General features: G+C 44.2%; 1 non-coding gene and 2 pseudogenes across 1 annotated transcript; all 3 read left to right on the top strand.

Annotated features, from left to right (window-relative positions):
- Positions 1-565: 565 nt before the first annotated feature.
- LOC135319521 (uncharacterized) lies at positions 566-3,057 on the top strand (annotated as a pseudogene).
- Positions 3,058-12,533: 9,476 nt separating this feature from the next.
- Positions 12,534-22,204, top strand: LOC116149734 (opioid growth factor receptor-like protein 1; annotated as a pseudogene).
- Positions 21,210-21,347, top strand: LOC135319539 (small nucleolar RNA SNORA76). The gene has a single exon (XR_010378219.1). It is a non-coding gene; the product is annotated as a small nucleolar RNA SNORA76 (small nucleolar RNA).
- Positions 22,205-72,089: the final 49,885 nt, after the last annotated feature.

Genomic DNA, 72,089 nt, shown 5'->3' with positions numbered 1-72,089 from the left:
AGGAAAAATGGATCATGACATTCAGAAGTCCAGAATCTGTCCTTTGAAACACAAGTTCTTTTAGCATTTGATGGTCACTGGAGCAGACATAACCTGAGAGAGTTAAATAAGACAAAAATAATATTTTAGGCATTTACAGCTTTACAGTCAAATCACATTAAAGGAAAATTTTACAATCACTGATATGAAGGAAAATGAAGACAGAATGTTGCCACAACCAGTGAAGATTTAGCTTTGGTAAAGACTCAAGTATATTTGAGAGCTTAGTATTATTTATTTATTTAAAAATGTTTTAACCAGGCGACTGAGCTGAGCTCCCTAAATGGTGTTTTATATCCTGAAGTTTGATTTGCTGCTCTCCTCTATCAAGCACTTCTACTCTATTTTCGAATTTAAACTCTGATGTTCAGTTATGATATTCGTAGTTTCAACCTGCTTGAGTGCATAGTTTTGGTCTCATAATTTCTAATTTGCATCTATAGATGCAAGTTGAAGATGAAAAAGAAAGATTTCAAAATAGTTTTTATTTAAAATACACAGGTAATTATATATTTGTATTATCTGAGTAATTGCTTCAGTTATCCATTTCATTAGAAGTGGACTGCACAACTTCCTTTTGTATGTATTTCATAGTATTTGAAATTATTTCTGCATTATAGTTTAAACCAGATATTATAGTTCACGTTAAGATTTACTGTTACTAAAAATTAGCAACATTTTAATATTACGCATAACACCACATAAAATTTACATCTTTGGCATTGCACTGAATTTGACACAAAGAATATCTGTGAATAAGCCATTCTTACGGATTTCTCTTTATTTTTCCTGTGTGTGTATTTAAACAGATTTAACGTAACTGTTTGGCATTAAGGTTCAGTAACTATATTCTGACTAGCAAATAAGGTCCTTAAAAAGAACTAGTTTTTTTGTATTACAATTTCTCTTATAGTTAATATTTATTATATAATGTTTCTAAAGAAGCCAAATAATCCAGATTGTTAATTTTAAGTTTTCAAGTTAATTATATGTATATTTATAATACAAATGGCATGCACTAATTGCAATTGTATGTATGTGCTGGTGAGAGAGAGAGAGAGAGAGAGAGAGAGAGAGAGAGAGAGAAAGAGAGAGAGAGAGAGAGAGAGAAAGAGAAAGAGAAAGAGAAAGAGAAAGAGAAAGAGAAAGAGAAAGAGAAAGAATGAGAATTACTCCTGTCAGATTTTTTTTCCTTTGTGCTTTCCTATCAAAATACGGACCTTGGTTAGGGAAGTGTTTGAGTCCCTGTGTTCCAGTCTTTTTTGCTTTTTTGGCAGGGGAGGGGGGAGGTAATTAGGTTTATTTACTTACTTATTTTTAGAGGAGGTGCTGGGAGTTGCACCCAGGACCTCATGCATGCTAAGCACGCCCTCTGCCACTTGAGCTATACCCTCCCCTTCCCTATATTCCAGTCTTAATCATTGTGAGAAAGCAAGACAAGTTAAGATGTTGTTTTTATCTCTCCTGCGGGTGTATGACCAGGGGGCTGTCCTGGCGCTGTCCCTGAATTCCGGGGGGGCTGGTGGTGCTGGGCGACCTGACCGGCGATGCCGTCTTCAACCACCGCTGCCAGGCCCTGCGGGGCGGCTGCCGGACGCTGCTGGCCTGGGGCCAGCACTGGGAGTCCTTCCTGCACTTCGAGGCCTCCAGGCTGCCCTTCTGGCCCTGGACCGCCATGGAGGAGGGCATCCAGCTGGTGCGGGGGCCGCGCCTCCTGGACTGGATCTACCGAGAGTCAACCCTGCCCGGCGAGCCCGAGCGCCCGGTGCCCGAGGACGTGCGCTTCACGCAGGGGCTGCAGCGGCGCCTGCTGACGGCGGCTCCCTCCGAGCTGCGGCTCTGCTGGTCAGCCTGCTGGTCAAGGGCATGCGGTGCTGGGGGCCGTGATGGAGATCCAGACCATGGCCGACGTCGGCCTGCTCTGGCGCCAGAGCCAGCCTGGCCGCGCCAAGCTCATGCTGGGCCCCGACCCGACACACTAGGACCTCACGGGCTGGCTGCTGAGCCACGGCGCGCCCAGGGAGCGGGCGGACAAGAAGCCCACCAAGGTCCTGCCGGAGCGGTGCACCGGAGGACAGGCGCAGCCGCAGCCGCAGCCGCAGCCACGCCGCCTCCGGGCGGGGGAGGAGCAGCCCCCGCCTCCCCCGGGCTCCGACCAGGCCCGCGGGGGGAGCCGCCGCTGCCCCCGCTGGGCCACGGCGAGGCCCCAGTTCCCGGGGTCCAGCTGGTGCTCGGAGCGGGGGAGGGAGGCTAAATCCCAGGCGAGCCAACAGGCAGGGAGCAGGGACATGGGAGGGGAGGCACAAAGCCTCGGCGAGGCCTCCTGTGTGCCCCCCGATGGGCTGAGGGACGGCCCCGGCCACCCTGAGGGCCTCACTGGCCAGAGCTGGGGGAGAACGGCTCCTGGCCGAGAGCTGCCGCTGGATTCGGGGAGAGTCTGCTACATGGCAGTCTGATGCACTTCAACCCAATGGTGGGGGTCGGTACCCGCCGCTCCGCCGCACGGGCCCCCCAAAGCGCTGCAGGCCAAGAGGGAGACCCCGAAGACCACGACATGGAAGCAACTTGAAGTCTGCGCCCTTTCTCAAGGTTTTTTTTAAATGCAGTATTTTAACCTATTACTTTGTTTTCAGTGTAGAACGTGTGGGTTTTACGGAGGCTCTTTTCCCCTTTTGTGGTGATTTTCTCTTGAGACCTTTTTTTATGCAAGGCCTTTTCTCTTTTAAAATGGAACTTTGCCCTCCCCTCACCTGGGGAAGGTGCAGCCGGTTTCTTCCGGTTCCTCTAGCTGGGTGTGTGGCTGGATTGTCTGCGAAATGTCTGGGTGAGGGGTGCTGGGGCCCAGAACCCCAGCGTTGTGGGGATGGACAGCCCTGGCAGGCAGCGCCAGGCACCCATTAAACACCTGGCATGTCCCTGAAAAAAAAAAAAAAAAAAAAAGAATAGAGATTTAATATCCCATTTCTTTTTAATTTTGATCCTTTGGCCAATATTAAATTTGTTATTATTTTATGTTAATGCTGCCTGTTTCTTCTTTTGTTTTGCTTTATTATAGTAATACTGATTATTCTTATTAATTCTTATTAGTCTGAAAATAATAAAACTCATTGGCGATTTAAATTTTAGAAACAGGATACTGAATCACACAAACCTTCATTTCTAGAGATCAGTGTTCAAGCTAAAAATTAGAATTCAATCACTTTGAAATTACAGAGGAAAGTATGTGGTATGAATAAACATAAATGTTTAAAAATCCAGAAATTGGAGATTGTAACTTTAGACACTATTACAGTTAACTTTCTAATTCATATAATCCTAGAAAAATACCCAAAGGTTCTGTATAGCTAAAGAAACTCCATCCTACCTTATAATGGATTGAATTGCATTTGTGAAACTATTGCTAGATGAAAGTTATTTTGTATTAAGAACTTTTGGCTTTAGATATGATACATTTTTTGTTTGATTAGGCAAATTTTAATTTGAATGAGCTTTTGCTTGACAATATTTTGGTGCATTAAGCTTATTATAGGCAATAGAAAAGAAATTAACTTTAGTTGGTAATTATATTTAAAAAGTTAGACTTTATGTATAGTTAAAATTTATATTATGTCTAATAGATACACATGCAATTTAAATAATTTAACATTATAAATACACTTAAAATGTGTGTATACCATGTAGTTTTTAAATTGGAATAGCTGTTTAGGCATACAGTTTTGGCTTAAATATGATAAATCATCACCTAGAATATTTCCTTTATTGTAGTATATATCATTTGCTATATCTTAACCACATTAAAAAGATTGTCTTTATCTTAGAAAATGTGGTTTGTCAGTCTTTGTGTAGATTAAAAAATAAGTGAAAATTAAGTTAATAAAGTATTAAGTAATAATAGGTGAAATACAAATGTATTGAAATGTATGATTATGTAGGTATAATGTTATGGATTATTATATAGAACTTTATATATATTTACACCCAAAAGGAAAATAAGACTGAATATATATGGTATTTATATCCTTTAAAAATTCTGTCTATATTAGAAACGGATCAAGGAGCAGGTATAAGTAAGACTGATCAAAGGAGCCTGCTTCACCTGCTGAGTTCATATTTAAGAGTGATTCTGTCTGTCTGCTTCTTGGAGACTCAGAAGTGTTGTAATCTACAGAGGGAGCAAAGAAACTGTGAACCTTTTGAAAATTTCAACAAAACTGGAGATAAATGATCACTTCTAATTAAATACATTTATATATATATGATACATATAATAATTTCTACCAGTAAAAACATAAATTAAAACTTAATGAAGAAAAAATACTTTTGTCAGAATGTGCTTATAATCTGTGTTTACTGGGGCACTTATTTAAGAATCACGATAGTTCTGTAGATTTAAATACAGACCAACTCATAATCTAGGAATATTTGAAAGTCACATTTCTGGACTTTTTAAAGGAAACTAAGTTCTCTGTCAGGATTTGAGGAAGTTACAAGGAAAAAAAGACTTGATTTGTTGAAATTTAAAAGTAACAGCTACTTTCTTCAAGAATCAGTGAAGGCTGGTGTAATCTCATTAGTGAAAACATTCCTAGGTGCTGAAAAGTTGTGTCCAAGTCAAGAAGTTTGACTAGAAGAAAAGCAGGGAAAAAAAGCAAAATCAGGGACAGCTGGTATGTTGTTTTCTGGACTTACCGTGGCGATCATGGGAGGTCACAAGTACTTAGTATATTTTACTTGGATTATGGAATGATGGCTTGGTCCCAGTCACATCTGGAGAAACACTGCTGTTCTTCTACAAATACAAGTTTAAAAAGTAAAACTGTCCGCAGCCTATCCATTGAATTAAGGTCACCATAACTACATTTCAATTAAAAGCATTTATCATTTCTGTGACTGCTCAGTTTCTGCTATTTTCAAAATCTTACCCTGCTTGCTAGGACTGAAATGCATTAGACAAGACAGAGGAATGTGGAAATCATTAGGTTGAAATACAGATGGAGGAGACAATATCTGGGGCTCTTGTTCCCATAGGATAAATCATGCCAATTTTTGTGCTGATATCTTTTCAGCATCCCAATTAGAGACATTATCTTTAATGTACAGTTTTGTTCACAGATCATCATTTGATACATCCTTTAATGCACACTGGAAACATACAACACTCTGGTATACTCCACACGACTGGTATGCCTAATGAATTAAGCATTCTTACACCAGACTGGTGCGAGCCACAGATGTGTGTGTAACTCCAAAATATCAATTCATAAGCCTATCACATCTTCACAGGTTATTTTGCTTAAAGCTTCTTTAAAACTACATAGATAGGTGTCTAGAGTCATGTTCTTAATAATCAGAAAAAATGTATTTTAGTCATGTCTTTTATAAGGAATTAAACACCTTTCACAGAAAGAATTCAAATGATTTATCTGGGTTTATTTTCAAAACAGTAAATAGGCATTGCCTCCAATCTTTAGGTGAAGACATAAGGACCTCAAATTGGCTTACTTAATTAAGACAGTGTGATGATAGAGAACGTGATGAGATGGACTCAGTATATAGTTGTCATTTCTACACAGGTGCAAAATTAGTGTAATGACTGCAAGGAAAATAAGCATCATCTATTGTGCCCAAGGCAGGGTGGCCTTTAGGAAAATCATTGGAAATGCCGAGAAAAAGCAAAAGTCTCTGTCTCTTTTCTCTGTGTCTTTGGTGTAATTATGTGGGTGCATGTCTGTGGGAAAATAGCAGCTGTTGGCATTACACTTAGAATTGTTTCAAGGAAACAGAGTAGCAATGGCTAATATATTTGGCACTTGTTCCATTCCTTTGGCCTAAATATAATCCATACAAGGCAAAATTGTTAACATTACTGGCAAGGTAAAATCACAGCATGACTAGGATGTTAACCATTCAGTAATGCCCATTGGTTCCCAGGCACCGGAGTAGCTGCTGAGAATACTGAAATGAATTGACCATTTTCCTCGCCTTCAACTACATTATAAAAGCTAAGGTGGGAGATTTATAAACAACAACTATTATACAATATAGGAAGTATGATGATACAGTTGGGTTATTTTGAAAGCTAAACGGAAGGGCATACAGCAGGAAAGACTTCTCAGAGGAGAAAATAGCTAAACAGTAGAGTGAAAGAGAAGAGATGTAGGGAAAGATGTCAAAAGTAGGGGAGGATGGACATGATTGTCAAGTAGGGGCTATTCTGCAGGTTTCAGATATAAATGTGAATATACATAATACCCATTTTCCACTATTAATAGAGGATAGAAATGATTATAATATTCAGATTTTATTCAAAAAGTCACTTTACTCAAACAAGGCATTTTAGACCCAAATTACTATCTATAATATTAATAAATTTGTTCTCAATATCTGTTTGTTTCTTCTGATTTTAAATAGCATATATCAATTATTTAAACATTTTTGGAAAAAAATAGAGATGTAAACAGACACAAATCAGATCAACCATCCTAGAATAAACTTTATTTTGTAAATGCAGTCAAGGAGATTGACACTTATAACATAGAATAAATTATTTTAGTTACAATTTAACTAACATGAAATACTAAAGCAGTATCATTGATTCACAAGGAAATTGTCGGTTGTGATTTATTATCAAGGTAGTTTTCATCATATTTCTCTGTATAGTGAGAATTGTTTCAGTATTATAGTACCGACAATTGTGAGCAGATTAAAAATGGTAAAGTGGATTAATTTTCTTTTAATCTTAGTAGAATCCAGTAATAGTTAATGATAGAGAAAAAAGATAATTATAAAAATAAATCGGTGAAAACCACCTTCAATACTTTCAAGTTCTTGTCTATAATTTAATATATATTATTTGAAGAAGAGCAGGTTACAAAAGAAACTACAAAAATGTCCGTGCATTTCAAGGGATCTGTAACAAAACTGACCTGAGAATTTATTCACTTGTCCACCCAAATTCTTGAGATGTATTCTTGAGACAAAGCAATGTATATCTAGCTTTGGCTATTTTATTGCTATTGCCACTTACTGCCTTGTGTTTATGATCTTTTGACAAATCTTCATTTTTTTTTAAGCTTTCTACTAATTTTTTTCCTTTTTCAGTTTTATTAGGTAGAATTCTTACAGTTTGACTGCACATACACATTATGTTGCGTGTAAGTACTTATGTACAGTATACTGCACAGTTTTTAGTTTACACATATGTACTGATTATTGTTTCTAAGAACAGAGTAGAGCTTTAGCTTTTTAAACTTAGTTATCAAAGGAATAAAGCCAACTGCAAAATAAGAATCAACATAGTGCAGTAATCCAATCATAAAGCACAGTCAAATGTGCTTACACATATTCAAGAAATCAGCCACCTTAGTTATGAATAATAAGTAGTTCATTTATGTCATTATTATTGTTACTATTTTTTAGACACATGCTCACTTCTTGATTCATTTCTCTGGATCAGAATACATACAATGATGTGTTTTCTTTATCTCCCAAAAATGTTGCCTTGGAGCCTACAATGTAATTTATGACTCAATACACTTTCTCCCCTACCACACAAGGATAGCATTGCATTTGTATAATATGCAAACTGTTTTATTCAAAATAATCATCTTGAACAAGATTCAGAAGGGGGGCAAGTATTTCATTCTTTTCCTTATTTATGTTTTGTCCTATCCTGAAAAGGATCCAAGGGAGCCTATAGGAAAGCGTATAACAAGGCATAGTGAACTAAGCTGTGCTAGGAAATTGAAGCAAAGGGGAAATAAGAGGAAGATATCCTAAAAGTCTGCAGAGGACAACACATCATGAAGACATATCCTGCCGGAGATGGGTCACAGGCTTGGCTTAAGCTCACTAACAACCAGCCTCAGAAGGGAAAAATCTCCATTTCATGATAAACAGGGTCTTTTCAGAATAGGAAATACAGATGAGCAGCACAGGTTCCTAGCATGGAAACCGGAGAGAATTGTATGCCGCTGTTACCACTCAACTCTGCAGAGCAACAAACTCAACAGGAACAAAACAGAACTAACTATCCAAGAACGGCTTCTTAGAAAGTTCCACCATGACTTCAGCATGGGCACGTTAGTTTGCAGTTTAGTAAACCTGACCATTGCACTTAGATCCAGATTTGTCACTCCACTGGGCAGGCTTTATCCAGATGGATGTATCACATGTTCTTGAGATGTGATTGAGTAATTGAGCAATTACTCAGTTGTGTAATTGAAACCAGTAAGTATTACTTCTCTAGACCACGTTTTTAATTAGTATTGGGTGGCAGGAATTTAGTGTTAAAAATAAGAGCTAAACATTGAATTTAAATTTTTTTTAAATTAACCAACAGGGGTAGGATTTACACAGTTAGAAAACTGCCACGAGGGCTTAAATGATCCAGTCATTTCCCAAGGCTTCTACATTAGGTCCCCACCACTAGTTTGGTGAGCTCTGGTTACACAAGGCGTGTCCACACTCATCAACATCGAAGTTGTGTTTGAAGTGCTTTCATAGAACGTTTTCTCAGTGACTGTTATGATATCTGAAACCTATATAGCAGTGCAGGACAGATTCTAAATAGAATCTCCATAACTCACAGTTCTTAAGATTTCTGTGAAAGATACCATGGTTATAAGCTATTACTTCTTAAGATCAAAGAGAATTGTTTTATTTATAAAAAAAAAAATAAGTAGTGCTACAGTATTGTTTTGTAATTTTCCCTGTGTAACTTGAGTGAGTGAGTACTGGGGTTGGATTCACAAATACAAATATATTTATCACAGTGTTCCCCCCTCTTTACTTCTCCCATTTTCATGTGTGTAGATCTGCTTCTGAAAGTTAAATCTCAAAGAGGTCAAGGTGATACTGTCATATATGCGCAAGGTCTTTAAGCTAAGGGAGAACTGGGAGGCTGAAAACCTAAAGGAGTTTTATCTTAATTAAAAAAAATTATTGCAAAAACTCTACTAAAATTGATGGCAGCCAGTTTTTTCTTTGAAATCCCAACTTTGGACATCAGTAGTTTGATTGCAAGCCACAGTTCATTGCTCGTTACTGGTCACCAGGTCTATGGAAGGTGTGTGGATTTTAGGGACTCACAGTTAAGCATAAACCCACCTGGAGTCTGGGGAAAATATCCATTTTTATTGTAATGAACACCTCACACTTGCAAAGCAAATGGGCCAAACTGAAATTCTATGATGCAAATAGCAGCAGTGACATTCCCTATGTTGGTTATAATACTTCAGTTCCTACAAGCTTTATCTTCCTCCCCTGATACATCACATTTCACCATTGCACCAAATACCAGCATTTTATTTTTATTTCTCAGCAATGTGTGTTCAGCCTAGTGTTGGCCATTGAATTAGTGCAGAGTAATAGACTACAGGTCCCTCTAAACTGCTGAGTGCATACCGTGTGCTTTACAGTTGCATGAGTCAGCCTCAGTAATCACAATGACGAGGATTTCATAGTGACAACTAAACATGTACTCTCAATCCTTACCCTTCCCCACCTAAATTGAGAAGTTCTGCTTTCTGAGAAGACAGTGATGATTGCTTTAAGGTGAAGAAATTCAGAATAACCATGTTTGTTATTAGCAATGTACTTTTAAATGATTATTATAAGGCTTGGTGACCATCATCCATGGGAACGTGCTGTACTCTTTTAAAAATAGTGTCCTATTATATCCTGGTATAGGAAAATTAGAAGATTTTGTATATTATATTTGTGATTATCGATATGGATAATAATTAATTTTGGAGTGTCAAACTTTTATCCTAATTAATAATAATTTGGAAAGCATAGATGATAAAATACATTTGAGATATGAGTTATTAAAATATATACACTTATTTGAAATATTAACATTTGTGGGATAACAATATTATTTGAATATTAACAGAATGTGGTTTTGGATATACATAATTTTGGATTAAAGAACAATGAAATTATGTGTCATCCTCTTAAATTATGTTACTATGTTTTTAATAATATCAAAAATTTTTTCATGATTAAACTACATTTCTAAAAAGTTTTTAAATGTAATTAACAAGTATATGAAAGCTAATACTCTGTATCTATTATTCCCCCATAATTTTATTCATGATTTCATTGGAAAATTTACAACAAGCTATAGGGAACTTTCTAGAGGGCTATCACCATTCAACAGATATGGGATAAGAGGAATTTTATTATTTTCCTCTGAAATAAGTAAATTTATGCTTTTAAAGTATAGATTTTTGTAAAGGATAATTGCCAAAAGTTAACTGTTAGTATATGTAAGAATCTTAAACTTATTGAACAGATTGTTTTTTGAGGTTAAATGATAGTATTTCTCTTGAAGTCACATGGTCTTTTGAATCTATTTGGAGTGATTTAAAAATTCTTGCTTATGAAACATTTTATTTTAAAAATATTCCATGTGGATGCAAATTTGTTTTTCTTGAGCTTTAACCTTTATGTTTTGCCTTCCTACCAACCTCCTCCTCAATCAATCCCTTTTTAATGAAAAGAGAAATGTATGCATTTTAGGTGTGGCAGCATGGTATTATGTAACAAGCTCTTTCTGCTTAGTGTGTTTGAGCATCTTAACTGTCGTTTAGATGAAGACTGAAGGGAATGAGAAAGTATAAGTCAGTCACTAGAGAAACCCAAGTTATTAAAGCAAACACAGCAGTTATTTCTGCCTTAAACCTGCCTTTGCCAGTTAACTACCAGGTACATATTAAGCATATGGTATGTTTTAGCACTGTTAATCCTTGAGCTGTATTATCTGTACATTGTCTGTGATTTTTAAATTTGATGCACATCGATAGTCAAGGAGAATATCTCAGTATTTAATCAATAAAGATAAGATAATTTTTTCCTGCCAGATGACACTAACACCAAAATTGACCTCTTTTAAGAGTGGAGGAATCTCCTTCTATCAATCACCTTCTCACTAGGCTAAAGCAGTTGTAATCCATGCATTTATTTATTTATGTATTAGTTTATAAGTAAAACATTTATAACATGACTTCTATACTCCATACATTGTATTAGGCTCCGGAGACACAGAGGTGAATGATAATTTCACTGTCTAATGGGAGAGACAAATGCACAAAATATCTTTAAAGTATCTCAATAGGTGCTGTATGTAAGAGTATACTTAGTGGAGTATGAGATATTATTGGGGGCGGGAGGTGGGCAAACTCATCCCAAGAAAGCTTCCCAGGCAAAGACAAAGTTAAAGAACAATGGATCAGTTTTTCTGAGTCTTTCCAGGGCAGAATATTAAAGCTCGGAACAGATACTGAAAGTAACATGACAGGTTGTGCTCATATAGATGCTGGTTTTCTCTCCACATTCTCAAGGCTGAGGAGGAATAAGACATGCATACTAGTCTTCCTTGTACTTAGAACTCATTTACTGCTAAGTCACCACATAACCCTCTAGAGATCAATTACTTTGAGTTTCCTTAGCTCTTATAATGTTTTCTTCTCTATGGATCTCTCTTATCCAACAACGCTTGCTTAATGAGGGGATCAGTATCACATCTGATGAGATGACAAGGAAACTTAGTAACAATTATTCCTTATTAAATACCTGCCTGGATATTTATGCCATGACTTCAAATATAAATGTGTTCTTATCATTCATATTCTCAATAGAAGAGATCATTCTGAAGAAAATCTGGGAGACCATTACGATTATGTGTAAGTAGTTGTAGAATTTCAGTGGACAGCTAGCTGTTGGTCCAGTACATTAGAAACATCATTTTCTGCACACATGTAAGGGATTCAGTTTTGTTGAGGCAGGCTTGGAAATTGTCAGCCATTATTTCTTCAAATATTCTTTCTGCCTCTTTCTCTCTCCCATCTCCTTTTGGTGCTCTCGGTATTCATATGTTGTAATGCTGGATTATGTGCCACAGGTCTCTTAGGCTTTGTTCATTTTTTTCCCTTTCTTTTTCTTTTTCTCTCTTAAACTAGAAAATCTTAATTGATCAATCTTCAAGATCACTGATTTTTTCTTCTTCCAGCTCAAATGTTCTATTAAACCCCTCTAGCAAATTTTTCATTTGTTACTGTGCTTTTTAAGTTGGTAATTTCTATTTGGTTCTTTTTAAAAATTTTGATCTACTTACTGATTTTTCTATTTGGTAAGACATTGTTTCATGCCTTATTTCTTTATACCTAGCTTTCTTATTTCTTTAAACATAATTATAATAGCTGATTTAAAGAATTTATTAAATAAATCCCATGTCTACAAGTTCCCAAGGACAGTTTCCCCCCCTGTGAATAGGCCATGCTTTCCTGTTTTCATGCATGCTGTGTATTTTTGGTGGTTCTTGAATGCTGGAAATTTTTAAAAATATGGTAACATGGGAGACCAGATTCCCTGCTTTTCCGGGGTTTGTTGTTGCTGTTGACTTATGGCTTTCCTGGAGTAATTCTGGAAAGTCTGTTTTCTTTGCTGTGTGGGTCTTTGCAGTCTGTGCTTGGTTAGCTAGTGGTCAACACATGACTGACAGAGGTTTGTGTACATTGGTACACTTCTTATATGCTCCAAGTGTAAAATTCTACCCTGGCTTTCCCTTGCTGTTTAAACAAAGACTCAGAGTCAGCCACAGATGAATGATGAGGGCTTCCTCAAGGTCTTCCCTGGCCGTGCACACAGTCCTGCACAAGCACCTGGCCTTCTGGCTCTCCAGCAATGTGCCTGATCTTTTCAAAGCCTCCTGCTGCTTTACAGACTGGTTTGGCAGGTAAAGACCTTCTCTTGGTAGCTCCTGGGATGACAGGACTACCTCCAAACTTTTAATTGTGCTGGTTTGGAGCTAGTTTTGAGGCTGTTGCTAGGACTACAGTGGGGTCTACAGTAGGTGTGCTTGATGCTAGGGGCTCAGGTGAGTGTGGATTAGGTCTGGTTGCTGCGTGGATGAGACTGGCTCCAGTACCTTCTTTGGTAGAGTGGTCCTGGGCCAAGATTCCTTTTCAGAGTGCACAATTGGGTCCTCAGTCTATCTGCATATTACTAGGTTTGTGGACTAGTGTGGCTCCCACTAGTCCCTGGAAGGACTCCAAACTTTTACACATTATTACGTGTCTAATGGAAATTACTGCCATCATAAAGCAATAAGTAGAGGCCTTAAATATTCACATATTTGGGTGATTTGCTCTGTTAGTGTATTTAATCTAATGAAAACTGTTGTGTCTTGGGCATACTTTATTTATTAGAAAAACTATAATTTTTCTACAAAGCAATCACTATTATATGGGACCTTGGCTATTAAAAGTCTTTCTCACATTAAGAAGATGTATATGGTAGAGTAATCAATGCATAAAGTGATTGAGAAGAATATTACTGAAAAGAGACTTTTTAAAAAGAAGATTATCACTAGTAACTTTTTTCTTTTTTTCAATTGAAGTATAGTCAGTTTATAATATTGTGTCAATTACTGGTGTACAGTACAATGTTTCAGTCATATAAATACATGCAATATATTCATTTTTATATTCTTTTTCATCGTAAGTAACTATAAGATATTGAATAGAATTCCCTGTTCTATACAGCATAAACTTACTGTTTATCTATTTTATATATAGTGATTAGTATCTGCAAATCTTGAACTCCCAATTTATCCCTTCCTACCCCCTTCCCCCCGTGGTAACCGTAAGTTTGTTTTCAATGTCTGTGAGTCTGTTTCTGTTTTGTAAATAAGTTCATTTGTCTTTTTCTTAGATTCCACATATGAGTGATATAATATGGCATTTTTCTTTCTCTTTCTATCTTCACTTAGAATGACAATCTCCAGATCCATCCATGCTGCTGCAAATGACATTATTTTACTATTTTTTATGGCTGAGTAGTATTCCATTGTATAAATATAACACTGCTGCTTTATCCAGTCATCTGTCAATGGACATTTAGGTTGTTTCCAATTTTTGCAGAGAAGTTTTGGTTTATTGACTATTTAGGAGTCATATTAAAGGTATTTGTAAGTGAATGAATACATAAGAAGTGAAGGCACCAGGCTGGACTACACATTTTTAAAATGTTTCAGTATAAAACCTGCTATTATAATTGTTTTATCTACTTTTTAAGGTGATAAATCCCAAAAAGAGAGGAAAAAGGAAGAAATACATTAATTCAGGAACAGTTAAGTCAAATTTTATGCTATTCATTAAAGATTCAAATAAATGAATAAAAACATGTTTTCTATTAAATAGAAGCAACTAAAAACTGAACTGTTTCACTTAGGGTTTTTAATATGAAGGTATATAATAAAAAAAAAAATAATAACCTGCTATGGGAATGGTTGAACTGGAGCATACCTTATAGGAGGCAGCGACCTAGCAGCCTATGCGTTGTCCTAGGGGCTGAATGGCCTTTGAGGGAAGATGATTTTTGTTATGAATTCTTCATTCAGTGAAATCACCCTAGAGAGAATCAAACAGACCTGAAAAAGTTTAAGTTATAATAAGAAATACTACATTTTTTATACACTTCACTCAGATTTGTTTTATGAAATGTGAAAGGATTTGTTTATAGTGCTTTAAAATTTACAACTCTGTGGACATGCTGGACTAAATCAGTACAGGAAGGTGCAAAGGTGAAAGTTTATGTTCAAATTGTGAAAAATCAAAACCATCCCATTTTGATAAAAAAATATACTGAAAATTTTAATCCTAAGATTTAATTCTCCTTGGGAGAAGCAAATATAAGTTCCATCCAAGCTTTTTGTTTTTTTTTTTAAGTTTTTTTAAAGCAAGATATTAACAATATTGGATGGCCTCATTACAATACCATGACAAAAACACACATTTCTTTTTATATAGTTTAGCGCGCTGATTCTGAATTTTTAGTTTTAACCATTTTCCAACTTCCTCTCAGTTTCCTTTTTATCTAAAATCGGAAGTAACATAGTGTCCTTCCTTGTAGATAATTTTTATGTTGTTCTTCAAAGGAAGTTAACTGGTCATGTAAGTCAGTTGATTTTTAGGCCTCTTTTGTTCTGATAATTTTAAATGTTAAGAACAATGATCCCTAGAGTGTGGCCCGGGCGCGCCAAGGTGCCTCCTCGCGCCCCGGCCGCGGCCAGGCCCGGGCCCCAGCGCCGCCGCAGCCCGCCCCGCCTCTCCGCTGTGCACCCTGCTTGGCGGGGTCAGCTTCCGCGAGCCCACCACCGTGGAGGACTGCGACTCCTCCTGGCAGACCGACTCAGAACCCCAGCCCGCAGAGCCGGGGCCAGGCGGCGACGAGGCCCCGGAGCGAGCCGGCGGGCGGCCCCGCGCCAGCCCCGCACCGGACCCGGACGCCCAGGCTGCGGGCGCCGAGCGGGGTGGTGATTCCACTGAAGCAACTGCCAAACCAAAGAGAAGTTTTTATGCTGCGAGGTATTTGTACAAATACCGACACCAGTACCCACAGAACTTCAAAGATACCCGGTATCAGAATGACTTAAGCAATCTTCGTTTTTATAAGAATAAATTTCCCTTTAAGCCTCAACAAGTGGAAAGGGGATTATGAGACTCTGGAGCACAACCACACTTAATCCCATGGCTCTTCCCCCTGAGAGAACAAGGCTTGAACTTTTACGCAGAACTATGTATGAAATTGAGGAATTCAAAAAAGTAGAAGAAGCAATTCGAAGATTCCTACTGGCTTATAAAATGATGTTAGAGTTTTTTGGAATAAAACGGACCGATAAAACTGGAAATGTTGCTCGGGCTGTTAACTGGCAAGAAAGGTTTTAGCATCTGAATGAGTCCCAGCACAACTATTTAAGAATCACTCGTATTCCAAAAAGCTTGGGCGAGCTTGGATGTGAAAGTTTTAAATCTCCCCTTGTAAAATTTATTCTCCAGGAGGCGCTGGTGGAAAATACCATCCCCCATATTAAAAGAGCGCCCTGGAGTATTTTGTTTATACCATTCGAGACAGAAGAGAGATGAGAAAGCTCCTCTGGTTCGCCCAGAAACATTACATGCCTTCAGAGAATTTTATCTGGGGACGACCTAGGAAAGACAGTCAGAGGTGAGCAAAGCTCAGAAAATGCCTGGCCCCACCACCTCTGGTCATAGCAGTCAAACGTCTCTGCATAAAATATCCAAGGACTCCAAAAATTCCTCCTCCTCGTGGTGCATGTAAGTAGCAAAACAGCTGAAGAAAAAAAGGGGAGACCTGGAGAGCCAGGAGAAGAGACAGATGGGCCGAGCGCAGAGCCGGGCAGTGAGGCTGCCGGGCCAGGAAACACAGAGAGAGACGGTGGTACCAACAGTTCGGAGCCTCAGCCAGAAAAACACCGAATAATCCCGTGGAGAAAAAGGAGAGTGGAAGTCCTTCTGAAAAAGATGAAGAAGGTGAAAGTCATGACAAAGACTGTGGAAATCCCGGAGATGCAGGTTCCCACGATGATGTACTATCACAGTGAGTTATCAGGAAACCCACAAGAGGTTTCTGTTGTTCAGTTTACCCCAAGAACAGAGGTCACATTTCCAGTTGTGCCAGTTGTTTGTGATTTCTGCTATAAGCTTTGGGTTATTTCATTTTTATTTTGGGCGACACTGAATTTAACATTTAATAAGTTCTAAGGTGAGACCCAATTAATGAACCTGTCCTAGAACACCTTGAGGATGTGAGTTTTTCAAATCCTGTACACAGCAGTGACATTTGAATTATTTTCAGTATATTTGGAAGTGATCCTGTAGTCTTTGATATATCAAATAAATCCTTTCAAGAGACCACCTTCCATGTGAAGAAAAAAAGTCCTAACAAATTTTAATAAAGAGTAATATTTTTATTGATTTTCAAAATGCTAAGAAATATGCTTTTTCTTCTAACAGAAAAAAGTCTGTTTGGGATTGCAATTAGTACTAGCAGGTGATTCTGCCTTGTTTTTCTTTTCTTTCTTTCAGGTCACCTTACTTTCTTTCTTGGTAGAAACAGAAGTTTCACTCCTTGACTCTGTTAAGGGAGGGTAGGTCATCCCCTGAAATAGTTTCATTACGTAAGCAATGGTTGAGAGGCAAGTTTGGATGTGTCTAGTGACTTTACAACGACAGCAGTCAGAGAGAGCACACATATAAAACCTCTTTCTAATTGTGAGTAAGCAGGGTTTTTTGCCAGGACTGGCTCATTGCTAGTGTTGTCAGGCCAGAGAAAGGAGGAGAGAATGAGGGGCCAAAGGAACAAAGGCAGTTTGTGGCAAAGCAGAGAAATTGCCCTTTTTGCTCTTCATTCAGGAAATAAAACAAACAAAAGCTACACTTGCCCAAGCGGAGACTCTTTGCTACAAATGAGCACACTGAAACCTGCCACCTGGACTCAGTGACTCAGAAGCTACAGGGCGCTTGTTTCAATAAAGTTAAAGGAAAATGTACAAAGTAGGAAAAAATATTTGCCAGCCCCTTTAGTATTCCAATGTCTGTGCATATTTTTATTTTAAAAGGTGGGACAGTAGAAAGCTGAATTTGTCATAACAAATAGATTCCTGTAGAAATAAACTCCTTAGTAGTTGTAGATAATAGTTGATAAAGAAAGGCAGTAAGACATGGACATCTCTTAATCTGCTCTTTATAAGGTGCTTTTAAAAACTGCTTGATCCGTCAGGCTATAATTTGCATGTTGAGGTGATGATTAGAAGTTTTAAAATATTAAAAATATTAAAAATGTCTTTTGGTTTTGCTTTGTGAGCATGTGAAGTGGGTGTCGTGTGTGTGTGTGTGTGTGTGTGCATGTATGAAAGAAATACCCAATATTTATTGTCAACAGTAAAAATCTAGTAATATTTTGATGTGAGTCAATCAGTAAAAGACATTTTCAGGATCTATTGCCAAGAAATCACTTTCACTGGTTGCTCACATTTTCCTTCTGAGGATTCTTAGGACTACTAAGAGCGAATAGGTTTCTATAAAACCTAAAGACAATGAGGTGTCACCTCACACCAGTGAGAATGGCCGTCATTCAAAAATGCACAAATGACAAATGCTGGAGAGGCTGTGGAGAAAGGGGAACCCTCCTACACTGCTGGGGGGAATGCAGTTTGGTGCAGCCACTGTGGAAAACAGTATGGAGATTCCTCAAAAGACTAGGAATAGACTTACCATATGACCCAGGAATCCTGCTCCTGGGCTTATATCCAGAAGGAACCCTACTTCAGGATGATATGTGCACCCCAATGTTCACAGCAGCACTATTTACAATAGCCAAGACATGGAGACAGCCTAAATGTCCATCAACAGATGACTGGATGAAGAAGAAGTGGTATATTTATACAATGGAATACTACTCAGCCATAAAAACCGACAACGCCATTTGCAGCAACATGGATGATTGTAAGTGAAGTAAGCCAGAAAGAGAAAGAAAAATACCATATGAGCTCACTCATATGTGGAATCTAAAAAAACCCCAAAAACAAAAACAACAGAAACAAAGCATAAATACAAAACAGAAATAGACTCATAGACATAGAATACAAACTTGTGGTTGCCAAGGGGGCGGAGGGTGGGAAGGAATAGACGGGATTTCAAAATTGTGGAATAGATAAAGAAGATTCTACTGTATAGCACAGGGAAATATACACAAGATCTTACAGTAGCTCAGAGAAAAAAATGTCTCAATGAATATATATATGTTCATGTGGGACTAAAAAATTGTGCTCTACTCTGGAATTTGACACATTGTAAAATGATTATAAATCAATAAAAAAAAAAAAAAGTCTTGACAGCCATCACTTTTATGCTGCTTGTGTCACCGAGTCCAAACTTGTTCTGCTCGCTGCATTACACTGACAGTGTGGCCGTAAACCTCAGCAAGAGGAACCTGATAGCCATTTCCAGCTGTTAACACCTGGAGACTTCCTAAGTTACATTGAAAAGAGCATCTCCGGCAAGCCAAACTTGACTTTACGAATTTTGTTACATTAGCTTGAATGCTTTTCCTACTCACTTCGGCATTCCCTGTACTTGACTGATGGACACACAGTAAAACAATCAGGCTGCCTGTGCCAGAGGGCAGGGGTGGTCCCGGGAGATCCTGTAGCAACTGGCAGGAGGGTGACAAGGAGAAAGGAACACCCCAGTCATGTCAGGACAATGAGGAAAGGAAGCCGGGAGTGGCTGGTTTTCCCCCTTCTCCCTCCCATGTCTTTACTAGTCATAACATCATTCAGCTGGGACTGGCCTCGTGTGCTAATTCTGGGTCTCCTGGAGATGCTCAAATTCTTACTTGAGGATGGAGGTCACAATTTCTTTTTCAGTCTGCTTTTACTTGCCGTACTAGAAGGATGTGAGCGGGTGTAGGATCTTGAAGTGCCTGTGATGGTGGTGCCTTAGGGCAGAGAAGGGGCAAGCCATGGGTTTATACCTGTGCATTCTGAGAAACACTTCTAAGATGGTTAAGTTTGTTGTGCAAAATGATCTAGGACCCAGGTATCTGACAATTTGCTGAATCACTTCCTTTCTTTAAAAAAATTGGCCATTCTTTACCGAGTCTCCCCTACTCCCTCTAGAGGGGAGTGTAGAATCACATCATGCTGTTTAATAATTGTATTCGTGTTCATGAGGCCAAGACTGACTTGTCACAGGTCACACACTGGGTTGCTGGCAGAGCTGGGACTTGAACTTGTGACTTCCTTCTCAGCCTGATGCTCTTCCCCATGTACGGAGCTACTTCTGCTGCTTTCCTGGTGTCCTTACCTTTCTGCTCCAACCCCTGCACTGCAGAGGGTGCCCCTGAGCAGGAGCCTTCCATTCTCTCCAGGGCTCTGATGAGAAGGCCCCTCTTAGCCGGCGGAGGTCTGTGCTGGGATGTGAGCTCATCTTTGTGATTCTCATTTGCTGTAATGGGAAGCGGCTCCCAGAAGAGAAAGACGTGCATTTGTTTGCAGCCAGTGGGACGATGTTGAAATAAACGCAGCACTGATCAAACTACACACAGCCAGCACATCGCCGGAGAGACGAAGCAAAATGGAATCGCTGATTTTTCTCACCGTCTTCTCTCAAATGCTTCTTCCTTGCCGCCCCCCAAAGGTGGCTCACTGTTGGGACCCTCTAGCATTGTGACATAAATGCTCTGGTTTGGGGTACCGCCCTGTGTTCAGATCCATTTACTGAGAGGTATATTTTCCCTTTTCTAATCTGTGGAAATCTTGAGGGAAGTCACTTTTCTGAGCTTCACTCCTTTCGTCTGTAAACTGGGCCGATTAGGGCCTCGCTCATGGATTTTTGGAGCTAAAATAACAGATGAAGGTAAAGGGCTCTCTCCGCTCGGTGCCTCACATGCGTTAGCATTCAGGAGGTCGGTGCGGTCCTCATCAGTGGTCCGCATCACCGTTATAACTGCCTCGTTGACCTGGATGGACGTGGGAGTGTCTGTGATAAAGGACCCAGCCTAGAACCTGGCCCGTGGTTACTGTTCGTAAGCGAAAGCCGTTGCAGACGTGTGGGAGAGCGCAGAGATTTGAGTACTTCAGCAGATGCAACAGAACTGAAGGAAGCAGGGACTTACATCATTCTCCCAGCTCTGTCTCAAAAGAACTATATTGCCTGGGGCCAGTCATTTTACTTTCTGGAACTTCATGTCCCCCATCAATCCAGTGGGGCCTGCGGAGCGTTGGGTGACACTGCAAAGAGAGGGTGGGAGGGAGGTGCCCAGCGCGGTGCCAGAAGGGGCGGCGCTGCATCGGGGCTGTCCGCTCTGAATTGCTGGTCACACCGTCGTCGCTCTCCCTGGAGACCAAACTGCCAGCCCATCACGAGAGCTAGAACTTGTGCTTCCCCCTTAGCTCTGCCATTCTCTGTTTGTAGGAGTGCACTGTCCCCAGACAGATTCTGAAAGAGAAGGCGGAGCCGGGGAGCGCAGAGCAGGTCAGAGCTTCATGGCAGCGCCGTTTAGAACAGCCCAGGATGAAGACGCTGCGCGCCCCCCCCCGCCCCCCGCGCGCTGTCAAGCATTTGGGGTGTTTTGATAGCACAGAGCCCCCTGTGGCCGGCCGTGCAGGATGTCAGATACGTGGGGAGCACACGGCTTGGGATTTGCGGGATGCCCCGTCGGGGAGGGAGTTGAGGGGCAGTGTGAAACGACGACCCGCTGTTTTACCTGCGGTCCTGAGAGGGCGAGTGAGTTTCGGAACCCGTTCTTCATTTCGCTGGGCACCGCTCCCTGTGGGTACCCCTGCTTTGACCACAGCCAAGGCACTGCCTTGGAACCTCTGCAGCGCCTGCCCCATGGCCTCAGGGGTCAGGTGGCGGCGCCAGAGCGAAGCTAGCTTGTCCAGGTCTGGGGATGCTTAGAGACCACCTACGTGATTCCTTTGGCAGCAAGTGACATTTGGCAAAGGGCATGGCTGACAGGAGCCCCAAACAGGTAGGTGTCGGGGTGGGGGAGGATGTGATGCACATCAAGGGTCAGGAGGCCAGGGAGTGGGGGTGGCTGCGGTTGTGTGTGTAAGAGCCACCCTGTGTGCAGACGCTGCGCAGAGACTTGTGTGACACAGAGCAGGTGGATGGTCTCCTCTGCCTGCTTTCTCCGATGGGCCTTGTGCTCAGAGAATGCAGCTCAGTCACCTGAGTCTCATGGGCCCACTGGCACCTAGTGTCCTTCCTCAGAAAACTCAACAAGGCAGGGTTCACAAAGCCTTTGGCCCCCCGTGAGCACTCAGTGTGTTGGTTGCCTTCCCCTTTCCTAGAGGCTGGGGTCGGGGGGTGGGAAGATTGTTTGAGCACTTGGGCTTTTTGGACATATGATAATCACCTGGCTAGGACTTGGGGGAAAACTCCCAGTTTCCGGTACAGTCTGCTGTCCACTCGTGTGTGCGCATCCCTGATGGCAGCCCTGCAAAGACAGGTCTGCATCTTGGGAAACATCTGAATAGAATTAGGAAGGCTGGAAATAGTTACATCTACCAGTTGGTTATTCCTTGTTTTCATAAAGTCATTACAGTCTCTGATAAAAGAGATGAGCGTCAATAAAATGGAGAATTAGACATGTGGTGATTCCTTACATTGAAGATCGAAAAAATTGACGATTCAGTGCTTCAACACGGGCAGTCTTGAGATACCGTCTCTCTGCTTGATATCCTTTAGCAAGCTCCAACTTGGAGGGCAACGTGGAAATTCAGCCTGGTACCCAGATCCTTTGCTGATTTAGCCCATGGCTTCCCTCCTCAGCTGATTTCATCTTTCTGACATTTTTCTTTAACATCCCTGAAGGTGTACCTCAGTGTATGTGCATTAGTTTCCTGTTGCTGCTATAAGAAATTACCATAAACTTCGTGGTTTAAAATAATACAGATTTATTGTTTTCCACTTCTGGAGGTCGGAAGTCCGACATCAGTCTCTTTAGGCTAACATCAAGGTGTTGGCAGGGCTGGTTCCTTCTGGAAGCTCTGGGAGGAGAAAAATCCATGTCCTTCCTTTTTTGGTTTTTCTTTTAAGCTACAAGTGGTTTCCTGCATTCCTCTACTTGTAGCTTCTTCCTCCACTTGGGAAGAGCTTTGCTCCAGTCTCTGCTTTCAATACCACAGTGGCTCATTCCCTGATGCTGACTCTCTCTGGATCTCTCTTACAGGGATTTTGTGATTCCAACAGGTCCAGCCAGATAATCCGGGATAATGTCCCCATCTCAAGATCTGTAATCATACCTACAAAGTCCCTTTTGTCATGTAATACAACAATTTGCAAATTCCAGGAATTAACACTTGGGCATCTTTGAGGACTGTTGTTCAGCCTGTCCCAGTGGGTCCCCTGTATCTCTACCTTGTGTTCTTGCTCCCTGAGATGCCTTTTCATGCCTTCTTTGCCAGGCTGACTCCTATTTACCCTTCATAACCCAGCCTCAGGGTCTTCTCTGTCAGAAGACATTCTTGGACATTCTCCTTCTCCTGTCCCATTGCTCCAAGGCCATAGGCCTCTCCTCCGTGCCTACCTAGCATCTTGCCCCTGTGCTGTGAGTAGTGTCGTCACCCACTGTATTATAATACAGTTTATCTGTCTGCCTGTCCCAGTGGTCCTTGCAGACAGGGACCGCATCATCATTGCTTTCTTACCCCTGCCACAGGGACCCAAGACTGCACTTTGTAGGCACTGGTGGGTGGATGTCAGGGAGCATGCCTCCCATCTTGAAGACACCCCAAGGAGAAGCCCTGTGTCCTGGTTTCCATGCACCCTTGTTGGCCTGGGATTGCATTTCCTCCTAGGAACTGAAGTCCTCTGGGCTTCAGCCTGTCACGGTCCCATGTTTTCCTGTCCCTTCAGCTGTTTAATTCCCTCTTCATTGGGCTGTAGTCGATTAGCCTAAGTGAAAGCAAATAGACAATTTCCTATTAATATTTATATTGCTTTGCTTTTCTATTTCTTGGCGAGGCTCTGAGGACGGGGATGGCTGCAGAAAACGTTCTTTCATCTAAATTATGTCCCTGTTGGGGGCTAGATTTAGCCTTTTTGCTGGGCTGTGGAGAAGAGAGGATGTGGTGGACTTATGAGCCCGGGAACAATTAAGGCACAGCAGTCAATCCAAAAACTGCAAGTTCGAATCAGTAAACATTTGTGGAGTACCCACTGTGTGTCTGTGCGCGTGCTAGGTCTTGGTGTCCCAGGATTAATGTCTACTGTTTATTAAGTGGGTATTATATGGCAACCGTTGTTCCAAGCAGTTTAATTCTCTCACCTCCTTGACTTCATGAAACGGCCCTGTGAAATATAAGCCCCATTATCTGAGTTTTACAGATGAAGAAATGGAGGCAAAAAGAGACTCTGGGGGTGTGGGTGAAGACACTTGGAAATGGTGCCCTCATTTTACTGTCAGGGGAAAGGGTTGGGTGGGTCTATGGTGTTCTCAAGAAGAAGGGCAGTCAATGGAGAGGAAAATGGGGGTTGGGGGCAAAGGTGTTCAGCAAGAGGAGGAAGAACCCGGAGTTCTGAAGATGCAAAGGAGGCTGACGGAAAGAGAGTGGTGTATCAGTGACAGGCTGGACAGTGTATGACAGCAGGTCCCCAGTAACAGTGATTTAACCAGATGGAAGTTTCTCTCTCATGTCCATGAACTTGTGTTGGCACTGTGCGGTGGAACAGTAGTTTAATGATGTCATGAGATCCCAGGATATTGTCTTCCAGCCTTGCCTTCCTCAGGTCTTAGCCAGGCTCTCGATATCCAATATGATGCTAGGGTGTCAACATCTTTGTTGTAGGCCAGCAGCCAACAAGAAGCAGGGAGAAGGCCAGAGTGGGCTCACATCTCACCGGGCAGCCTGCCTCTAAGTGGCCTTCCTGAAGTCCCCCGGCTGCGCTTAGCCGCCCAGAGGCTGTAAGGTGGAGCCTTTCCTCTGGCTGCTTTGCTCCCCTGAATGGAAGCCGGGAGGTGGATGTGGGGTGGCAAGGTGGCTGGCCGTGCCACAGGTGGACTCTGGTGAGGGCTTAAGTGGGGAGGGGATGTTGAATGAATCAGATTTTAGAGTACACCTGAGTGATGGCCTCTTAGACTGACAGGCTCTGAACCTCCTCGTACCCTTTGCTTGACCTAGTTCCTGGGTGTGAGTATCTCTCTCTATCTTAGAAAGTTTGTGCAAAACCTTCTCACTCAACATGTTCCAGCACCATTGCTACCTCCTCTGAGAGGCCCACCAAGACTCCTGGATCAGAATCAGGCTTCCGTCCCCTGAATGGGGCATGGTACTGGCACCTCCATCGGCCTGCATTTTATTCCAGTTTGTATTTTATTTAGTCATTTGCACCTGTACCTCTTCCTTAGATTGCAGGGCAGCATTTGGCCCCCAGCAGGTGCCTGGCACAAGATGAATTCCCAGGATGTTTTAGTAAAACTTGACCGATCCAGACAACGGCATGTGGCGGAAGTGTTTTTCCTGTAACAGAGCTCCTTAAACTCGTGTCCATCAGAATCGGCAGAGGGCTTGTTACAATTCCTTCTCCCCTCAACTTCTGACTTAGCATTTGGGGAGCCCAAGGATGTGAATTTCTAACAAGTTTCCAAATGATACTGATCCTCCTGGTCCCAGGACAACCCTTCAAGAGATCGTGGTCCTTGAGAAACACCCAGATTTTTTTCTTTCCCCCAGGGGAATCTGCAATGTAAATTAGGTCTGAAATAGACTTGGGAATTAAATACAGGGAAATTAAGTGAATGGATGAACCAGTGGAGAAATATTTGGATTCAAATGTGCCTTAGCATTTTGGTCCCAGTTTTTTTCTCAAACAAATTTCCTGTATCACCTAATCTTAGATGCTGCCACTTACAAGATGCTCCATTATTTTCTATAAAGCCAAGAAATTAAAAGCGCTTTTAATTAAGCTGTGACACAGAGCTTTCTCATCCCTTTGAATCTTTTATGCTTATTGAAAGAGCCTTTTTAGACCTAATTGGATGGGTTTTATCGTATTTTACTGCTATGCCTACACATGAAGGGGAATGTGGGCAGACACGTTGGTTCAGGTAGTTCTAGAACTTCTTCACGCCGGGTCTGCCTCTGGACTCCCCTTTCTTCTCAGTGTCACTGCCATCTGTGTGTTCTATACTGTCCTGTCCTCCACACCACTGAGAGCGCCAGATTTCTTGTAAGAATTCTGCAAAGAAGGCACTTATGTCCACGTTGCAGCTCTGTGTTGCTAGCCTACTCCTGGGTCCTCTTTTGAGAATGCTGCCAACACATCTGACTGTCCGCCTGCCCCTTCCCACGACCATTTGGTGCATGGGGTTGAAAGAGTGACCCCCATCCCCCTGCAGTTGTCTCCAGGATTTTCATGGAAGCCGCTGACGCCTGTTGTGCACCTGTTCTGAGTGTGCTGGCGGCGTAGCCATGTTATCACTGCTCTGTGGTCTCCGTAATTATTAAAGGCTACTTGATTTTAGAGATGTTAGAAGGTGAAAAACAGTTTGTCCTGGAATCAGTAAAAAATTTTAAAATGCCCACCAAGGACTAGGCACATGTTTCACTGTCATGGCTTTACGTATAACACATCTCAGTTAATGTTCATGGTGGTTGTCTGAAGCCAGCATCGTGACCTCGGTTTTACAGATGAGGACCGTGCCAGCAGGTGGCATTTGTTCACTCCTCAAATTTATTGAGCTCCTAAGGTGCGTCATCATTCTAGGTGCTGGCAGTATCCCTGGGGAGATAATCAGTGAAGAAACAGGTATGGTCAGCCACCCATATCTGCAGGTTTCACATCTATGGATTCAAATGACTGTGGATCAAAAATATTCTAGGGAAACAAATTCCAGAAAGTTTAAAAAAACAAAACTTGAATTTTGCCACATGCCAGTAACTATTTACATAGTACTGGTTACTGCAAGTACTCTAGAGGTGATTTAAGGTATACAGGAGGATATGTATAGGGTATATGTAAGCACTGTGCCATCTTATATAAAGGACTTGAGCATCAATGGATTTGGATATTCACAGAGGTTCTAGAGCCAATCCCCCATGGATACCAAGACGGATGGATATAAGATTGAATCATACAAATGCTATAAGAAGAAAAGTAAGTCAGGATGTGCCAGTTATTAGGGAAGTCTTCTTGAGTAAACACTAGAGTGAAATGAGAGTACACACCATACAGATAACAAAAGGATACAGGTTCCAAGCAGAGGAATTGCAGGTGCAAAGGTCCTGTGGCAGGAATATGCTTGTCTTATTTGAGGAAGAGCAAGCCTAGACAACTTTTACCTGCAACACCAAATGCATGCGGGTTTCTTCCCACACCAGTTTTCCTGCTCTCTGGACTCCAACTGAGTATCTTACAATTCAGCTCTGTACTGGCACTAACTCCCCAGAGTTAGCTCAGACCCCACAAGTTAAGGGCTCAGTTCCACAAGACTGTTGTCACTTCAGATTCTAGGCACGTGTCCCAGGTTGTCACCTGTGCTCCGGACCAACTAGGGGTAACTTCAGAGAGTCTGCCCAGCCCCCTTCTCTGGAACTTGGGCAGGTGCTTTACTCTCTGCCCCTGGTTTACTGTGAGGGACACAACTCAGGAGCAGCCGGATGGAAGAGACGTGTGGGGTGAGGGATGGAGGGGCAGGGGTTACATATGCACCCTCACTACACCTGCTCCTCCCAGGACCTTGGTGTGTTCACCAGCCTGGAAGCTGACTTAACCCTGTCACTTAAGGAGTTTTATGGAGGTCTCACTGCACAGGCATGACTGATTTAATCATTGGCCACTGGTGCTTAGGTCAGTCTCCAACCCCCCTCCCCTCCCTGGAGGTCAGGGGTAGGGCAGAGCTGAAAGTTGCAGCCCTCTAATCATGCATTGGTCTTTCTGGTGACTGATACCCATTCTGAAGCTTCCAAGGGGTCCCCTGCCACCACTTATCTCATTAACATACACAAGACATTCATCATTCCAAAATTCCAAGGGTTTTAGGAGCTGTGTGTCAGGAACTGGGGACAAAGACCAAATACATATTTATAACAGCAAGGAAGCCAGTGGGGCTGGAGCAGTGGAAACTCCAAAAAGTCTTGGTCGATGGCCCGAGCTGGGATGTAGCCGTGATTTACAGATCTTGGGGCTCCAGGTTCAGGGTTTGCCCACAGGCCACTAAGTGTGAGAAGCCACTTCAGATTACATCCTTCTCTCCTTACTGGAGTGAGTTTAATCTTAGGAAACATATGTCTTGATTAATTCAGCTCCAGTCACGAAGCACAGCAGTAAAAGGTGCTCACTGCCATCACCATTCTAGGAAGTCCCCACAGTGTCTGGTTCCTAAGCGGTGGTTAAACCAACCCAGGTAAGGATGACAGCAGGTGTGGGAAAGCAGGCAAAGAAAATGACATCGAAAGAGACATTTCAAAATAGAACATGGGACTTTCAACTCTCCTTTGAAGAACATGGTCAAGAGAGAGACTCCAGCAGTGCGCTGTGGAAGAAAGAACAGAGATCAGGGCTTTGAAGCCCAGTCTGCCAGTGATTAGCCGTGGGACTCTCCCTGTTAGTTCAGTCACAGACAAGAGAATACATGAGTTTACACAGAAAAGGACTTATGGCCATTATTAGGTGCCTTGCAGAATTCTAGGAGAAGCTAGACGGACAGGTGCTCAACTAAGCTGCGAGGAGCGGTTCTTGGAACCACCCAGAACCAGACCTCCAGGGAAACTGCGGTGAAGAAGCCACTGGGACAGCCCTTCCCAAGAGGACCACACCTTGTCTGCTGGGATCTGTCAGGGCAGGATGGGCTCCATATTTTTTCATGCTCAGGAAGTTCAGGCCTGGACTCAGGGATCTAACTACAGATGCCCCTCGCCCCCAAAACCCAAACATCTCTTACGCTTGTCAGAAGAGAGTCAAGGTAGCAAAAGAGCTGCCCTCCTTCACGGTGCTAATGCTTTTGCATCTGCTGGTGGTCTGCAGCTGCAGGGGTGTCTGCTTGGTGGGAACTCAGCTCCACAGTAGGTGTCCAAGATGTAAAGGCATTCGAAAGACAGCTGATGTGGCTTTCATGTACATAGAGGAAATGTTAAAACAATCCTATTGTAAATAGGAAAGGATAAAGGGATGTAAAGGGAAGTAAAGATCTCTGCACTTTACTCAAACTGGTAAAATATCATCCCTGTAGGCACTGATAAGTTATGCAGGTGTAATACAATATTCAAAGCAACTACTCAAAACATACAAAGAGATAGCTTGAAAAGCACCATAAGCAAATCAATGGGATTCTTTAAAAAAAAAAAAAAAAAGTTTGATGACCCCACAGAAAGGCAGGTAAAACCACAATGAGATGTCACCACAAACCCACCAGAATGGCTGAAATGAAAAGGACTGACATCAAATGTTGGCAAGGATGCAGTGCAGCTGCAACTCTCACACTTTATTGGTGGGAGTAAAAAGTGGTTCATCGTCTTTGAAAAGAAGTCTGATAGCTTCTTACAGAAACAAACCCCTAACTTCTGACTCTTCAGTTCCAATGGGAGTCGGTGCAAAACTGCAAACAGCACAGGTGCTCATCAGTAAGAGGACAGATAAATAAATTGTGGTATAGAAATACCATGAGTGTATCACTCACTGAGCCATGCATAGAAACAGACAGCTGAAACATGCACCGACGTGGGTGGGTCACACACGTTACACTGCGAAAGAAGGCATACCCAAAGGACGATACACTCTGATTCCTAACGAATGAAGTTCTGGGACAGGAAGATCCAACTTATTAATGGAAATACATTTAAAACGTGGTTGTGTATGGGGAGTGTGGGCAGAGATTGGGTGGAAGGGGCCTGGCTAAATTGCATCATCACCTCAACTGTCCTGAATCGTCAAAACTGGTTTGGGTTATGTAGGTGTGTACTTTGGTCAAAACTCACCCATGGTTGGTCTGTGCGTTTCATTTTATGTAACTCTGTTGAACCCTAGTTAATGCACTGCATACCAAGGTGGCTGGAGTATAACGTGCTAATGACTGACTTACTATTTTGAAATGAATTAGAAAAAAATGGGTTGAAAGACAGAAGGATAGGTAGGTATGACATGGCGAGTATGGTAAGATGGTAATGGTAGAAAGTGGGTGTGGGGATGTACATATTCGCCATAAGATTCTTTTACCTTTATGGTATGTTTGAAAACTTTCATAAGAAAATGCTAGGAAAAAAATCTTAAAAAAAAAACCTACAACACTATAGAATGTGTGGTTCCTTTCTCTCCGGCACCAGGTGACTGTTGGTTGTAAAGAAAGTCACTCCAGCTGCCTGGCACTGTTCTATGGGACAAGGTGATTTTTTTTCTAGACTGGATATTGAGCACAAAGGACTCAAAAACTTAGGTGACTCAAATAGCTGGGATTAGAGAGAAAGTCTGGATATAGCATTCATCCACAGAGGATGCCCAATAAGGACTTAATCTACTTTTCTTACTCTTGAATGACAACTCTGATGTCTTTGAGTCCCCATCCCTGCCTCCACCCCAGAGTCAGTGCCAGCCATGCAGAGACCACAACTAGCGATTTCAGAGAGAACATCAAGTATAAACTTTTATCGTTGGAAGGGACCAAGGGGACTACCTAATCCTGTATCTTTTTGTGTATGAATTTACCTAAGTCAATTTGGTCATGCAAAAATTAACAATAGTGGCCAAAAAATCTGAAGTGAAAGAGGGTTAGCTTTCCCACTACACCCTCACTACATGCATTAGTCAGCAGGCATCAAGTGATTCAAGCAACCTTAAAAAATATTAGTGTCTTTGCCCTCTGTCCTTTCTTATGCTCTGGCCACCACCTTGCAGACAGACCCCCAAGAGGCAAGCATGGTGATACTACAGGGATCATGGGTCTCAGCCTAGCAGTTGGCACCAGGCAAACAGAAAGATCTTTCTAAACAGGCTGGGAACAAGACTGCTCAGGGCTCACCCCTGGGATGGGATCACTAAGGAGAGCAGTTCCGATTGCTCTAGATTTCCAGTCTGTTTAAGAAAAGGAGGAGAGAATCTTTAAAATACCTGAGCAGGTCCATATTTCTTGAAAACTTTATCTCACCAGTGAGCGCTCTTTTCTATGATTCCATGCACCATTGAACAAGCTTCTATGTCACCTAGGAAACCCCATTCCAAAATTCACTAGGCCCAGACGTGGGTCACACACAACCTACAGCATGCCTCCTGGTTGAGGCCGTCCTAGCAGAGTGCCTTTTGTTTAACTGTCTTCAAATACACATAGCATGAAATTTACCACCCTGACCGTTTTGAAGTGTCCGCTTCCATGACATTAAGTGCATTCACAGTGTTGTGTAACCGTGACCACTATTCATTTCCAGAACTGTCTCATCACCTCAAATAGAGCTCTGTATCCATTAGCCGATAACTTCTCATTTCCCTTCCCCCAGCCCCTGGTAACCTCAGTTCCACTTTATTTCCACAAATCTGCCTATTTTAAGTACCTCGCATATGTGGACTTATGATATCTGTGCCTTTGTGGGCAGCTTACTTCACGTGACAGACATCTTTAAGGCTAACCCACGTTGTAGTGTGTGTCAGAATTCCCTTCCCTGTGAAGGCTAATACTCCACTGTAAGAATGCACCGCATTTTTGTTTATCTGCTCACCTTTGGTTGACTATTTGGGCTTTTCCACCTTTGGAGGATTGTGGATAATGCTGCTGCCTCTTTTTTTTTTTTTTTTTTTAATACCCAAACTTTATAGAAAGTACCTATCTCAACAGCACATTCCAGGGGTGATGTTGACATAGCGAAAATTTTTTTTGCAAAAAGTGAGGTAATATTTTAAATAAAATAATGTATTACAATAAGTATTAAGTTACAGACCACATACAATTGATAGAAGATCAGAATCATCTATAGACATTTTGAGGAGCTTCCCAGCCTCAACGGGACAAGAATGTGGCACTGGGGTGTCACCAGCACTGAGAACGGCCACGCGGCCTCACGCACAGTACCTGGATGCCGACAGCCGTGTGACAAGTGTTCTGGTCAGGAAGCCACATTTTAAGCAGTTTACATCCTCACAAGAGAATTTCTCACTTCCGTGCGGGTGTTTTATGTTTATGATGTCTTTCTTTAATTTCAGGAAACTGGGTGCGGGGAGTTGGCTTCACACAGAATGCACTGGTAAGTTTTAATTATGATTTTAATTTATAATTTTAATTGTAACTTTTCCCACTAAAAAAACATGGGGAATGGGTTCCCTGTTCACTTTCTGGCACAGAGCATTTTCTTTTCAGGAATGAATTATTGAAATAACAAGGGTGAAGCTGGCCTCCGAAGGTCTATTACGGAAACGTATGTCATGCCTCACTCTGAAGGGCAGAAGGAATCTGGGTGCAGGGGGAGGAATAGGCTTGCTTTCCCCCAGAGTTCCTGGAGCTGCCTGGAGAAGAGCAGGTCCCCCCATCCCAGGCCATGGCTCTCTATGATTTCTTAGGGGTCTCCCACTGTATCTGTGTCAGAACCATCGAAGGGACTGGCCTGGGTTGGGGGCTAATTGCCTACAAGAGTCATGGCCTTTGCAAATGCTTGTTAGAATCAGCTGGGTTGGGCCAGAAGCTGCCGGGAAACTTAGGAGAGATTAATGGGGCTTGGCCAGTTCTTGAATCTGAGTGTGCACAGAGATGTGTGGACATGCCTTTTGCTTGCTGACTTGCCTCCTCCTGGCCTGTGAAGAGCCTTTGTCCAGCCTTGGGCACGCGGGCTTCTCCCCGCACAGTCGCTGTTTGCTGGTGAGAAATGAGTCCACTGGTACCACTGCGTCTGGTACTCAGCCACGCCGGTTCTCTCTGATTGATGACGTGTGCGTGGCTTGTCGTGTTAGGGTGACAACGAATCTATTTTTAATTCCCCCTGCTTCCTCCCATCTTTTAGACAAGGGTGAAGCCACTCTTCCTGACCGGCAACCTCTCCTCCTCCTTTTCCTCCCTCAGAATGTCAGTTGGATTAACATCTTGCAGTGGCAGCTGCTCCGCATCTGCTCACACCGCGTGGCGAGACTGTGCAAAGCAATTGCATGGAACCCTTGTGGGGTTTCCCTATTTATTTTCTTTTGATAATGTCCACAGCAAATTTACTCTGCTCTCCAGCCAAAGGGTGCTTCATGCAACTGCCAGGGCTGTGCAGTGAACTGGGGCCCTCCCGAGGTGAGGGCTTCTGGGTCTGTTGCCTCATTCCAAGGCAGGGTGCACAGGAGCCCCTGTTCTGTGCAGCAGCAGTGGCTTTGCTGAATGAGTCTGGGAGAGGGATGGAGGGATGGTTGTGTGGGAGGACCAGCCTGATAGGACGCCCTCCCCGTGCTGGCCTCACTGGCTAGAGGGACCTTCTAGGCCAGAGGGAGATGGTCCAAAAGCTAACCTTCAACTTCACTGCCTTTGTCGAGGTCTCAGGATCTCTCTATCCACCATCCTCCCACCTCCTTTAAAAATTTTTTAAAAAATTTTTTATTGAAGTACAGTCAGCTTACAATGTTAATTTCTGGTATAGCATAGCTTAGTGATTCAGTTATATGTATATATTCCTTTTCATATTTTTTTCATTATAGGCCATTACAAGATGTTGAATATAGTTCCCTATGCTATCCACTAGGAGCTTGTTGTTTATCTATTTTAAATATCTTAGTTAGTATCTGCAAACTCCAAACTCCCAATTTATCCCTCCACCCTCCCCTTTCCTGCTGGTAACCGTAAGTTTGAGTTCTATGTCTGTGAGTCTGTTTCTGTTTTGTAAATAAGTTCATTTGTGTCATTTTTCTAGATTCCACATATAAATGATATCATACGGTATTTTTCTTTCTCTTTCTGACTGACTTTGCTTAGTATACAGTCTCCAAGTCCACCCATGTTGCTGCAAGTGGCATTATTTTATTCTTTTTTATGGCTGAATAGTATTCCATTGTATAAATATACCACAACTTCTTTATCCAGTCATCTGTCAATGGCCATTTAGGTTGCTTCCTTGTCTTGGCTATACCCCAGCTGCTTTTTCCTCTTCTCCATTCTCTGGTGTCTTTGCCTTCCCACTGTCTTCTGTCCCCCGTAAGGAGGCAAAGATGCTTCTCCCTCCTTTTTCTTTTTTCCATGTTCTCCTTCCCTCCTTTCTCTCCCCTGTGGTCTTTAGTCAAAGGAGTGTGGAGTGTGTTTGAATTTCACCTCCTTTTGATTGTCGGGGGTATTGACCTGAGTACCAGTGTCTTCAAGGGTTAACCTGGGGATGCAGAAACCTACGTCTGGGGTTGCTGGGATGACCGAATAACAAGAACAATCACTGAAACCAATCAAGCTTGTACGTTTATAGCACACTTCCTGGGTCTCCTTGTGCACACTCAAGCCTCAGGACCACCCCAGGGCAAGCCTATTATCCTCAGTTTAGATGAGGAAACTGAGGCCCAGAGAGATCAACCAACTTGCTGAAGGTCACATGGGTCATAGAGGACAAAGTACGTGTTTGCCCCCAGCCTGCCTGGCTTCACCCTCACACCATGACAGGACCACCTGTGGAAGCCTCTAGTGTGAGGGGAAATGAGGGACTGACATTTATTGACCATCTGTGGGTGAAAGTTTGTTGACATGCATTGTAAAAGATACACATAAGCATTTCAAAAATTATTCATATCATTTTTCTCTCCACTCTAATTCTCTTTCCTTTTTTTCTTTCCCTTCTCTTCATACTTCGGCTTATTCCCTTCTCTTGGGGGGTTTGTGCAGCCCTCCTTCCTCTTCCTTTGGTCATTTTGACTTTTTGGACCCCCCCAGTGTATCCTCCCTTCCCTTTTTGTCTTCCTAATAAATCTCTCCTCCCAGCCCTCTGTTCCACACCTGGTTTCTGTTTCCTCCTCCTTTCTTCTGCCCCATCTGTCTCATCTCTCTCTTTTGGATCTGTCTTGGTACTTGCCAAATCAAATCCCCAGACCCTAGCAGGGTTTGAAGTCAGCCCCTGACACACAGTGGGGACATGAGCCCTGGGAGTCATGCTCACTTGGGGCCTCCCATCCCAGGACACACAGGGACGGAGGATGGAGTGCGGCTCCTTGAGCATCCATCCGGGTGCTCTTTCTCTATATGTATATTTTAATGGAGGTGCTGGGGATTGAACCCAGGACCTTGTGCATGCTGAGCCCTCACTCTACCACTGCCCCAAGGATGCATTCTGTATTTTCTCCTGTTCAAGGAAATGGGCCCCAGGCAGAGAGGGATCATGACTGCATGACTGTGGCTGAGAATTTAATCTCCCCAAAGTCAGGAAATTTCTGAGATGGAACTTCTGCACTCACACATTCGTGCGCACACACGTATGTATATTAAGGCAGTAAATTTGTCAACCTGTACAGTAACACACAGTTCTAAATATGGGCACAGTAGGAAGAGAGGTGGTTACTGCAGGAACTATAATTTTTAATTTACTGGCTTAGAGCTCTAAACAAGGACCTGGTGCTTAATGTAGTGTTTTTACATTTGGATGTGTGCTCAGGAAGGGCATAAAGCCTTGCAAAGCGAGGGCCAGTGTTAGGAAGAATCACTGAGGGTGGTTCAGGCTGGGGATGGAGGCGGGGTTGAAAAATTAAGGATGTGGATGAGGCCAGTAAGTGTGCCTGTAACAATCAGAAGGGAAGACGTAGACAATCTTGGGGGGCCAGCTCATCAGCCTGGGAGGCTTAATGACCAGCAAGTCCACTTCTGTCAACTTACTGATGAGGAGACCCAGGTCCAGAGAGGACGTGGCCGGGGAAGAAGGGGGAGCAGCCAGAGGTCAGGTTCAAAACAATGCGATGTGCCAGGGATGCGGACTCCAGAAACCTGAGCTGAAGAGGTGACGACCACTCAGGCAGTGCTTCCATGTGCCGAGCGCTGTTCTCCACCATTAAGACTCCCTCATTTCATCTTCAGCGCATCTCCATGAGGCGAGTGCTCCTCTCCTGGTCGCTGCTTTACAGACGGACATGACGTTAGAGAGGGCAGCAGGCCTAGGTTTTGTCCCCGGCATTCTGGCTCTCAAATCCATCCACTTAACTCGCTATGTTTCACTGCATTCAAATCCTACCTTGGTTCCTTACTAGCTGTGTGATCTTGGGTAAGTGACCTAACATTTCTGAGCCTTGACTTCCTCCCCAGTAAAATGAGGACAGTCATGCCTCCTGCACGTGGTTGCGGTACATCTTAGGAAAGAATGAGCTCATGGAAGTTCTCTGCAGGCATGACATTTTCTTGTTTATCATCCATCCAGAGGGAATCAGATTGAGGGCCCTTTTTGAGGACAAATAGGACAAGAATTAGTATTGGAGTATTTTTACTTTTTAAGTGAGCAGCAGCCAGGTTGGCATCAGGCCTACCTGGCAAACAGGTCTTCTTCCTCCCTGCCATCTCCTCTGTCGTGTCTGGGGGAGAGGCCATCAGCCCCACGGGCTCCCCCACCTCCCATCCTGACACATTGTCCCAGCACAAGCTGTCACTGCGACAGAACGCCACCTCCCTGGGGTTTCGGGCTGCTGCGGCTTCTGTGTGGCTCTTACACGGAACAGACTGTGACGCCTCCTCCCATGTGCACTCCCTCTGCCCCTGTTTGCTGTGCACCTGCTGTGTGGCTCTCGGCTCTGGGGGACATTCATGACTAAGATAGTGTTTCTGCTCATAAGACTCATTTTCCAGTAAGGGCAATGGATAAGAAATTCTGTCCACTGGCAATGAATATTATAAAAAATCACCCTGGTAAAGAGATGGAAGCTGAGGAGCAGAGTGGAGAGACGGCTGTTAGATCAGGGAGGACTTCTTGGAAGAGGCTGTCTTGGAGCAGAGGCCTGAGTGGAGACAGGGGTAGGAACCAAGCAAAGATCTGAGGGAAGAATGTCCCAGATGGAGGGAAACACAAGCGTAGCCATTCTGAGACCACGCGAGACTGACGTGCTCATGGGACAGCCAGGAGGAGGAGGTGCGAACACAGGGTTAGGCCGATGCCAATGGTGTGAGGCTCGCAGATGCTAGTAAGGAGATAGGTTCTGATTCCAAGGGCGGAAGGAAGGCATGGATATAAGGTTTCCAGATGAAATACAGGGTGGTCAGTTAAATCATTTGCAGATAAACCACAAGTAAATATGTGGTTTGGACACACCTGGGCATTCTGTATTTTTATTTGCTAAATCCTGGCAGCTCTCCGTCAGAGGGCTCAGAGCGGGGCCTGCTGTGCAGGGCGAGTGTTGGCTGGAGGGGATTTTGCAGTCAGGGGACCAGGAAGGAACGAGGCTGTCCTCTCCCAAGACTGCGCTGGGACTGGTCTGGGCCATGGCGGTCCCAGGTGGAGGTGCTAAGAAGTATTTGGGTTCGGGATATATTGTGACGCCTATGGGACTTGGTAATGGATTGGATATGCCAGGAAAAGGGGGTCAGGCGCGCCTGACTGGTCCTAGTTCATGAGAGGGAACATTGAGTCTCAGGGCCTGGGCAGCTGTAGGCCAACTTGCCTGCTGTATCCCTGAGCTGATGGGTGAAAGATTCAGGGTCCCACAGAACAGAGGCCATTCGCCATGGTTTGCTGTGTCTGTTCGTGCACGTGGTAAATGTGTATGCGTCCTGTCAGGACAGATGGCTCAGGATACTGTCATGGATGAATGCAGCATCTTTTGAGCACCTGTCCTGTTGCAGACTCTCCGCTAATTGCCCTCCATGCCTGTCTCCTCCTGTTGGGGTCTCGTACAACCAGGTGGCGTCGTGCTGGGATCATCCGCATTTTACAGCCTGAGGAGCTGGGTATTTGCTTTATAGGTGTCGGGTCTGTTTCTTTGTTCTCTACAGGGTTGTGGGCTGTGAGGACCAGACCCTGGGTTGTCGCTTTGATGAGGGCCATCTTCCAAAGCTGTCCTCACATCCAGGCCAGACTTAGAACCCGGTTCTGATTCCACAAGCTTCTCGAACAGAGTTCTCAGTCTCTAGTGGGAATAGAAGCCACCTAGGGGGATTGTGGGGGGAAAAAAGCACACATTCCTGAGACCCTCACCTGGGATTCTGGTTCAGTCAGACCTGGGTTGTGGCTGAGAGACACGCATTTGGACAAACCACACGGTGGATTCTGATGCCACTGTTTCTGTGTAATGCCAGACATAGAAAACCCCCGTTCCCCCAGATGTCCCAGTGGGAGCACACTTGGATTCCATCATTTGGGTATTAGGGATGCAGTTTTGAATGAAGTTAGATGGCGTTTGTTACTTGTATTCAGATTTTCAGGAATTTCTGCATGACTTAATAGATGCTTCCGGGAGGCTCTGCCGTCAGCATTTCAGGCAGAAGCGCTTTGGGTTTCTTTTGCATATCGATGTCTCATGTTTGCGCAGCACCCCCAACTTCCAGGGGTTTCCAGGTCCCCATCATGCTGCCTTCACCCTTCTTCTTGTCTCTGGGACCTGTGCCAGCTACCCCCCAATGCTCTCCTGAGCCAGATGTCCTCTCCCTCCCTCCCTCCCTGTGCACACAGCTTAAGGAGGGATTGTGGTTGGTTCTGTTTTTCCATTGCGTGCTCACTCCAAGGGGAACCTCTGCTGTTAGGGGTTTGGGGAAGTACGGTGGTTCCATCCCAGGTGCCTGGAAGTGGAGACTTGAAATGATGGCACGAGGGGCACCTCAGCAGAGGTCAGACCGCACCTTAAGGAAGCTAAGGGAAAAGCGCAGAGCCTTGACTGGTAAAGCAGGAGGGGAGGGGAAAAGGGGACGGGGCTGTGGGAAGGCCAACGGGATGGAAAGTCGTAGTGTGTGCAGTGGTCACACGGAGGAGTGGGGATGTTGTGTGATGGGTCCTCTGCTTCTTGGCTACACTTTAGCTGGCTTGGCTATGTTTTTTGTCATCCCCGGGCACACTGATGAGAAATCTGTCATCACACCCACAGTGACCCCCAGTGATCTAGGTCCTGAAATTCCACAGACCCTCGTGTGGTTCTGTGTGGCCATAACTGTCCCTACATGAGCCACCCCCTTACGAATAGGCTACTTCGGAAGGCGGTGAAACACGAGGTTAGTCCTCCAAGGAAAGGTTCTCAAGGGGTCCTCGCTGGGGTTTTCTCCTGCATCGGTCTTGCTTCTTGAGGGTAAGTTATGCCCTGCGGGTGCCAGGGATGTAAGGCTGTAAAGCACGTGGACAGCCCGGGGCCAGTTTGCCTGCTCTCTTCGGCCTCCGTCATTGTGTCATGTTTCTCTTACACCTCCTGTAATTCTGTTGTCAATGTGTCGGTGGTGGGGAGCTTGGGGAGAGAAACGAAGCAGACACGGGAGAGAAGGGATTCCGCAGAGGGGCACACGATACTCCTTCTGTAGACTCATTCTGTATTCCCTGTGGGAGCCGCCCGTGACGGTTTCTGATGCTGCAGACTTCAAGGCAAGCGCTTCGGTTCTAAATCTTGCTTTATGTCTTGTTAAAGAGCTTCTCACTATCCAAGTGTTATGTGAGTATCTTGGAATGGTTTACCCACAGCACTTCCCCACCCCCCTGGCATCCGTGCCGAGGGCAGCCTTCAGGTCAGAGCAGTCTTGGTGCTGTTATGACCGTCACTGCCACTGTGAGGAATGTGGAGACGGCTGCCCTGTCCTAGACTCTGTTGGGGCTTCCCCCACAGGGAAACATCGGTTCTGTTCTAGAATTTCTGGACCCGTGCCTGGGCTTTTCACCAAGGGCTGCAGAGAGGGTCCCCACTGTCCCGGTGGTGCACAGTCAGCCTGCTGGGGAGAGGCAGGCCTGGTGGATGGCTCACGTACCATCTCCGCCATTGAAGAGCTGTGGGGCTTTTGGGTGCCATGCCATTCTGTTCCTCAGTTTCCTCTCCTCCAAAAGTGCAGGTAGTAACCGCAGGTGTCTCATGGCATAAGGATAGTCAAGAATGCAAAGTGCCTAGCATACTACTTGTTCCATGGGAGGTTAGAATACGTTACCCAGTATAATTCCATCTCTATTGTTCCTCTTACGTGGTGAGCTGGAGCCAGAAAAGCTGGGGTGAATGGCCTGATCTACTTCTGCTGCCATTGTCACCCTGGGCCAAGGATTGGCCTCCTGAGTCCCAGCGAAAGCAAGCCACGCGTCTCTGGTGCTCCCCTGGGTTCAGGCAGCATGGAGGCGAGCACACAGTGGAGGGACTGACCCACTGCCGGTGATGCACTCATAGGTACGTTTCCCTGAGCCCCTGCTCGGTGCCAGGCTGTGCGTTAGTTAGTGTGGATCCAGCGATGCAAAGGTGGATGGGCTCTGGTTCCTAGCAGCCTTCTGTTCCCTGAGAACACAGATGTGACCAGAGAGGGTTTCACATGAAGAGAAAGTTGCTGAAATGGAAGACGGCAGCGCTAACTTCTGCCTGCAGGAGTCAGAGGTCTTCCGTGCATGGGTGTTAGGGGGTTGAGAGTTGTGTAAGGACTTCCCACTTGGGGGAAATGGTAGAGCCTGGTCACAGGGACTAGCACGGGGCGCTTTGGGGGAAGGATGCAGTGGAGGAGGGGGAGGGGAGGGGGCGCAGCCAGACCGCAGGCCACTTGCTCTGTGTGATCTCTGGGGGCTAAGTGTCTTCCGCTTTAACATCTCACCACCCCTTTCGCAAGCCACACAATTTCCCACAATTTTCACAGATGTGTGTAATTTTCACTATAATATTACTTACACGTGCAGCCTCTGTGAAGAGATAGCTCAAACTAATAGTCCAATACATAGATTTAGATAATATTTCTAACAGAACTGCTAACGTTCAAATTGTCAGCATGATTTTGCTATGCTGGGTGATGCTGTGTGATGCCCCCAGCAGGAATCCTGGGTGGACCACTGGGCACAGACTCTGGAATGCCCGGGTGTCACATGATGTCTTGTTGTCCCTGGTGACTGTCCTCTTTCCAGAGAGCCCCAAAGCGCTGTGCATTCTTGGCCTTTGTGTGGTGTAACTGCATCAGCTGTGTATCCAGGCTTTCTTCATTCCCGTCTCATTAGCCCAGGGGAGTTGAGTCGTGGGTAACAGCCTGGGACTGGCATGCCTGTAACCACAGGTACAGAAGTGGGCAGTGACGTGGGGCTCCACTCTAAGGTGGCTGTCCTCGTGATCTCAAGTGTGCTTTGATAAAGTTTTGAAAAATTATTCACGAGGTGTCGGGGGATAGCTTGGTGGTAGAGTGAGTGCTCAGTATGCATGAGGTCCTGGGTTCATTCTCCAGTACTTCCATTAAATAAAGAAACAAACAAAGAAACCTAATTACTCTCCATCCACCCCCCCCCAAATAAAACAAAATAGTTGGACAAAAAATTTTTTTTAAATTATTCTCAAAGTGATAATTCCAGATTAGCCAACAGTTCTAGTGAACACATGGAGCCCCACCCACCATTACATTTGAGAAATAGAAATGCCGAAGGGATTGTGTGGTGGGAATCTAGCTGATAGACACACTCTAACGTAGCGTGAAGGGATATTAATTTTTTACTGTCATACATGTGGTGGTCGTTACTAATATTGTGGGAAAGGCTTATGGTAGCCAGTGCCTAAGTGTTGCCTCCAGGCCCCGCTCTGAAAGCTTTCTGTGCGGTGCCTGATTTCATGCTCACCACACTCCTTTGACGCTGGTGCTAGTAGTCTTCCTGTGTAACAGGGAAACCATGAAGCACAGTTTAGTTTAAGTCAAGGTCCTAAGGACACAAGGCTAAGAAACAGCAGATCTGGGATGTGACCCTGGGCAGTCTGGCCCTAGACCCCTTGCTCCTGAAAACTACAGATATGAATTAACTTTCCAACCCCTCTTTCAATAGCTACCTACTCAAGTAACTAATGGCCCACTTCCATTATTCTCTGTATGTGTCTAGGGGTTGACGACCTGTTTAAAGTTCAATATTCAGAGCAATGCTGCTACCACTCTTTGACAGTTTCACATATAAGTCTACCTTAAAGATGTACAAGTACAAATTATGCAATTTGATATTTTTAAGTGCTTTTCCAGCAATATAGACAATGAAGTGTGTTGGAACTGCAGGTATATTACATTAAATTGAGTGCAATTAAAACACTGTAATATTTTTTAATTAATAAGGAAAAAATGGAAAAAAAACAAGAAATCTGAAGCTGTCTTTGCAGCCGTCTCCAGCTGGTAACTGGGCTGGTGGCTGCAGAGGGCGTTAAGAACGTTGCCGCTCTGGGTTTCAAGTGTGAGGACAGTCACAGTGAGCAGGAAGAGCACTTTGATTTTGCTTCTGTGTAACAGGCAGGCAACTTTTCCAACGACATCATCTTTTCAGGATTGTTTTGAAAGCAGATGACAAGAGAGTACTCTGAGAAGACATCTGAGTTGAAATAATGAGTTGCCTTCTGGGTGGTATCTCTATGAGCCATCTGAAAGTCTGGGTTCTCTTCGTGAGATGCTAGAAGAATCCACGTCTTTCACACTGATGGGTGGCCTTCGCCCTTTGCAAAAGGCACGAGTCTGTTCATTGGGACCCAGGAGGAGGGCACAGCTGTTCAGACTGCTTTTCATGTTGCTCCCAGAGGCTTGATGGATGGGGGGGAGAGCTACTCTCGGCTGATAGTTACTGTAAAATCCGATTGGTACTTTTTTTTCTGAAGTCCTTTTTGGGGGGGGGAATTAGGTTTGTCTGTTTATTTATGTATTTACTTATGTATTTTTAATGGAGGCGCTGTGGACTGAACCCGGGACCTTGTGTGTGCTGTGCATGTGCTCTTCCACGGAGCTGTACCTGCCCCCATTACGTGTTTGTTGATCAAAGAGCTCCTTTGGCCTCCCCCTCAGTCCTGGAGTTAGAAAGGTCCAGGCAAGACACGACTGACTGGTTTTGTTATAAACATGCCTGTACCTGTGAGTTCGCCTGAGCCTTTCCCCCGGCGTGGCCATCTCACTCCCCTGTCTCCTCACTCCCGGTGCTCGCTGCCCTTTCTCAGTGTTCAGAGACTCCACAGAAATCCCATTTTTTGAAACAGGATGCATGGCCTGGAGCACGTGGTTTTCAGTGGCCCAACTGGGGACTGTGAATAGCTTCAGCCTGGAGAGTAACTTCCTCAGTTTGGAGTCCCTAATAGAGTGCCACAAACCGGGTGGCTTAAACAAAAGAAATTCATTGTCTTAACACTCCAGGAGGCCAGAAGTCCAAAGTCAAGATGTTGAGATGTTGGCGGGGCCATGCTTCCTCTGAAGGGGCCAGGGAGGATCTGTCCCTGCCTCTCTCCCAGCCCCTGCTAGTTCTCTGGCTTGTGGCAACATAACTCCAGTCTTTCCATGGCCTTCTCTTGTGTGCATGTCTTTTTCAAATTTCCCATTTTCTAAGGACGCCAGTCTTGGTGTATTAGGGGCTCACTCTGCTGGAGTATGATGTCATCTTCACCGGTTACATTTGCAGCTGCCCTGTTTCCAAATACGGTCACCTTCTGAGGTACGGGGGGTTAGGGCATCAACATACAAATGTAGGGGAAACATAATTCAACCCATAACAGCCTGTAGCCAGCGAGCCACTGGCACAGAGAGAGATATCTACATTCCTTGTTCATTCAGTGAAGATGTGGGTGACTTACATGTGCCAGGCACTGTTCTAGACATCGGAGATGACCAGGGAGCAAAGCCAACTCCATGATCTCAGAAAGCTCTATCTTAATGGAAGAGATGGATACTAAATTAAAAAAATATGTCATAAAGTGGTGGGATGTGCTATGAAGACGAATGGGAAGCAGGTAACCCGTGGGAGGTGGCATAGGAGGCTGTTTGAGATAGAGTGGTCAAGGCAGGTGTCTCAGACCTGGTGGCATTTGGGCCCAAACTTTATTGAGTCAGGCATGAGCTGCAGGGAGATCTGGAGAAGGGGTGTTCAGACAGAGATGAACGCCCCGTTGCGCGTGTGTTAAGCAGCTCATGTCTGTAAAATCACTTCGAGAAGGCATTTGGGGAGGGAGGTGATTCTTCAAAATGCTCTGGGAGCGTCTGGGAGCGAATGCTGGTGCACAAGAGATGGGAGAGCGCGTTAGGGTAAACGTTTAGTAGAACTGCCGGAACCTTCTGTCACACTTTCTGAACGTTGGCCTGGAAAAACATTTTAGAGTTCTCAGGGCATTCTACCCCTGTTTGAATCTTGGACTCATAGGGTTTCAGAGAAACTCCACATCCGTGCAGACCTTCCTCCCACCTGGTGCAGAAATCAGCTTCCTCTTCTGATGTCTGCAGTGGGGCTCTGCCTTCAGCCCTCTCCTGAGCCACCTCTTGGATGTGTAACCCAGCTGCTCTGTTTAAGACAGCCCCCTGGACCAGAAGCTCCAAATCCAGCATGCTAGCCTGCGGAGATCGTTACTCTTCTGATGCTTCTCCTGGCCCAAAGTGCCTGTGTCCCTAAACCAGTGGTTTTCAAGGCTGAGTCAATGACAGAGTCATCCAGAGGACTCTACAGATGGGCGGTTCCCAGATCCCAACCCGTATGTGCTGAATTGGACTTTTGTGGGTAGGGGGCTGGTGGATATGTCTTTATAAAGCTCTGAAAATATTTCTGCTGTTAAGACTCACTGCCTAAAGCATTGAGATTTCCCCCAGTGGTCAGCTCCTCTACTAGGAGGACATCAAGAAACGAGACTAGATGGGGATGTCCCCTCTACTCCCACCGTGACGTCTTGGCCACCATGATGCCAGGCCATCTTCGGTGCACCTCTTCCTCCCAGTAACCATGAAGGGCTCTGTTCCTCATGTGCCCTGCTCGGGTTTGTAGGGGAGACGCCACCTCATAGACCACACTCGCTCCTCAGGTCTCAGCACGCCATTAAGAAACGCAGAGAGGTGTGGGTCGGCTTGGAGAAGCAGAAGAAGAGAGGAAGCTCGTGCTAAAAGCAGAACTTGTGCTGAGATTTATCTTCCCATTTCCTAAGGACCATTTGGACAGAGAAACCAGAGAAAATAATGAGGCTTCCTGGTCTAGCATCTCCATACTGAAACCCTGTATGAAGTGACGAATTCCCGGCTGTGCCAGCTCCCCCCGCTCCCCACCCCACATGTCTTGTGTTCTCGTTCAGGTGACTATTTGTACAGGTGACTATTATACTATTTATTTATTGTCAGTTTGGACACTTTGCTGCACCCATTCACAGCCTATGTTGGAATTTACTATCAGCTTCTTTGGGTCAAACGGGTGCCCTTGCCCTTGCTTTCGTTCCTGTTCCCCCGGAGTCTGCCCTTTATGGGGTTAAAAGGCAGCTTTCTGCAACTGTTGAATAGTATCCCTTCACATAAGATAAGAACAGCCCTCCCCACAGTTGTATTTTTATGGTTTTGCATATTGGAGTTTTTGATCCGTATGATTATTTTGATTGCTCTCATTTGGTCCCTTGCCAAGTCCTCCAGATTCCTCCCGAACTGAATAAACACATCCCACTCCTTTTAAGTAATTTTCTGATTCCAGCTTGGCTTTGTGCTCCTGCAGTCTGTGTGCTCTTTCTCTTGGATGGTAGACTCAACCATCCATCCTTTCTTTCTGATGGTCAGTGTGTTTGCAGTGAATACCAGTGTCTCAGAGAATTGGCTCTCACCCGTGGCTCCGGCCGGTGTTTGTCAAGGTGTTGGGAATCACAGCCTGGCTCCATCCTTGCCCTTGGCTGATTGGACTAAGAATGTGTCTTTGACTGACACCTGGCTAATCCCTGTGCTTGGCTGTGACCAGGGGGTGCTCCATCCCAAGACCTGGAGCAGAGACACGAGGCATAAGCAGTGGGTCTGGAGCAGAAAGAGAGGATGGCATCAGGGCAGTGGTGCCATGCTGGCAGGTGTACCTGTTCATGTGTTAGCTGGGGATGTGAAGGTGGGCACCTGAGAGCCAGCAGAGGACATCAGCTGGTAGAGCAGGGAGACTGTGGCAGACCCTTGAGGAAAACACAGATGAGAGAATGAGGGAAGGAGGGTCAGTGAGAAAGGGAGGGAGGGAGGAAGGGATGGTGGGAAGGAGGCAGGGAGGTGGGGATGGAGATGGACGTAGAAAGACAGCTACCTTGACTTCCAGTGGGTTCCCAGTTCCTACAAGACTCGGGGCGCTTTGTTCCTGTGCAGTTTCCGTGTGTATGGTAAATGGTCCTTTCTCCAGGCGGGCCAGTGTAAGTGAGTTTCTGTTCCTTGCCCCCTGACAGATTGCAGACAGAATCCCCTTGCATCTTGAGGACCGTTTCCTCCTGGCGTGGTGAAAAGCACCTGATTGCTAAAAGCCCCGCATGCCTGGCTTCTGCTCCCGGCCCCGCCCTTTCCAAGCTTTGCAGATTGTCTAAGGTCTCTGAGCCACAGATCCTTCTTCTGTAAAATGGGGGCAAATAATGGTTGCCTCACAGAGTAGGCTTTTATGAAAATTATATAAAACTTTGGGAAACATTTTAATTTCCCTTCTAGTATAATATCCAAGCTCCGTATTATCACTTTGAAGAATGTAAGACTTGTTTTTTTTATTATTTTTACTGAGGTGTAGTTTCTATACAATGTTACATACATTCCAGGTGTACAATAGAGTGATTGACAATATTTAAAGGTTATACTCCATTTATAGTTGTTATAAAATATTGGCCATATTCCTCGGGTTGTACAGTATGTTCTTGTAGCTTATTTTATACCTAATGGTTTGTACCTCTCAGTCCCCTACCCCTATGTTGCCCCTTCCCCCTTCCCTCTCCCCGCTGGTAACCACTAGTTTTCTGTATCTCTGAGTCTGGAGATTTGTTCTTGACCTTCAAGGACAGGGCTTGGTAAATTATGGCCAGCAGGTCAAATCATGCTTGCTGTATGTTTCTGTAAATAAAGTTTTCTTAGAAAACAATTTATATGCTGTCTGCCGCTACTTTTGAGCTACAAATGGCACAGCTGAGTGATAGCAACAGGAACCATGTGGCCCAGAAAGCCTAAAATATTTATTATCTGGACCTTTATAGGAAAAGTTTTCCAACCCCTATTCAAGGATCTCAGATTCTTGATGGGAATTAATGAAATATCCTTCTACTCTTCTTGCTGTATTGTAGACTTTGCTTTTTAATTTTATTGTCTAATTCTGTTGGTCTTTGATCATGTGTTTTGGCTTTTCAGTTACTTGTCTATACATTTTAATTCTCACTTCTTTCACTGCTTTTATAAACCATTTTTAGCTAGCTGGTTTTTTTGCCTTCCTTTGACTGTGTAACTGTATGATGGGTAGGTTGAGCCCACTGGACACACTGTCACATGCAGAGAACTGCATGTGGCCAGTGACATCGCTCAGAGGATTCTCCCACCTGTAACTTAATGGCTCATGTTCCTCTGGTCTCATCTCCAGGATCTGGCTTCTTTGGGGGAACCTCAGAGCAATGACCCGAGTCTCCCAGCAGGTAGACTGAGCATGGGATCCACATGAGCCACTTTTTGATGTTTTGTATTAACAAAACAAAACCTTTGTTACCAAAATAACACCTACAACTTAGGCTGCTGATGTCTGCAATGCATAAAAACAGAACTGTCTTTTGGAATAAGAATTTAAATAGGTATTAAAAAAAAACCCCTATAAACTCCAGGCTTCACGAGAGACATAACTTGGTGAAAGTATCATGGATGTTGGAGACAGATCTTTGTCCAAACCTCAGGCTCTGTCACTTGGCAGCTGAGTGACCTTGGCCCAATTGCTTTAACTTGTCTTAGCTTCAGTGTACTGTCCTCTAGACAGAGAGAGTACCTACTTCAGAAATGTGTTGGGAGGATTAATTGAGATAATGCGTGTAAGAAATTAGGGAAACATGCGTTGTTTCAGCGTCCCAAACGTATCAAACGCTGCTTGAAGTTAAGCAGGTCAGAGTTCACCATAGAGCTCCTTCTCTTTGTATCCAACAGTTGTTTTAGGGATTAAAAGAATAACCGAGTGTGAGGCTTGGCAGTGATACGAAGTGAAGACAGGAGACGTTAACAGCCTGCCATGGGAGGGGTAGAGGCAGGACTTAAATTCACTGTAGTTTGACTACTTTTAGAACATGAGGCACACATAAATAAATGCTAGATGATGATAAATTTGATTTGTAAATCATTCTACACTTGACATTGTTTTTACTTGGGTTCAGTGAATTAGGTGAAGTTGCCAGTCATCCTACCAAAACTGCATAATGGTTTTCATCAGAATGGTTCTGGTTCTCACCAGACCTCCATCCCCATTCCTCAGCTGGACTCAGTCAACCATGTGGCATCCACATGATGGGTGGGAAATGCAGCCATTCTGAGAACTGGGGGAAAGTTCAATAAAATGTAGGTGGCATTGGATTTTGTGCAATGGAGAACTTTAAAATTCCTTGGTGTCCCCCCAAAGGCCTCAGTATTAAGGCCGAGTTAATTCATGTGCTTATGCGGCCCTCTGGGATTTGACCCATCTGCCTTTCTGTTATCTTCTTTCAACCAGTCCTCACCTTGCCCTCAGTGTCCTAGTCGTATGAAAGGACTTTATGTCTGCTGTAAGTATTGTGCCTCTGGTCTCTGAACCACAGCTTCTCACACTTTCTCATTTCTTGAGGCCCTCGGTGTCTTGGCAACTTTTTACTCTGCCCACAGGCCAAATGAAAGACCTCACTATTTCACGTATTAAGTGTTTATGTCCTAACAGCTTTGTTACTGTTTGAAGAAAGAACACACAGAAACTGAAGGGAAACATGTTTTTATTTCCCTCTTAAATAACCACAGCTGTTTACTTATGGGATGTTTACCTGCTGGGCTGCACAGTTTCTCAAGCCTTGGGATCAGACAGGATGCCCGTTACACCTGGATGATCACGCTGTTGCTGCTTTTTGTCATAGAAAATTCTGAAAACCCAGCTTTGCAAAAAAATACAGGAGGCATTGGGCTGGTCATGGTGATGGTGCCCAGCAGATACTGAGAACGGCTGGGCTTCTCTGGAACTTTTTAAATGGTGGTGCCCCCATGGGTTTACTGGGGCACCTGGGCGCACAGTTTGGGAGCCATGGCTCTGAGCCTCTGCATATGCTGTTTTCTCTGCTTAAACACTTCTTCTCTCAATCCAGCTACTCGGTGCTCATTCTTCGGCTCTCAGCATGGATATGATGACTCCTTGAAGGTTCCCTGAGCCGTAAGACTGAGCTAGGAGGTGCATCTGCCTGCTTCCCTTGCACACACTGTCCTGGAGTCTACTGCTTTATCTCTTCACACTGTCACTGGTCTTTCCTTCTCTTTCCTCCCAATGGGCTTTAAGTTCCTCATGGGAAATAGGCTGTATAGTATATATGGAGATGTGTGTGTGTATATATATATATATACATGGCCTGCTATAGTATCAAAGATGCTTGATAAATGTGCAAATGGGATGAATGAGTGAAACACCTATCGGATCTGGTTCAGAAGCAGCTTGTAGAGTGGAAGAAATCAAATAACAGTTCCAGACATGTTGACAAGTACAGGGCTCTTTTCATTTGTATAAGGATGTCTTAAAAAAAAACACAATCTTAAGGACTCACTGGGTCTCTTGCTCCCCATGCTCTCTGGCCCCTACTGCAGGCCTCCCTGGGTACAAGCACAGAGGCTGCCAGAATTAGAATACAAATAACAGTGGAGGTCATTTGGATTCTTTTGCATTTAGTCATGTTGTGAGACACTGACCCATATACGCATCTCTTTGGCTCAACAGTTGTAGCTATAACTTGCTTCCAATGTGTTTGTTCCTGTCCTCTTTAAAGGGAAATACATTAAGTTGACTGATGGCTCAGACTCCCAGCATCCTGTAGCATGATGGGAAATACAGTCGGGCTGCAGTCGTTTAATCTCGAGGGGGTGGAGATTTAGGGCCTGGGGCACCGCTTCTATCGGAGGAAGCAGAACTTGTGTTTTACACCAGAGCAGGTGGGAAAGGTCACTCTCGTCCTCACCTAGCAAATGGTGGTCATTCAGGAGCCTGCACACTGTCCTGGAAGGAACAAGAACATCAGGAACCTTATGATGACATGATGAATGTCCCCTACAGGCTAAAATCACTCAGATGGGTTTTCAGAGCTCCATGGACATTGTTTTTCTTATGTCTTGCCTAATCGTTATGAGGATGATAATGCTATCACGTGCACAGATGCCTGTTTTTACTAGTAAATTAAGTAACATGGTGCATGAATGTTGGCTGATAATAGTAATAGTAATACTAAGTCCTGTGTATCTTCACTTGGAAAAATATCATGTCCTAGTCCCGTAAGATTTCCTGCTCCATCATAAGTCAGGAGACAGGGTGTTGGGTCAAGGAACAGCGACTTTATTCAGAAAGCCGGCAGACCGAGCAGATGGGAGACTAATGTCCTGGAGAAGCATCTTCTCCAGGTCAGGATTCGGGCTCCTTTTATACTAAAAAGGAGAGGGGTTCCCACACTTGTTGGTTGTTGCAAACTTCTTGCTGCAGGAATTCTTTGTTCTTGCAGCTGTCCAGGTAGGTCTTGCCGTGGTGCCCCCATAGAACCTCTAACAAAACAAGTGTTATTTTGTGTTCTGTAACTTGTTATCTTTATGCTAATGGAAAAGTGTAAATATCCCTAAAGGTCAGAGCTTTGAGAACAGGCTCCCTTGTCTATTTCAGGCTAAAGGCAACATTGTTTTACAAAAGGTGCAGAGCTGGCAAGACTGAGCCTAGAAAACAGGGCACTGGGTTAAAGCCAAAGGAATAGATCTAATATGGAGTGAGATTTGTTCTTTTCTATTTACTTGCAACCTCCAAGTTTTGTTGTTGTTGTTGTTTTGTTTTTGGCTTGCACGTGTCCTACTTTTAGCACTGCCTGTGCTGGAAGAAATGCTAGTGACCTTTTTGTGTCAGAAGTCAGTGTATAAATTGAGTCGCAACCAATGAGGTACACTTTGTTTCAATCCTGGTGTCCCAAGACTTTTTATAAGAACCTATTTTTTATCTACAAATGGGATCTGGAGAAAGAGTTTGAAATGTAATTAACTGGACTTATGTTAATTTATATATAAACATATTATCTGAAAAAGACATGAAAATATCTGCATATAATTCATTTTACATGAAGATGTAAACAATAAATGTATCTTTTAAATAAATTGCAACTACACTTTTACCTATTATTCATTCCTGTTTATAATATGAATTTTATAAGGTTATTAATATATTACCCTTTTTGATAATGGAATCCAAGTCAAGAAGCAAACTAATTACTGTATTATGTGTCTTTATGGGTATTTATGTGTCTTTGCTCTTAAGGACTTGTTATAAGCAATTGGGCACAAAATTTAAATTCTGATTTTTATTAATACCATGAGGATATCTGACTCTATCACGACACTCCTAATCACTTCAGTTTCCTATAGTTTACATGAGTCTCCTTAGGTTCTTTTATGACCTTAATGGTATTTATTTTCCTTCACTCTGATGATACTGTTTATATTCCCTCAGAAAACTTACTCCCACCTATTAACTTACTATACAGTGTAATTTGCATATAATAATAGCTAACATCTGCTGACAGCTAAGTGCTTCATGGGAACTAACTCTACCCATCTCTCCATTGGCCCCTTTTCCCTTCTGCTCACCCCTGTCTCCTTCTCCCTCTTTTTCTCATGAGTGACATTCACATGGATAATTTACTTTCTTTCTAAAACTAATGAAGTTTATTCCTTGTTGTACTGTTAACTTTGAGTCTTTGTATGAGTGGTATTGCTGCTAGTCAAGAATACAGTTTAATTTACTCAGCCTAAGGGAAAGCGATGCTTTGCCATGTAGAACTTTTCAGAATTTTACTATTAGATATTTGTGAAGATTTAAACTTTAACTGTGAGTTATGGGGATTGATTAGGATATTTACTTCCTAGAATTCCTGTTGGACTCTGTAAGAGATGAGGAACAGAGTGTTATGTTCTTACCTTTCTTAAAAATCTCATATAGGTACGACAGTAAGAAATTGTAGCAATTTGAAATGGAAAACATGAAACCCAATGTGGAAATGTAGCTGCATCTATTCCAGACATTTCAGTAAATTACTTTGTTTTTCTTGATAGATTTCTTATTGATATTTTTAGAGATTGTAAGTTTTCATCCCTTACTATTAAGAAATCCCAACTTTCCAAGTAGATAAATGCACTGCAATGATGGAAAATCATATTAAAAGAAGACACATAATTACACAGAATTTCTGAATAATAGTCAAATTGAATATAATGGACTACACTCATTTCAAATTAGAATTAATTATAACAATTGACAATTATTATAGTTTCAATAATGGCTGTTGAATCTCTTGTGAATAACATCAGTTGGAACTTCTAGTCTCTTGCAACTAAAATAAAATCTGGAAACTGTTAAACAACTCAGTACTATTCAGTACTACTCTTCATAGTACCTTTTTCTGAAACCACAGAAACTTTTATTTTATTAGTGTTTCATTTTCAGGTTTAGGGGAAAGAATTATTGTATCTCCGACATAAAACTTGAGTAACAGCAATTAAATTGGCCCTCTGGCTAGCTGTGGGCCATCCAAAATAAAGTTAGTTGAGGCTTTCCTATATTAATTTTGCTCTCTACATTAATTCTATAAACTGTTTTCCTTGTGCTGTACAACATGATGTGGGAGAATGAGAATAGACAAAGGGTGTGAAACAGGTGACTGGTGTGGAATATGTGGGACTAACAGATTGTGATGAAACTCATAGAAGGAAATTCTTGAATTGCATTTGAAATTTTAATCTTTGTTTCATCTCACAAAAAGTAACAATAAAAAATTCTGAAAATAGTATTTCTTCTCTCATGAATCCAAGTAAAAATTATACAGAGTTAAGAATGAACACATTTAAGTATTAAACAAATTTATTTTCACAATTCGTTTACATCTTCCCCATCAAAGGGACTTCTTTATAGGTCTAATTCTTAGCATTGGATACTGTAGGCTCCCATTACGTTGGTCATTGTAGATGTAGATATTTACCTGAAAATATAACCTTGATTGCAAAACCATGTTGTTAGCTTGTTAACTTTTCATTCATTATCTCAACTTTTAACACACTGTGTTTAAACTGCAGGAGACAGGTTTATGGATTGAGGTGCACAGTGAGCGAGTGAGAGAGATGCATTCTCAAGCCAAGGTCCAATTTTTATGCAAATACTCTGTGAAATAAAAATCTAATTTTCAGACTTTTTTTTTTCTTTTTTTCTTCTTTTTGTTAAGCAGCACCATGCTTTTCCTGGAGCATAAAATACATTTTATGACTTGAGGTAGTGAAGAGTTCCATTTTCTAAATAGAATAATATCCACAAAGGAGGACTTAACTGTAGAGTAAAGAAAAAAAAGTCTGATACAATTGGCAATCAAAGATGTTTATTCAGTGATCCTTAATGTGAAACATTGAATAACTGAGTATTATTGATGAGGGCAATGTCAGATTCATTTAAAATTAGAGACTGTTCTGAAATCTGAGTACTCTTTTAGGGTAACATCATTGTTTTTATAATTATTATTATTTGTGAAATGGGCTTATTGACGTCTGCAGATTTGGAAAATGCATAATTCTGCATCCACAACAGCTCACACTGTAAGTGTCTGAGGGCAGAATCATGCATTTCAATTTGGTTTTGTCTGCTTTTTCATCCTCTGTGTTTCTCAAGTCTTCATGAAACTCTTCACTCCACCACTAACATGACCAAATATCTATAAAACTTTTTCACATTCCTCTGACTGGCAGATGAATGGGGAAAACAGATTCCAAATTCTCATGCACAGTGAGGACCCTTAAGCAACCAGAATGTCATGTCATCCTGAAACCCTCGTCTACGGCTCTATTAGGAAATGGAGCGTGTTAGACACTTGCTGCCTACAGACTGTCATTTTTCTCCTGTGAAGAAAGCCCCAGGCCTCATCCACTCGGCCCCAATGAGCCTCGCAGCTCCCTGCCACTGACACACAATAGCTGCTAGGTTCCCTGGGGTCATTTTTAGTTGCTCATTTGCATGACCTGTCTCTTCAAAGAGACTGGAAATCCAAAAATATTTTTATAGAGCTGAACATAGAGTAGTCACTAAATACAGATTAATTAGAAAACCATTTTAAGCCTGACTTTCCACTCTTTTTCCCCAAATCTCTTGGCATAGTGAAACATTATAAACAAATAGGAATTTTAAGCAAAGAGTGTGTCAGTTTAGTTAACTGGATTACAACCCCCCACATCTGTCTAGCTCTGATTTTATCATTTTGTGACCCCTCTCTTTCCATGCCTTATACCACAGTCACCAAACAAAACAGATGCACCAGGCTTTCTGGGATTTAAAAAAAAAAATGCTTTTTTGTTGCCTCTGCCAGAAATGATCTCAACTCTGTATCTGGTTTTTAGTGATTCGTTGGAAAGGCAAGATCAAGATTTCAAGATTAGAAGCACGAACTGCTTATTTTCCTCACATAGTAACAGCAAGACAGTATGAGAGAATATAAAAGGGGAGGCCCTAAGTGGGAAAGTTCTGGGGGAGAATCAAAATAATTTTTTTCCCTGTCAAAAAAGAACTATGCCTTGAGGCTTTCCTTCTTCAGGCAGTATTTTAATGTAGAATTGAACTTAATGAGCTGTGACAAGTCCCATTTAATTTCCATCTTCACTTAAGAAACGAAGTGGACTTTAAGGCCGCCTTTGTGCTGGTAATTAAGGCAAGTGAATGTGAATCTGTGTGTTTAAGTGGTAGCACATGTATTAGTTTCTCTCTCAAATTCATCTTTATTCAAATGCAATATCCCACAACAGAGCATACTGAAAATTCAGAGCCTTGTGGATGACCCAGACAATAATAGCAGTAGTAGCTAAACTTTATATTTCTATGGTGCTCTATAATTTTTAATCACTTCCTCATACATAATCTTATTTTGTCTTTCCAGCAAACACTGTGGTAGGGTTTATTACAGGCTTTTGTAGTTGTTGTCCTGGAAATGGCAAGATTTGACGTCGAGGCTTTGGGCTCCTAGCTTAATATCTAGTTAGAAACTGAGTAATTTTTTTCAGATCTTGGTATTTAATTAGCAAGAATTTCAAAGTCATTATGCTCTTCTCTTTTAAGTGATTAAATTAAGATATGGTTTATCAGCTAGTAAGTTTCTATTTGTGATACAACTTTAAGAAGGCTTCAGAATAACTGAAGCCCATTAAATCAGTTGGGGCCTTCGACTACAGGCATAGTCAAGCCAAAGGCACCCAAAGTTTTAAACAAAGATTACAATAAAACAAGATTAACGAAAGTCCTCTTATCCTTCTTCTGAGGCTGAAACAAGAATAGCCTATGGCATTGACAATGAGGAGAAATGTTTTGAGAAAAAGCTGCATATGCTTAGCATATATTTGAGAAACTTTCTACATGTCTGGTCTAATATAGTAAATACCACTGTCAATCTGTATCCAAGAGAAACTATTTAACATACTATGAATGTAGGCAAAAAAACATAATTTTTAGTACTTCAATCTGAAATAGACATCAAGAAAAGTGTCCAAAAATTACATCTTTGGCCTGATCACTTACGTTTGAAATATTTTTTCTGCGTCAGGCAACCTTCCCAGCCCACTTCTCTCCACTACACGAATCCTTGTCAACTGCATGCCTGCGGTGCGGCGCTGACAGCAGTGGGGGAGACCGTTCATGATTGTGACAGTGATAGAATGTTCCCAGCTGCAGGTTTTGGTGCAAAATTGCCTCCAGATGGAAGGGTAGCTCATGAGTTTGCTTGGTTAAGAACACGTGGCAAGGACTGATACTCTGAAAAAAAAAAGTATGTTGGATCTTTTCTTTAGTTTGCTGCTAATGTTGTGATCACCCATGTAGCAAGTTTTTGTGACTATACACTTGGCTCAGTTTTGGTAAATGACTGGTTTAGGAGTGTGTGATTCATGGGAAAGAAGGACAGTTACATAGATTAGTAGTAAATCTAACTGAAGTGTCTCTGATTTATAAATATGGGTTCTATTCTGGTTATCTATTTCTGCATATCAAACCTCCCTAAAACTTAGAGGCATAAACCAATACCTTCCGTTGTAGTCATCATTTGTGGGTCAGGAATTGGGCAGAATACAATGGGGGTGGTGCGTTTCTTTAAGATGTACAGGGCCTCACCTTGGATGGCTTGACTGGCTGGAGATAGCTGGAATTCCTCTACTGGAGCCATATGTCTAGATTTCACTCTGGCTGTTGGTTAGATTCTTCAGTTCCTCTCCATGTCACATCTCCTGAGCTAGTATGTCTGTTAAGGTGGCTCATTTGCTGTGTCTGACACCTAAGGATGGCTGACATAGCTGGGCTGCCTACACACCTTCCCTTTTTATACATACAGCCTGTCCATATGGTCACCACGGGTTTCATCATGGTGCAGTGGTCCCAAGTAGTCAGGTTTCTTACACAGCAGCCAACTTCCCCCACAGTGAGTATTCTAAAAGGCTGGGGCAGAAACTGCAGGGTCCTTTATGCCATAGCCTTGGAAGTCCCAGAAAGTTATTTCTCCTACATAGTCACTAAATTTAGCCCAGTTTCAAGGTAGGGGAAGTAACCTTCACTTCTCAGTGGGAGGGGCATCAAGGAATGTGTAGCTGTTCTTAATTTACCATCTTCCGAAATGTCATTTCTTTTCAAATACAAAGGGTTAGTTATGGCTGGAATTAATTTTTTCAAATGGGATGCAATAATTATAGCTATAATTAATTATGGTTTTTAGTATAACAAGAGGTATGACTGGAATAAATATTTTTTAATTTAATGTTCAATTTACATAGATCCACTCCATACTATATGATTACAAATAAGCAATGTACTGCTTTTTACGTTCAACGTAAACCTCACACAGATAGTGCTGATAGGCCAAATCAACCTTACCCTCACTTGGCATTTTCTGATGAAATAATGGGAAAAAAAAATCAGTGTAGGAAAAATTTGGGGGGAAAATTTTAGCTTTTCATAATAGAAATGTCTCCCTACCCTGCCTTATGTATTATAAAAGTAAACTTCCATGCCCAATATTTTTGTAGGTCTATTTTGTTTTTATTTTTCTTTACAGAAACAATGTATGAGATTTTTTAGAAGTTCTGCAAGAAAAATAGGCAAAAATAAACAATAATATAATCATTTGTGAGAAATTACTGAGCGTAAGTCTGGTACTTTTATACTCATTTCTTATGTAACCCTCGTAACATTCTTATGTGATAGGTGTATCATGACTGTCACAGCACACTATTCTATCAAGAGCCACTCATATCAAATACAGTGAAAAGTGTAGCCCCAGGAGCTGTGTAACTTAGCTCAGCCACAGAATTTAACCAGGTTTCCAGGGGACAGGACTTGGACCCGGATCAGTCTTATTTTCGAATCCATGCTCTTAACCGCTACTAAACCACATTTTATAGAAGTACCTGTAATCCTACCTCTCACAAATGTGCTTTCTTAACACCATTATATATTACACACACACACACACACACACACTCTTCCAGAAGCTTTTATATGATTAAACTTCATCTTCCCTAAATATATTTTAAGAGCTGTATTTTCACTTTTTTTCTGTATTTATTATTTTTTCTGTTCCATCACCCACACTTCAGGAAAGGTTGTTGGAAGGTTTCTTTCTTCTATGCAATCATTCCCATGTTACAACCCCAATGTCATATAAAATGAGTATCTGTTGGGATTTTGTTATGATTTTTTAAATTCCCAGAGCTCTACCTATAAATAGTACATGGTATTGAGATCAGAATGTAATTGCTTATTATTCCAAGTACATGTTCTAGAAAAAAAATTTAATGTGAAAGTCTGTATACACTTACCATTTTCCCATGAAAACATAAGTAAACTAGACACCATTTTTAATATCCCTAAAGTTTGTCTTAACCCAGTTGCAAATCCTATGAAATCCTGCCTTATTTTTAGATAAGCAAAAAGTATAAGGCTCATATCTTTCTGAATATGTAGCCAAAACTTGAAAAAAATACTGTACTTGGATCAGGTTATCAGTGTTGAAAGGCAATATGAAACCTCAGTTCTCTATTTGCAGGTTCTGGTACTTCGCCATCTCTCTATTGGACATCATCAGCGCTCTACTTTTCATAAACTGGGACATAGACAGGATGCTGAAACACCCCTGGCACCCAGAGCTGACCCCAGTGGACTCTCCCCTGGGTCTCCACCTCAAGCAGACAGTGGTACATTGATGACATTCTCTGAGTGTGATCCTTTAGCTCAGGATTTTCACTATTTTTTATCCACAACCTGTACTAAATTATGGATTTTATATCTTCACTCTGGACACACACAACTAACATAAATATGAAATAATGCGCTCACAGGACATCTCCCTCCATCACACCACACTCACGATCAAGCCCGGGCAGTGACAATGTGTGTGTAAGAAGATGGCTCAGCCCCGTGGAGTGCGAATGCCTCCCGGGCCTTCTCCTCCTGCTGGGCCGCCGCCTCCCTTCTTGCCACCGCGCCGCCCCGGTTCCTGCTCTTCCTCCCGCCGCCGCCGCCGCTCCGGGTCCTCGTCCTCCTCCTCCTGCCGCCGCTCCGGGTCCTCCTCCTCCCGCCGCCGCCACTTGGGTCCTGCTCTTCCTCCCTCCGCCGCCTCTGGTGCCCCTGCTGCCACTGGTGCCCCTGCTGCCACTGGTTCCACATCTGGGTATTTTTAGGGAAAAATCACAACAGTATTTTCAAGTGTCATACCATCCACGTAAAAATTAAACTTCCAGAATTTACAAATTAATTATTCTGAGCAGATAAATTATACATTCTTTTCCAGAATCCAGTCTACAGCAGTTAAAAATTCATACAGTTACAACATAACATTTTGTTTACAATCTACCTATTTACATAGCTTTCCTACTACAGATGATAAAGTTCTCATCATGGCTACCAAGGTTTGCGAACACAGTATACTTAAAATATATTTAGCAGTATATAAAAATTGGATTAAAAGGAAAAGAGGTACTACTATTAAATAAACCTGAAAATAAAAGGTGATAATAGAAACAACTCCCTAGGAAAATAGATCATAATATATTTGTTAGGACATCAAAAAAATTTCCCATCAGAGCGTATGCACAGCACTAATGAAACAATTTAACAGCTTTTTAGTCCTGAGCACAGAATACAGCTCAGCTGCAAAACTTTGGTCAATACAAGTAAACATGAACATTTAACACAAACTGTTTGACATTCTTTGTTAGTAGATTAAGGTCAATTCCATTTCTGTCCACCAGAAAAGGACACATCTGGACTGACTATACCTCAGTAAAAAAGCAAGTAACTGAAATAGCCAAGGAGAAAACAGAGAGGGAAATAAACGAAACGGTGGTGCAGTGAGATCTGAGGTCCGAGACGGTGTGGGGACAGGAAAGGAAAACGGTGTGAGGACGGGAAGTGGGCAGGGTGTCTCTAGGCCTGTAGGGCCATCCTGAGAGAGCAGAGCAGGAGGGAAGCTGGGGTGTTTGTCAGCATCACCAGTGTTCCAGATGCCGCACAGACAGGTGTGAGGTGCACTTGTGGACAAGGGAATGTGGCAGCTGGTCATTTTTAAATGAATAATAAAAGTCCTGGATCCTTAAGAATTATTTTGAGAAGAGAAGGGATCAAAACAGAGGAAGGTGCAGAAATCAAGGAGGAACGAAAGCCAGGTCCCAAGGTGATCGGTCCCGCATCCCCCCACCAGTGGCAGGGCCTGCATTTTCAGAGCCGCAGCCACTTCATAGGATGATCACAGCAGCCTCGGCCCCAACACAGGCTTGGGCAGCAGAACACGGGAAGAGGCTCAGGGGGCCTAGGGGTCCCGGCAGAGGGGTAGGAACGCGACCCTGGAGGAGGCCGGCGTTCTAACCCAGCGGCTCTGCCTTCACCCACCACGTGGCCTCAGTGACTGGTTCCTCTTCTCACCTGTGGGTTTTATTTCTTCATCCATCGAATGGGTTAGAAGGAGCACCCACCTGCAGGGTGATGGGAGGATTAGGGGGGAGAGTAACGCTCTGGGCACAAGCGCTCAGTGACCGCACACAGCAGTGGGTGCGTGCCACCCGAGGGGGCTTGTCTCCTAAAGGAAGTTGTAACAGCCAGCCCAGCACCCCAGGATTCAGAACTGAGGGCCAGGAGGTGACCGCAGATCAGCCTCTGAATTAACTGGAAGAGCAGGGACAGAGAGACCCCAGCACAGACAGGGAGTGTTCTGCGTTCAGTCTGTGTCTGTTCCATTCACTGCGAAGTCCTGTTCTTTCTTCAGGGACTAGAATTGTCACATAAACCAGAATATTGTGAGTGAAAGATATTTTCCATGCAGAAGAAAAGTCAAGTTCTTATACACATGACACATGTTGTAGGAGACTCAAGGGCTGAGCCGCATCCTCCCACCCCTGTCAAGCCCCACCTCACTTCACAGTCAGGACCCCTCTGCCCTGCCCAGGGGCTGGGAGGGGAATGGGAGCTCCAGGGTGCCCCCTATAGGGGAGGCAGGCTACAGTACACACTGAGACGGTGGCCAACACAAGGGGGTGGCCAGACACCAGGCCACTGTCTACGGGAAGCTGTTCGCAGAGCTTGTGAGGAGTAAAACCAAGCTTCTGGCCCCTTTAGGGGTGGGATCTTGCACCACTTCCTGGAGCCTGAAGTCTGCGGCTTACCAACACGTTAAGAAGGCAATTTTAACATTTACTCCTTGCTTGAATCCATGACCCCTGGACCACACAACCCCCAGCCAGAAAGTTGGGCCCCGCCTGACATGAAGCATTCCATCTGAAATCACCTCATCTTTTCTGCAAGTCTGATGTAACAGAAAATACTTCAATCATTTAGGGCTCTTAAGAGCAAGCAGCACTTCCCCAGCAGAGAACACGGTGTAGCTCTGAGTGTGAAAGGCTGCCATCTGGGACCGGCTCCTCAGTCACAGGCCGGCTCAGGAAGTCACATCACCTCCCCAAGACGGGAACAAGCAGCCTCCCTGCCCTGGGTGGTCACTGCACCGAGAGACTCCGCACGTCACAGTCTCCACTGACCCCGGCAATTCTATTCACTCATCTGTCTGTTCACCCAGAAAACACATTGTCTTGGTCTGGACTCCACCAGAAGAGATGTGGGTTCAGGGTGGTTGTCTGGAGGGACTCTGGTCAGGTGGCAGCGATGAGGGCAGGACAGGTAGCCAAAGGGACATCCCCAAGACTGTCCTGCTGTGGGCTGGGTGCACGTGATGTCACGGGCAAACCCTGGGGGCAGGGAGGAGGGACAGCGGCCTCCCATCTGCACCGGGCTTGGAGCTCTGCAGACCTGATCTGCTGCTGAGTCTCATGTCCCTAGGGCTGGGTGGGGCCTGTGCATTTCCCACAGGCCCCCAGGACCTGCTCTGCACTCTCAGGGCACAGACTCACACCTGAGCATCCTAACCCCTGGGGCCTGGAGCACGTTCATGCCGGCTCTTGGGGCATCGCACAGCAAAGCTGGAGGCTGCACTGAAGGGGGACCACGCCCCAGCACCCCTCACACTCACTGGGCACCAGTGATGTACCAGGCACCCCATGAGGGATATGGCCAGGAGAAAGGGCTGATGGTCCCTGCCACAGTTAATTTCTTATTAAGCCAAGTAAGTGGGAGATACAGCATGTCAGGGCGTGCTAAGTGCAGAGGAGAAAAATAATGCCAGAAAGTGGGGCAGGCCGTGTCCCGTGGGAGGGGGCGGTTTGCAGTGCTGGGCAGGCCCCTGAGAAGCTGACAGTTGAGTAAAGATGTCAGAGGTCCAAGAGTGACCCCTTGATCATCTGAGAAAAGATTGTTCAGGTGGAGGGCAGAGCAGGGTCAGAGGCTGGACCAGTGGCAGCTCAGCAAAGAGGCGGGGAGTCAGAGTGACAGTGACATCAACAGAGGAAAGGGGGAGGGGTGAGGAGGGGAGGCTGGGGAGGGGCAGACCCTGCAGACCCACTGGGAGACTCTGAGAGTTTCAGCTTTCACTCGGGGACTTGGAAGGCTTCTGGGGGTTGAGAGGAGGGACAGATGGTGATTTCCAGCTGTGGAGTTAGGGGCACAGGAGGGAGCAGGGAGCGGAGCTGGGGGGCTAGTGCCCCTGTCCAGGAGGGGATGGGGTGCACAATGTACGAGCATTAGCAGCTTGTGTCAAAACGGATCAAATGGGCTTTTAGCTTGCACATCAGAGATTAAACCTGGGGTGTAAGGAAAAATCAGAATCAAGGGTTACTCAGAGCTCTTGGATGTAACCAATGAAGAACCAGGACCGCCCCGATGTGAGAAAGGAAGCTGGAGAGGACGGTCCAGGGAGACCCCTGACCCGTGTGGGGAGTGCGTCAGGGTCCGGGCCCCGGTCGTCACTTATGTGAACATGTGGAGTTCAAAAAGGCTGCCCAGGCAGGGGATGTGAACTTGGGGGTCATCTGCCTAGAGACTGTCTTTGGAGCCCTGAGGCTGTGTCCTAAGATGCAAAAAATCCCCTGTTACAGAAAAGAGAAAAGGAGAAGGAAGTGAGGCCTGAGCTTAGGCACCGCCACCTCAGGAGGACTGGGCCTGAGCGGAACTGGCAAAGGATGGGGCACTGGAACTGGAAGGGAGGAGGGACAGCTCGGCAGGGCGGGCTCAGAGAGGAGCAAGAGTTGATGTGCCAAGGGTCCCGCTGACCCCGGAGGGGCACAGCGATGGGGAGGCCATTGAGGGCTGGAGGATAACAGGTCTTGAGGAGCCAAGAAGGACGGAGGCATCATTGAAGGACGTTTAAGAGAAAATAGGAAAACGGAGGCAGCCAGGACACACACATCACCGCGGTGGCTCCGATGGGTACAAGGGAAACCAGGACGGTGGGTGGAAGGGGAGGGAGCTGAGAAAGGCTTTGCTCTCAGATGGAGGACAAACAGCAGGATGCAGGACAGGGGTGACCAGTGGGGAAGGGCCAGCGTCCTGGGGTGGGGCAGGAGAAAGAGAACTGCTGGCGGGACATCCCGGCAGGAGCAAGAGAGCATCACATGGCTCTGGGGAACCTGGCCTGGGCTTAAAGGATGGGCCTAAAGCTCATTCATCCTAAAAAAAAAAAAAGTAGAAATGTTAAGAGGATACCTGGTTATTTCATTCTGATATGAAATTTAACCCAATTTTTGTCTTTTGTTTCTGAACTGGCTATTATTAAACATAAGTCAGAAGAAAATCATCCAACATTCAATTACGTAAGAGATCACCTCTCCCATGAATTCTTTAAAAGACTGTCCCAAAGAATCAGTCTTTTATATAATAATCTGTGGCTTGATAAAAATACACTTGGGAATAACATGTACTTAATCCATTACGTTTGTTGTAAAAAATACAGAGCCTTTAATGGTAAGAAATAAAAACATTCAGAAAGATGACTTCCCCTATATGTTATGGTCAATGTCATTAGCCAAGCTGGTCTTCTAGGGCACTTTTCAGTGGTGTGATGGTATTTATTTACCCTGGGTTAGCAAGGAATGAACAGTCACCAGCCTTCAATTTTCACATCAACTGTAGGAAAAAGAATTCCATTTTCTACACAGTCTGGACTTGAAACTGACTTAGCATCTCAGAACTTTCAAAAATTTATTTTATGAAAAGGTTTGCTTTACAGAGACTAGTAAGTAGGTGTCATCCTTGACATCTGCTTTCTGTATTCAGGCCGTGGGTCTCTGCAAAAGCAGCGTGAAAAAACATCAGAAAAGGTCTTGGTGAGGCCCAGCCATCTCGCTTGGAGCCCCTCCACTCCAGCTGCAGTCAGCTTCCGCGCTGGAGGTGTCAGGGGCCCTCTGCTTCAGACTCTTAACAAGGACAAGAGGAATCTTCATGGAGGATGCTCTCAGCTGCCCTGGAACTGTCTCTGCCAACAGATCAGTCGCACATTCATTTTATGCTATTTCCATTCACATTAAAAGAACCATCTATGAAGTACAGGATTTACAAATTTGCAGCTTATTCCAAGGAAACCTCCCATTGTGTGTACGTATCCAATGGACCTGTTCTCTGTCCAGATGACAAATAAGAAAAAATGATGCAAAACTGCTTTTTTCCAGCATGTTCTTTCCCAGTACAAAATACTGCTCCTGTGTCCCATCAAATGGGCATCATTTTTGACACATTTATTTTAACTGCATCACTAAATCACCAGCAGGGCTGCCATGGATGGTGTTTAATTTTTACCAGTGAGAATCCGTCCCATTAATCCACAGGGCAGTTGGGCCCCAGTCCAATCCACAAGCCCTGGTATTTCTAACATGAGCAAAGTGGCTCTGAAATGATAGTTCAGGAGGGCTGACCTGGCTGGGGAGGGGGCAAGGGTGAGGCCACCAACCGCTACCAGGTCAGAGCAGAGCGGAGGTGAGTCCTTCTCCCCGGACCCCTCTGCAGCACCGCAGCACCACTTACCAAGTGCTTTTCCTTTCCATCACCACATTGCTCTTGTAGCAGGGTGCAGTTGTAGCATTCTGAGGAAGTAGAGCTCACTGTGTAGTTTTTCTCTGACATCCCTGGGGGGGGGCATGAAGGAGGAAAGGCTTGTGGCCCAAGGTTTCGCTCTAAAGGAAGGACAGTCTGAAGTCCACCGGCAGGAGCTTTCACATCTGGGATTGCAACACCTGGAGAGGCAGCTCTTTCCAGAAACCCTTTTATAACAGAGCATGTGCTCGCACTCCCTGGGTCCCAGCAAACCTCAGATTACCATCTGCCCAAGTCTCTGCTTCCTCCCACGGGAAGAGCTTGATGTTCTGCTGAACACCAGCACAGGTATTATTTCCCCAGCCCCGCCCCCATGTTTCTCTCAACCGTGTAGCTCACTGGCCACAAAGGCCACTGAGCCAGCCCCCAGGTCCATCACCTGATGGGTGCCTCTCCCGACCCACATGCCTCAGTGTCCAGGGACCCTCTCCTCCACCCGCCCATGTCCCCAGCCACGTGTCACACGATGAAACCGAACCAGGATGTTCCATGCTCCCAAGGCCCCAGCCTCACGCCTGACACAGTGCTCCTGAGCTCAGAACATGCCAGGAGCGGGAACTGTGGCTCCCACTATGAAAAGGGGCCCGGAAAACAGAAAGGGAAGCAAAGAGGGGGAGAAACAGGTCTCTGCTTTGCCCGGCTGGACTTTAACCTTCAGCTTGCCATCCAGAGCAAAGAGGTTGCAAATCTATGATGACAGAAATTATGAAACATCCAAACTGTTGACGTCGTAAACAAAATTTGTCAACAGCCACGTACAATTCATTAAAAGTACATTTATTGTTTAAAAACAACAACAACAAAAACCCAACAAGTGTGCAGCGTGTGCTGCCCAAGACGGTGTGCCTCTGGAGGCCATCTCTTCTTGGGCTCCGTTTGGCCCGGCCAGACGGGAGACACGGGACACAGGCATGGTCAGTGAGCACAGGCAGTGGCAAGAGCCCGGTGGGACAGCCAGACTGCAGCGTGGAGCTCTGTGGTCTGATCCTGGTCACTGGGTTCTTACAACACGTATCTTCTAAAAAGGGAGAGACAGCAGTGTATCTGATTTCCACCAAACAAGGTTTCCAACTAAATGACCTGTGGACCAAATCAAAACCACGCGCAGGGACCCAGGGAGTCAATCGCTTCAGTGTAACTGCAGGATTCAGCTGTGATGGGAACTGGGCTACAGGGCTTTGATTTAGCAGCCGGGGGGTGACGGCCCTGGCCCCCGTCCCCACCCACCCAGTCCTGCCACGTGCACATCACATGACGTACGGGAGGCGAGAGCAGGGGCACGTCCAGGAACCTCCTGGTTCAGAGGGCAGACCATTCCGGGACATTCGAAAGCGGCCAATTTAATTTTTCAGACAAAGTAGTATCAAATGACATTTATTCCAGGCCTTAAAAAAAAAGAAATGCATAATTTTAAATGCTTCCTATCTGAGAATACTGCCCTAAGTATGGGACTTTACTATTTTGTTGATTATTTCAATTTGGAGATGGAAACTAATGCAAAAACATGGTACTTAAAATCACTGCTCCCTTCCTTTAAAAACAGACACATTTAAGACTTGAAAAAGCAGATCTCTCTCCTTCTAAAATACAGACTTGGTTCCCTGTTTAGTGACAGTTTCATGGAGTTGCAGAATGCTAAGACATGTTTCATGGTATTAAATCTGAATAGCCACACATCCCATGATCAGACACCTACGAGGGCTCAACGTTTCGGCTCCCCTCTGCCCCGCACTCCTCACATCAGCAAGTCAGAGGTACCTGTTTGGTGGAGAAGCTGAGGTTTCTCAGGCACAAAGCCCCTGCAGTTAGGGCGATGGCAGCGCCTTAGGTGTGGAGAGGAGGGAGCCACACGTGAGGAGAAACGAGGACAAACGTGAAACGCCTGACGCTTGTGACTCAGTTCCTTACAGGCTTCACTTTGTGAGTGAGAACCTGCACTGAGGCGGCTGCACACGCCGCGCGCCCTGTAATGGAGAAGCAGGGGCATGGTTCCGGACTCACAGCCGCCTTTCTTAGAGTTGTTTATCAATAATTAATAATCACCAATAATAATTAAATCACGTCTGCAACCACCGTTCAGTGCGTGAAGTCGAAAGCCACGTTGTCTGTCTATACCAGACACTAAAACACCTACTTCAGGTGCCATGGTTCCTTCTTGCGCAGTTTTAAAAGCCTGATGCATCTATTTGGCACCCATCAAATTTAACCCAAAGTCAGACAGCTTACAGGGGCAGGGACAGAGTGTGTGTGTTTTGCGGGCTGCGGGGAGGAACAAGGTAGGGAACAGCCTGTGAGCCTGTTTTTGATGGAAAACTTATTACTGCTTCAAGCAACTGAAGAGAAAAAGTGCTCCCACCCAGAAAGCTAGAGTCCCAATTGCCACCACCTGTAGCCTCAGCCTTTCCCTTCTGCTGACTGAACCAAAAGACAGAAACAAACGGTGACAAAGCACACACTCACCCCCACACACCCCTGCTCTGTACAACTTCAGGCTTATGTTGGGCAACTATACTTCAGTCTCCTTACAAGGCATGCTGAGAAGTTACATGCCCATGCACGTTCTGATTTAGGTATTTTAAAGCAAAACTGCTAAGGAGATCACAGCCTATTCTCCATAAAAGAACAAAGAGAAAGGAAGAGACTATATTTAAAATCTTACTCTATTCCCTGTTATTAAAAAAAAAAAAAGGAAAACATAAAACAATCAACCTGAAAGTCTATTAGTCTCAAATAATTAGATCCAGTAGGTACAGAAGGTAGTGAAAAATGTTTTGAAAAATCTAACGATGCTTTGAGCGTCTTCTCAGATACTAAGGACACATAATGCTGTGCAGGATGAAGAGCCAAAAGTCAATCAAACAAAAAGCTTATTTGAGTCCAATAGAGTATTCTCAACCCATTTTCAAGGAGCAGCATTTGGGAAGCTGCAGCCATTTCCCAAAGGGAAGCCAGACAGAACGGCCACGTTCAAGGGAACTAGACGAGATACTGCAACCCGCTCACGATAAATCTGCGTTCTCCATGTGGCGGTGTGTCACTCTCCCTTGAGAAGCAGCTCTGTTCTGAGGAATACATACACTTTCTGGGATAAAATACTGCCAGCAACGCTGATTTTAAGCCCCCCCAGCATTTAATATTAACACCGTGCCGATACAGCAGGCGTGAATAACCTCAAAGGCACGGATCGCAGTAAAATGTAATAATAAGTCATGAGTTTTCAGTATTAATTACCTTTGCTTTTTATAGAATGGCTCTGATTTTTAATAATGGCTGGGTTTAACAACCAGTTGGCAAAATTTCTAAGAAGAGAACTTTTGGCTGTCATAAGCCAGCATGGACTAACTCCAGCAAATCATTCCCAGAAAAGTGTGGATGTCTGGGGTTTTCTTAGTAGCCATTCTTAAAGACTCGGAGACAGTGGGCTTGACTTTTAAAAAATAACCTTCAGCCCCTGCACTTAAACACGGAAGCCTGATTTTCAAAAATACGCAGGCCTTTGAAGTTGCAAATGGGTCAAGACTGGCTTTCACTCCAGGTCATAGGTGTAATCTACAGCATTTGATCCAGAGAAAACTTCAGTGTTTTACACGACTTTTCACGAAAGGGGGTTGGGTTAGGCTGCACTCAGGGTCCACTGGAAACAATATGAAGTTCCCTACGGCTCCCACACTCTCCACTCCTCTGGCCCCAAAGGAAACTGTACCCTAAAGCTTCTCTTATTCAGGAGCTGCAAGTTACAAGAAAAATACTGTGTAATTAATAATATAAAATAATTTATAAGCCAGCTAGACATTTGCTTATTTGCTATTCCACGAGAGGAGCAGTGGCTGCACCCAGCAGACACGGACTGGCTGATGAATGGAAACTGCCAAGCCCTCGGCCATCAGGAAGATGTAGCTCGGGAGGGGAGGGTCTGGGAGATGAGACTGTGCTCCAGGGTAAGTCTCGGGGGCAGCTTTCCTCCCACTTCACACTCCCTGATTTAAAGATGGTGGTGCAGATTCCCTCAGTCTTGATGGACGGGCAGCTTCCTTATTTCTGTGCCTTACAGCGGTGCCTGGTTATGAGCCATCAGTTTGCACCCATGGAATAAAAAGCCTAACACAGAAGCTGAGATAAAGAGACCTTGAGGGCAAGTCCATCTGGACGCGGACTCTAATGAGGGAGGATGATGTGGCTGAAAATGCACTCAGAAGGAGCAGTATGCAAACAGCGAAACTGATGCGAAAAGATGAAATTCCCAGAGTGCTGCAGCACGGAGGAGGGACTTGTACTGAGATTGCGGGGGATGCTGTCAGGGGGCCGGGCAGGGGCTACCCGCATCTGCCAACTCCTGCTGCTGCCCTTGACTTAGCCCGACCCCCACAAGACACATCTGCTGGGTGTGCAGCCTGTGGGCTGGGCCTGCATCCTCGACTTGTCTACAGCTCCCTGAGTTATGGAGTGCAAATTCAGGACCGTAAGTCAGGAAATTCTACTAAGATAAAAACCCTTGTGCACATTTTGCAATTAAAAATATTAAAAAAGCTACAAGCAGTGGACTCATAATGCTTTATGGAGAAGTATTTTTTGAAGACGCAAGTGCCTGAGCCATATGTTTTCCATTTTAAACCATCATCTTGATATGTTTAAGGGGTGAATTTAGGAAAAATCAAGCGATCTTGATACTTATCATTAAATACCTGAATATTATCAATCACCTCAGATGCATGTTTATGGGTGAAGTTTCAAAGCAGCTTCTAAGCAACTTGTCACTTTTATTGTGCAGCAAAAAAATGATCAGCTAAGTAATTCAGGAGTATAATTTAGGGGCACAAAACAGCTGTCAGGAAACAGGCAGTGGCTGTGCAGAATGACATTACCAACTGAAGTCATAAGTATTAAATGAATGCACAGCTTCACTGAAGCTCCTTTAGGCTTGTTAGGCGTGCACTGTTATACACTACCACTAAGCACGGAGCCACTGTTCACACACACAAAGGCACGAAGGAGACCCAGCCCTGCATCTCCATGGCTGGCGATGCCCCAGCGCGGCTCAGACTGCCCCTCCTTCCTCTCTACCGTTATTTACATGGTTGGCATCTTTCAGGCTCTTTGAGAGGGTCTGGAATAGCACGGGTGACATCCTCAAGAAAGTAAAGGCCAGGTGAAGCCGGGGAATCAGAGGAGGCCCCAGGCCTGTGCCCCTCCCCAGGCCTGGCGCTGGGCAGGAGGATGGCACCGACCTGAACATCTCTCCCGGGCCCCGCAGCTTCCCCTTCTCGGCCTTTATCTTCTCTTCCTCCTTGTCCCTGTCTGTCTCCTCCTTGCGTGTTTTCTCCTTCCTCCTGGCCATCTTCTCTGGGCTGCCATCCGTCCATCTCTCCAGAGGGTGGGAAGGCTGGTCGCTGGCCGTCGATAGACTCTCATCCCAATCTCGAACTTTCCTCCATGTCGTCCTTCCACTTGGAAGGAAACAAATGAACAGAGAAGACAAGGAACACAGGGAACCCAAGGAATGAAAATAAGGAGGCTAATGCCATGCGAGAATTTTCTTTCCCACATTTCCAGCAGGGATGGCAGCGCTATTTACTTCTGAGCAGAATCAGAATGAACATGTGATAGTGGGTGACCCTGCCCTTGTGTGCGTGCGCCTTGGGGAAGGGGGTGGCCACCAGTCGGGGGGAACAGTAGCAGTAATAGCACTGCTCACAGTAGTAGCAACAGTAATCCTAGCACTGACAGCAACAGAGCAGTAGCGCTAGCGGCACAGTACCTGTGACGCTAACAGCAGTTCCAGCAGCAGCGGTCACAGCAGTGCCGATGGTAACAGCGACAGGATCAGTGGCAGTAGCACACGCTAGCACTGACAGTAACTGTGACAGTAACACGTAGTAAAACCCACAGTAGCAGCGACAGCCCCGGCACCCCAGCTCCCTGGCGCTGACCGTCACTGGCCGCTGCTGGCCTGGGTCTGTCGTCACGAACCCTGCGTCATCCTGGGAGCTGGAAGAGGACCGGCCTGAGAGAGGTGGAGGGGAGCACTGGCAACCTGTCGTCCTCTATAATGACAGAGTCATCTTGCGGCATATCATTGTGGGGGACAGCTGCTATTTACCTGTGCAGTGGGGACAAAAGGAAAAGAAATTCTAGGCATTCATCTGAGGGGCATGTGTGTGAATGTAAATCCCTTCTACTCTAGAAAAAGTCTAAACTTCCAGAATCTGCTCAACTTGGCCAAACAAAATAGAAATCAAAAAAATCTGTTTCCCACAAATGAATGTCAAATGGAGACCACTGATCTGTTCATTCTCCTGACACTCCAGCCATGTTGCTCTAGATGTGGTATTCAGTTTCTCTGGTTTTAAGTTTCCCAAAGCCAGAGACGATCTCCAGAATGACTTCTAATGTGACAGCGCCACAGAGATTCTGAGATGGTAAAGCCCTTTGAAGAATTTTACCAGGAAACTTAGAGGGAAGCCCTGCAGAATTACAGCCATCATTTGCCTATCCCTTTGAGGGGCACCTGCCCCATAGCAGGTCTCTAACACTTAACCTCTGCCCCTCAATAGCTCACACCCTAGGGCAGGAGACAGACAAACAGGCAGAGTGGCCACTGACCGGTGGGCGGGCGATGTGTCAGAAATGCCAGTCTTTCTCTAGAGGGGTAACTGCCTGGGAAGCTGGAGGCAGAGGGGGCTGGGAATCTTCACAAAAGTCAACAGCAGAGAGGGGTTTTAATTGGTGACAATGATCTCTGCTGTTAGAAGACATGGTGACACTGATTTCAGACATCAGCAACACCACCGTCAAATGCACGATGGAGAAGAGCCCCCCATGCATTCACGTGACACTTCGGAGACAAGCACATGTGAAGGTTAATGTGACAAACTATGAGCGACACCTGTCACCCGACGGGACCACACCTTCAGCATCCTTCCCCTACGAGGAGCTATGCCAAGCAGGCAGAGCAAAGCAGGCTGACAAAATTCAGCCAGAGAGCTGGTATGTCTTTGTTCTACGTGTGGCAAAAGAAGAAACTGGGAATTTAGCATTTTTATAGGTAAGAAAGTTAGATGGATTAAAGGAAGAACAACAGAAAATTCTACCAGTCATATTCATGTATTTTTCCTATTTTCTGGTTGAAAGTTCTTTGAAGGCAGACTTCTTGCCCCTCTTTCTATCCACAGCAGAGTACATACACAATATCTTGCCAACAATAGGCTTCCATAAACATCCCTGATGAAGGAAACACACTGCTGCTCCAATGAGGCTTCGTAATACAGACATGAATTGTATTACATCTCCATTAAACATGCTCAAAATGGAGTTAAACATCGGGTTGTACTTTAGAGGGCTTGCAAAATGTGCCAGCAATGAAAGTGTTTTGCATCATGGACTACATCAATCAAAACAGATTCTTACATTTTAAATTTAAAAACTCACAGGCTAATTCCAAGATGAGCAACTCGGTAAACCCGACCACTGGTGGCAAAGCAAATCTTTACTCACGGGATCTGCTGGCAGAAGGCTGAGCGGCTGCAGGGCGAGCCCTGACAGCCTTGTCACTCACCAGGGGTCATGCAGAGTGGGGCAGAACCCAAACAGGGTGCAAGGAACTGGTCTCAGATGTCACACACAGAGGCTCTGAAAATGCAGAGATACAATTTAAAAATGGTCACATCCTATTAAGTACAAACCACAAAGTGTGACTATTTCTCATACATGCACATACGTGTACACAGATTTTTTTCCTCTCCCTGCAAATGGTGCTATGGTGAATACGTAACTTTTGAATCCTTGTCATAAACCACTAAATTTTGATTTTTTTTGTTGTTAAACCACAACTTCGCTATCATCTCAAACACACTGAGAATATCTTGATCACTGGAAAACATTTCTATATGAACCCCCCCTTTTTTTCTTCTTCTTTCCACATGGTACAAGATCTAAAACTCACTTGACAAAATCAATGTATTGATTTACTCTTGACATTAACACTTCCTCAGTGATTATAAGGAACCTGCTCCTTTTCCTCTTGGAAACACGGGCCTCCTTTACGTATTATGGTAATAATGTCTCCATGACCCAGGAAAAGCATAAAACTAAGACGTGCTACCCAGGATCTCAGCCAACTCACCCGTTATCCTGCTGAGGGCAGCATTTCTCGTGGGTGATTCATCCAGCCCCTCGGTCCCACTGAAGAAGGAGGGAGAAATCCTCCATCCCCAGTCATCCAGCACCCGCTCAGTGGGCAGCTCAGGGCCAGAGG

Source organism: Camelus dromedarius, chromosome 28, assembly GCF_036321535.1.
Source record: "Camelus dromedarius isolate mCamDro1 chromosome 28, mCamDro1.pat, whole genome shotgun sequence".
NCBI lineage: Eukaryota > Metazoa > Chordata > Mammalia > Artiodactyla > Camelidae > Camelus > Camelus dromedarius.
Note: the sequence above shows the minus strand (reverse complement) of the source record. Positions and strands in the feature narration are given on the sequence as shown.